Source organism: Porites lutea, chromosome 10 (genome assembly GCF_958299795.1).
Source record: "Porites lutea chromosome 10, jaPorLute2.1, whole genome shotgun sequence".
NCBI classification, from domain to species: Eukaryota; Metazoa; Cnidaria; class Anthozoa; order Scleractinia; family Poritidae; genus Porites; species Porites lutea.
In genome coordinates this window covers 13,651,957-13,724,045 of record NC_133210.1, presented here as the reverse complement: position 1 = coordinate 13,724,045, position 72,089 = coordinate 13,651,957, and the positions used below count along the sequence as shown (strand labels likewise).

Sequence of the window (72,089 nt, the reverse complement as noted above, 5' to 3'; positions counted from 1 at the left end):
TTTGAATAAAGGCAAACCTCACATAAAAGCGCAGCTGACATTAGTATTTTACAAAGTCAAAAAAAAAAATGACAAACAAGTTGGACCACGTGAAAACAAAAACCGACCGACCAAAATTAAAATGGACGGGCCAAAGTCTGAGAACGAGGACAAGCAATAATAAGTGTCATTGTTTTCTGAAATGTCTTGTATGTAACTAATCATGACCTTTTCCAGTGTAAGAGGTCTTTTAATTAACAGGGTTCCAAAAATTCTGATAAATAAAGCTTTTGCTCAACAATTTAGATATACAGATATTGCGATCATCAGAATGGTTTAATTCCTTCGACCCATATACCCCAATATGTGATTATTTCAAGCTATCGTGGAATTCCTTCAAAGCTAGTATGTTTTAGCAGTTTTCTTTGATCTTCAAACACAATTTTAAGCTGAGGTGAACCCCTCCAGTCATTAAACAAAATAAACTGTTAACTTTGGAAACAATAACAGCTTTGCGTCCCCAGTGCAAAGTTGTTTGTCACGGAACTAATTTTCACTTCCTCGTAAGCTAAAAACACGGCCTTTCTATCCAAGGTGCAATTCAGTTTACCACGTTCATGAATTTTCACGCACAGATTATCCTTACCAGGCTTTTTAACTGACAGAAAATCTTCCCACGTACATGGCATTGCCACTGCACAGATTAAGTGATAATTGTTTCAAAGGAATTAAGCCTAACAGGAAGATTTCCCAAGTAACATTTGAAGAAAAACATCCCTGTGTTTTTAAAAACATAAAAAAATGTGACTGTCAGGATTTTAAACAAGTGACCTTGAACAACTCTCACCATTTCAATAATAATAATAATAATAACATTTATTTAAACCACGCAAATTCAACTATACAGTTTTCAAATGCGCCTCACAATTAAAGATCAAAAAATATAAAAAATGGAAGTAATAATTATCTAGTCTATAAATTACAACACTATATCAGAAAAGGACCAAAGAAGGTTCCACTGTTGGTTTGCGGTTTAATCACTGACGTTATACAGTCTCTTTATACAAACATTCTGCGCCTTTTTATTCAAACGTCAGGAGAAAGTCCAAGTAATGTGTTACCGGTCAAGGGAACAACTTAATTCAAGTTAAAGTTACGTAATTTACATTAGTTATGTAACACTGAATAAAAGTGGACAAAATCTCCTGCGCACAAAAAGTTTAAGGAAAGACTTTGAAATTTTTTGACAATAAAATTGTTTTGTCACCCTTGAAACTTGCAAGAACAGTAAATGAATATCACTTATTTTAATGTATCGTCGTTTTTTCCTTTTTCAAGGATTTTTTTTCCCTGTTATTAACCCACTCGCCCCCTGAAACTCTCCACATGAAGGATTGAATTAAAACAGAATTTTACTTACGATTCTGCTAAGATCATGAGGCTGGCATTAAGCAGACATGGAAGAGGGTGATAGGCTAGAAAGAAAGGGTAGCCCAGTGTTAATTCATCGAACCAAAGATCGGTTGTTCCTCTTTGAAGAAGTTCTTTCAAGTAAAGTGCTTCGACTTGATGTGAGTACATATCACCTCCGTGCGCATACCCAGTGTTGCTTGTCAAGAACGGGTTAGAGTTGGAGACCAGTGAGAAGAAAAATGATGAACTCGTGGAAAACAGAACAATGAAGCTCAACCAATGGGGAATGTCAAACTTTGTCTGAGAATCTTCTTCGCCATCTGTGGTCATGTGTAATGGATCTTGATCACCCATTTTCAGTTTTGAGTTTTGCGGTCTACAAAACTTAGTTATGCACTAGTGACGAGATCTGCCGCTTATATCCTCCTTAAATTTGGGATCTGCGAAAAAGGGCCAATCGCTTATCACGAATTTTTAAGCATGTCATTCCTTTTTCCACCCACGCAGGAAACGCACAAGATGCCAGTGTCGACCAGGGTGCTCAAGTTGGACACCTACCAAGCTCGCATGCCAGGCCGCGATTTTGAAAGAGTTGAGTTTAGAGCACTGCAAGAGTCGTAGTTGGAGTCTATTAGAAAATAATGGTTAACGACAAGAAAGGAGGAAACCATAAGCTGTTAAACAGTTTTAAAATGGTGTGCGCGCCGCTTGCCCTTCAAGGATGCGACCCTGGATCTAAGACTGTTTTTACCCTCGTCCTGATGCAAGTCTGTTTTAGCCTCGATAATCAAGAAGAGTATACGGTCAATGTCAAGAACCTAAAGGAAAAGAAGGAAATCCCGTGGTCGGAAGCGGGAATCAACTAATGACCTTCCTTATTTACGAGCCACAATGTTATGATTTCACTACGTTACAAGATTTAAGTTCAATTTCGGTTGGGAAATTGCAATTTTTACCCCCTTTTTTTCCTGATTACGACATTCAGCAGTATTCCTTATCTACTAATTGCTGCAAAACAACTATAATGATACAAAAAATCAAGAATTAAAGTTGGTTTTTAAATTTCGGACGGAGGGCTATCATCAAACACAACACTTTTCAAGTAATAAACGCACCACTTAATGCCTCAACGAAACGAAACAGGGGCACCCAACGACTGTTTTCTGTAAAATATCTGTTCGGAGAAGCAAATATGGCCTAGAATTTTCTATTACTTGAGGACAGCTAAAAATTTCTAGATGGACGTTCCATTCATGAAGAACTTTCGAAGCTTATCTAATAAATTCCCCATGATTTTCTGAAGTTTAATTTTTTACATTTCACTCCCCAGGTTAGGCTTTTTTTCTAGAAAAAAGGAAACCTGAAATTTTCGGATTTAAAAATGTGATGGAGACAGGTATCAGAAAAATTCTTACTTTCGTAAAACGTTAAATTGCATCTAAAATTTTCGGGAAAATAATACTGAAGCCCTTGTAATTCTCGAAAAGACTCAAGTTCCCCTAAGATGACCGAACAGATACAAATTTTAAAGCTCCGCTTAGAATGCATTTCTAGAGATCTAAAAGTGCTCTGGATAGCCTAAAACGTGTTTTCAACGTATTTAGGAGGAGACCGTCGTTGGGTGCCCCTGACGAAAGTTCCGTTAAAAACTAAGACTAAGCATAAATTTAAAGTCCCTATAAACAAGACAAACTAAAGAACAGCGATATATATAGGAATTTGCAACAGAAAGTTTTAGCCACCACATATTTCAATTTTTGTCCTTTTACAATAGCTGAGTGTGTTTTTCCTCTCATTAAATTGTCTCGATATCCTAACTTACGTAACGCTTTTCACAATTAAGCCATTGGGCTACTACAATATAACAAACAGAGTACCTACCTATCATGCAAGCAACAAATAGATGCTAATTTACTTTTAGTTTTGCTTCCAACTCATTCCTATTTACGTTCCCTTGACAGTTCACTGGAAATTCGACTAATTTCAAATTTGCCAATCAACAAGCATAGGCGACTGTAAACTCGCGAGTTCAACTTGAATAGAAACAAAGCAAAATACGAGCCCACGTAAAGTTACTTGATAAAATGCGCTCAGTCAATGACGCATATGTAAGAACACAAAAACACTTTCGGAGGTTGATGACAAATTTTCCAATTCAAAGACAGAGTCAAGATTCACAAAACACGAAAGGTCGCTTAACAGCGCCCAAAAAGTAACTTTGGCTTCGACATGGCTTCAGAGCTATGCAACAAGTTCCTAACAATAGTTTCGTGAAGTAATGGCCTCCAAACTTACACACGTCAAGTCACTTGGTTTGTTCTAAAGGTGTAGAGAAATTGCTCGGTGGTTTAAACATCTGTTGAATGAGAGCCCATGGTGCCAATTGCATATCAGCTCATAGATCTCTTCGCGACGAGACTGTATAATGAATATATGTATACATCTCTGGCAAAATTACTATTCACTTCAAACTGTTCACATAAGTCATTCTCGTTTTCGAAAAAGGCGAAAAGGAACAAGTCTTTAAGTATCGTGCGGCCTTGTCTCTCTATCAATTCTTTTGGTAAAATCCCACGTGAAATTGGTCATCAATTGACTCCTGCGTTTTTAGAACTCAAGAGATCTTTTTAACAGTCACACTGGCCTGGCGTCCTCGCTACTCCTGCACATTGCAACTAACCCATCTTTTCCACGTGTGAGATAAAGGCTTTAGAGGAGACACAAACTACTGATGTAGTATTTCGTCGAAATAGTTCGAAAACGCTTTCGATTCAGTTCACACAATCACGTCATTCTATAGTTTAGAAAGAGTTGATAAAACTGGTTCTCCTCCCTCGCTGTTGACTTATTATCTCGGTACTGGTCATTTTCAACGTCTTGTAATCGAAGGATTTCTATCCGTCTGTCTTTTAGTTATGCTGTACAGGTATTAACTGCCTATCAAGACGTCCTACTGAAATCTGTGCTTACCACACTCTAGTAGTCTATCGTGTTCCTTCCTCCACAATACCCGATACTGTTCAAAAAAGCCTCTAACGAATGGCAGATTAGTGTTACACATGGTTTTTAAGAAATATAGGCGGCCGAGAAATACTAGTGTATGCTATATGAGAGTGCCTACACCACACAAACATCTTGAAGTTCTCTCATATGATCTTTTATGGAGATCCCATGTTTGATCAATCGTCGCCAGGTGAAACAGGTCAATTAATAGGCATAAATACGCGCACGCTTGCATGGGAAGTGTTTTATGAAAGCTTTTGTACCGAGTACAAGTTTCTGGTGTGTCCAGTTCATAACAAATGACTAGAGTACGCTTCTCCTGTTTGGAACCCGCAACAAGCATCTTTCCCACAAACTCGATCATGTCCAACGTAATAAATCAAGACTGATCGAGGGGAATGACACTCAATTTGAGAATCAGCTCAAAACTCTCAATTTTCCAAATTTATATCTCTGTAAAAATTTCCTCGGTTTGTAAAACTATTGAAATTTATCAAAAGTGACTTTGCTACAAACTTTGAAGATTACATGTCCTTTAACACTGAAGATTGAAATAAGACACAGTGCCATCGATATAAGCGTTGAAAGTTCGACTGTCGAACCGAAGTTAATTCTAAAAAAAACACTTTTCGGTTTAGATATCAGTAATTGGAAAAATGACATGCCGTAATAGTCGAAAGTAACGGTAATTAATTACTACAAATTTCAGATCTAGCATGTTTTTCCGTAAGCAATTTGTAGGTATGGGTTGCATGTGTATTTTACAGAAAAACAGTTAGCGCATCATCATTTCATTGTACTCATTAGCTAGTTTCTGTTTTTTTACACACATATTTATGTTGAGATCCAGGTTGAAAATGAGCGAGTGTTATATTAGGAATTTTAAGTTTGAACCGGCGCCGTTGACCTTACACGCACGTATTCACATTTTGCCTAGAGTGGACATTATGCTGCAATATCTAAGTACAAAAATCAAGTAAAAGGTGAACCGGGTTCCTCAGCAGACGAGAAAAGGGCTTCGAGTTAAGTTTCTTTAGATTTGCTGTGATAGTTTTACAATGAAAGTGCTACTTGGGTCCAGCATTCAGTCCTTTCACACGCATTAGTTTATAGTTCTAGTTAAGATCTAGGAAACAATTACCTTGTCGTTTAGTTAGCTTGACCACTCAGTCCCAAAGAGACGTACAGATTAGACGCAAAATTAACGTTTACATTTATTTCCGACACGGAAAATTCATCGTCACACTAGAACGCGAAATTCTATGTCCTTTCTTGTATATTCTAAATTGTAAGTATGTGGAGCTTAAGAGCCCCACTAACCACCACAAAATACTAATTAAGACTCTAGAACATTCCTCAATCATGAATTCCATAATCTTAAATTGGTCGGCACCTGTCTAGCCGAATTTATTGAGCACCAGGGTAGATCCACGCGATTTTCATCACTCGATAAACGCAGCCAAGGGTCTACGTAGTTAAAGTTTATCATAAAATAATGGGTAACGACAAAAATGTGGAATTCATTAGCTGCGTGCACACAATGCAAATTGCACATGTTTTGACTTCATGGATCCGACCATGGTTTGAAGACTCTTTGTACGCCATTTCTGACGCGAGTCTAACTTTAATAAATCAAGAACAGAGTTGCCAATATCAACAACTTAAAAGAAAAGAAGGAAATTCCGAGTTTCGACCGGGAATCAAATAAGTGACCTTTCTCATTCCCCAGATGAAATCCTCATACCACTAAAGGTCTGAGGTTCAATTCCGGTTTGGGAACTGGAATTTTCCCCCTTTTTTTCCGATTTCCCTTATCTAGTTATTTCTGGATAACAACTATGATGATACAAAAAATCCAGAAACAAGGTTTGTTCTCAAATGTCAGAAGAAGGTCTTTCATCAAAGCACAACCGCTAGTAAAAAAAGCACTAGTAATACATGAACGAATCGAATGACTTATGTTCCTCTAAAAGTTAGGACTAAGCATAAATTCAAAGTCCCGTACAGTGCAAGGCAAACTCAAAAGACAGCTTCATATACAGAAATTCGCAACTGAAACTTTTAGCCACCACATCTTTTAATTTTTGTCCCTTTAGAGTATTTCAGTGTGGTTTTCCTCAAAGTATAGTGTATAGTTATCTTAATTAATGTAACGTTCTTCACAATCAAACCATTGGGCTACTATGTACAATTATGACTCAGTAGAGCACCTACTATATCCATGGTTCGCACAACTTCAGACAAACCAGTTTCAAGGACTTTTCAAGGATTTTCCAAGGACAAATTACAGTTTTCAAGGACTAAGATTTATTTAAAAAATCTCCATTCTTTAACCACTTTTGATAACCCTATTAGCTAAAACACGTCATGGAGTCATTTATACGATTTTCCCTTCTTCGGCTATCTTTGATCACGTTATTTTATACTAGTTTCCGCAACAAGACTTTGCAAAATGACTAGGTATGACTTGCAAGCAGAGAAATAGCATTCGAAATAAAGAAACAGAATTAATAAAATATTGTTCATGCACAAAAATAATTTTACGTTAGCCGTGAGTTTTACACCGACGATGAGCAAAATTTGCCTCGGAAAAATACTCTAATTTTACGGGAAAAAGTTGTATGGCGTAGACAAGGTTGTGAATTTCAAGGACTTTTCTAGACCTAATAAAGAAATCAAACACTTTTCAAGGACCTAAACCGAATTCAAGGACTTTTCAAGACAACTGGTAAAATTCAAGACCTTTTCAAGATTGTAAGAACCATGTATATGATGTAAGCAACAAACAGATGTCAATTTACTTTACATTTTGTATCCAACCCATTTCTATTAACATTGCCTTGACAGTTCAGTGCAAATTCGATTAATTTCAAATTTGTCAATAAACAATCATAGGCTACTGTAAGCTCGCGAGTTCAACTTGATGAGAAATAAAGCAAAATACGAGCTCACGGAAAGCTACTGGAAAAAACACGCTCGGTCGATTACGCATATGCAACAACACAAATACACCTTGGGACATTTATGAAAAATTTTCAAACTTAAAGACAAAATCAAAATTCACAATACACGGAAGGTCGCCAAATGGTGCCGAAAAGGTGATTAATGCTTTCGACAAGGTGAGTTATTCAGTAAGTTCCTAACATTAGTTTCACAAAGTAACGGCCTCCAACCTTGAGCAGATCAAGTCACCTCTAGTGCTGCTTTGATCTAAAGATGTGGAGAAATTGCGTAGTGGTTTAAACATCTCTTGACTGAGATAAGCCATGGTCCCGATGGCATATCAGCCCAAATCTTCGCGAAGCAGCATCGTAAGCAATATTAACATCTCTTGCAAAATAATTATTCACTTCCATCTGCTCACACACAGAGTCTCCGCATTCTTCAGTGTTTTCGAGGAAGGCAACAAGGAAACCGTTTTGGGCTATCCTTCGCCTCATCTCTCTGGAGGGCACCAGTCTTGTCTGGAGTTATACAAGGAAGCATAATAGGCAAGCTTATAGTTATCTCGTATGTTAATGCCATTCACCATCTATCCAGTCCTTGCTTACGATACTCTAGTAATCAATCCTGTTTCCTGTTTCTGTTCAAAGAAGTCTCCAACGAGTCGAAGATTATAGTGTTGCATGTGGTGGTTAAGAAAAAATACTAGCGTATGGTATATGAGAGTGCTCACACCACGTAAACATCTTGGAGCTCTCCTCTCTAATGATCTTCCACGGAAATGGTATGCTTTATCAATCGCCGCCAGGTGAAGCAGGTCAATTAATGGGCAAAACTACGCGCACGTTAGGCATGGGAAGTGTTCTAGAAAAGCGTTTTGTAGACGAGTACAAATTTCTGGTGCGTCCATAATAGATTACTGGTAAAGTACGTTTGTCCTGTTTGGAATCCGAAGCAAGCATCTTTCCACCAAACTTGATAATGTCCAAGGTAATACATCTAAACTGGTTGCGAGGAATGACTAATCCATCTGAGAATCGGTTCAAACCTCTCTATCTCCGTACAGATTACCTTGGTTTACTACAACTGTTTAAATTTGTCACAAGTGACTCCGCTTTTTTAAACCTTGAAGATTACATGGAAACTCGTGTATAGTACTCGTGCAGTTCACAGAAAACATTGCTATGGTATTGTCATTTCATTGTACTCATTATCTCAGTTGTTTCCATTAACTTTTTTCACACATTTATAAGTCCAAGCTCCTAAATTTCAGTTGAGATCGAGGTTGAAAATGAGCGATTGTTATATCCGGAATTTTAATTTTGAGCCGACGTTGTCCTTACACGCACGTATTCATACATTGCTTCGCGTGGACATTATACCAAAATTCAAGTAAAAAAATCAAGCGGGTTTCTCACGACACGAGAAAGGGCTTTGATTTGAGTTTCTCTAGATTTGCTTGGCTAGTTTTACAATGGAAGTGCTTCTTGAGGGGGACATTGGGGGGTACCCAATACCGTAATACCGTAAGGAAAAATGGCAAATACCAAAATACCGCGTCGAAAATTGTCCAAATACCGATACCGCATATTTTAATCATATTTATAATCGTTTCCGCATACTTATAGTTGCTTCCATCTAGTACGTTTACTTATCTCAGGCATTTATGCACTAGATGTGCATGTTTTTTTTTAAATATTTTGGTAGTTAGCAAAATTTTCGCAAATTTTCACGGAAAAGTAAACTACATTCGTTCAACCTTTTGGTAGGTGGACCCAACAGCTAATTAACTCCAATAAAAATAACTCTTGAAAGCGCGAAAAACAAACCAATCCAAACCCTTTCCACGCACGTCTAGTGCGAGTTTTGATAAGTGACTGACCATTAGAAAACTTATTGGGGGGGGGGGGGGGGGGGGGCGAAGTACAAAGAAAAATATTCGCGCAAGAGAAAATTAAATGAAAAAAAATTCATACAAGGATTTTGATAACGAAAAAAAATTCCTGCGCCTCGAAAATTCTGTCTCGACTGTCTCACACGTCGCGCCGGTAAGAGGCAAACTTACCAAATTTTAATTCTCGAAACCCGACATCTATACTTTTCTTGTTGCGATAATGTTAGCCTCCTTCGCCCTCTTCCAAGAAACTGCCACACAGTCAATGATAACCACGCCGCCTTCAACCTCAGCGATCTCAGCCATTGTGAGAAAACGTGTAAGACCTCGAATTACCACCGGCTCAAGTACACAGATCGAAAAGCCTGGTAAGGTGACTTGAGATGACTCATTATCATTGGATGCAGCAACAATCACATTGTATATTATCGACCATTAACTGTCACAAAATGACCCACAAATGGTGTAATCATTTACTGTTATGTCTCAAGACTTCTGAATTTTAACTTTTATTGACCTTTATGTCCTACTGTGTTTTGTTTTGCGTATTGTATCGAAATGAAAGCCCAAATAAACGGTACCGTAGTACCGTGAACAATCTTATTTCACCGAATACCGTCAACCAAAATGATGAAAAACCGCATACCGCAGTACTAGATGATACCGCAATACCGTACTTTAAAATGAAAATTACCGAAATACCGCATGAAAAAAAGCCCAATACCGCAATACCGTAAACCCCCATGTCCCCCTCCTTCTTGGGTTCGGCATTGGATTACTTTCACACGCATTAGGTCAAAGTTTTAGTTGAGATGTACATTAAAAATAAACCTTTCCTCTTTTAACTGAAGTACCATATATCTGTCCTTATTAAATGCGAAGAAAGTAAAGATGGCGAAAGATGGAGGCCCATGTAGTTTCTGAAGACTTCAGAAACCATTTTAAAGCGCTGTTTCAAGTGATTTTAAGCTAAGGTTAAGTTTTTTGAAACAACAAAGTATTATATCGTTTTAAAACAATCACCTTGTCGTTTAGCTTGACTACTAGTCCCAAAGAGACGTACAGATTAGAAGCAAAATTCACGTTCACATTTATTGCCGAGACAGAAAATTCATCGTCAAACTAGAACGCGAAATTCTATGTCCGTTTTTGTGTGTATGTGGTAGTTAAGAACCCCCCTACCCACCAAAACATTTGTAGACTCTAGAACATTCCTCAATCATGAATTCCGAGCCTGTTCTCAACAAATTTCTCTGCACTTGTCTAAACTCGAATTTATTGGACGCCAGGGTGGATTCAGGCGGTTTGAATCACCCGCAAATGCAACAAAGGGTCTACGTAGTTCAAGTTTACTAGAAAATAATGGTTAACGACAAGAAAGGAGGAAACCATTAGCTGCTAAACAGTTTTAATGGTGTGCACTTGTTTGGTCTTCAGGGATGCGACCTTGGACCTAAGACTCTTTTACGTTCGTCCTGGTACGAGTATATTTATTTATTATTTATATTATTTATTATCAACTAGATTAACTACTTATCTTTAGCCTCAATAAATCAAGAATAGGGCAGCCAATGTCAAGATCTTAAAAGAAAAGAAGGAAATTCCGATTCAGGAGCGGAAATCAAAAGAGTGACGTTTCTCCCTTATTTCGCGTTCTCATACCACTAAGTCAAAACTCGAGAAGGTTACAGGTTCAATTCCGGTTGGGAAATTGGAATTCTCCTCACTTCCTTTTTTTATCATTTACGAAATTCAGCAGTATTCGTTTCCTAGATAATTCTGTATAACAACTAACTACATTTACACAAAACATCACTGCTTGAACGAAACAAATGTTTCAAAGTTCTCGAGTGCAAGACAAACAAAAGTCACAAAAGAACGACTTCATATATAGATATTCACAACCGAAAGTTTTAGCCACTACGTACTGTTTTAATTTTTTTCTTTACAACTGTGTTTTTTCTTAATGTAGATTGTATCGATATCCTGATTAATGTAAAGGCTTAACATAATTAAGCCACTTGGCTACTGCAGTGAAACTATTAATAGAGCACTTATCTATCATGCAGCAAACAAATACATGCCAAAATTTACGTTAAATTTTGCGTCCAACGCATTAGGAAGTAAATTACTATCAAAAATGCCTTGATAGTTTAGTGGAAATTCGATTAATTTCAAATTTGCCTACAAACAATCACAGACCACTGTAAACTGGCAAGTTTAAATTGATTAAAAACAAAGCAAAATACGATCTCACGGAAAGTTACTGAATAAAACACGCTCAGCCAGTAAGCGGAATAACGCAGATGTAAAATCAACGATAAAGGAAAGATAGATTGAGCCGCGCCGTTGGTTTCAATCCTTGCGTTACGTTTTTGCCCTCGTTAATAATATTACCTAAAGACCAGACTCTAAAAACCGCCCGTGACCAGTGATCTTTGGGATTAATTCGTCTACTACAGCAATTCTCGTGTTGCTTTGTTGCCACGCAAGCTACAATCGCTAGGGTGAAAATAAATCACATCGGGGGAGTTGATGTGTTTTCAACTTGAACGTAAGGTGACTGGAATCACGAATTACCCCCATTCGCGACTGCTCATTAACGCCCTTTAAGATCGCCCCATCGACATTTTAATGAGAGGAGAAGCGAAAAGAAAAAAGCGAACTGTGATCCATGATGATTGTATTTCGGTTCTTAGCCCCTTTAATCTACAGGTGCGATTCGTGACACGTGAAAATTGGTTTATAACCAACGTGATACGTGAAATTTGTCAAAATTCGTACGTGAAAGGGACGATGACCCCACCTCCCCCTTACTACCCTCTACAAATGAAACTTCGTTTGCGGTATTTTCGTGTGGTACTATTTCTTCTTCAGAGATTTAAAAAGATATGGATTTTCAGATTTTCTTTTTTTTATGATCTTTATCGTCAAGCATTATTCAGTGTAAAAGAGTTGAAAGAAATCATATCCTGCACTGAGTTACTTCTCAGCCATCAGAGTTAAATGAGTTAAAACTAACTGTATTGTGAGGACAATGTCACTGCAAATACAACTGTAACCATTGGCTCGGTACAAGCTTATCAATTTACTGACTTTGTTTCAAGTCCTTGTCGGGTCGCTGGTCCGCGTCTCTTTCGACAAATAATGACAGTGCAAAAACTACTTTTCCTTTCCTTGAACGCCATCTTCGAACACCACACACTTCTTATATTCTTACTTGTAAATCAATTAGAATTTCACATTATTTTTTGTTCCGTTATTCCCTCATTTTCTTTTATGGTTGTTGATTCGAATTTTTAAGTGCTTCTGTTATTGTGCCGTCGAAATAAGTGTGAATCACGAGCTTGAACTTTAGAGCACAGATGAGCCGTTATAGCAGAAACAATCTCTAACTGGAAAGCAAGATACAAAACTCCCCTTATCCCTCTTAAAGAGCTTTGGTGATGCTAGTCTGCTTTTTCAGGATGCCACCCAATTAAAAGAAATTTTATCCAAATCCAGTTAAAAGATTATCATGATGGGGCCAATAGCCTCCTGGGACAGATCTTTTTATTGCCCCTTAACAATGGCGCATCGTTACATGACAATACCGATTTGAGAATAATTTTTTAGCAATGAGAACAAAAATAATAATATAAAAATATTAGCAACAATAATAATAACAATCAAAAATTTACGTGAACTACAGAAGATCACTATGCTACCTGGGACATCTCATATCCCAAGAAGTTGGTTTTATCCATCAAGAGAAGCTTTCTATCTAGCCTGTGAATACAGCCATTTCTCTTTACTTGCAGGTTTTTAAAATGAGGAAGTGGTAACCACCTGCACTGTCCAACTGACACTGTACTTAAATAAATACTCTTTTACAAGTCCAAGTAGGTACATAATAATGGCCTTACTGGATTAAACATTCCAATACCAGACAATACTATCTCCATATTCTTTCAAATTATGTCATCACACCAAGAGGGTCTATCGTTGATGTCCACCTCAGGGCTGGACACTCTCTTCCTTCTCTGTTTTCAAGTCACAGAAATTACCATAAATTTACTGTAAAATGTGAGCTAAACGTGATCTGGAAGGATCACATATCTAAAGATAAAAGATAAAATGCAGTCATATAGTGCCATACTCCATAATTTTCCGTGGCCCTTAACATTACCATAACTCTTAATTAATTAAAAAAACTACTTTATTCAACACAATTAGGGCTAATTATAAAAATTAAAAATCAAATAATTCGTAGACAGATATGTCTTAAGCTTAGTTTTAAATACAGTAACTGACGATGATCGCCTTATATCCAATGGTGACTTATTCCCGAATTTTGCAGCAGCAGCAGAGTATGCACTATCACCATAGGTTTATTAATTTAGCCACGGGCTCGTTAAGCAAATGCTTGTTTGAAGATCGTAAAACGCGGCCCGAGTTCCTATACTTCACCAGATCTTTGACGTAGCTAGGTGTTTGACCGTTTAGAGCCTTATAAGTCAGTAACAATATTTTAAAAATACCTCTATGGTGCACAGGGAGCCAGCGTAAACGCCTAAGAATCGGTGTGATATAATCATCCCTTCTCGACATGGTAACAAGGCGAGCTGCTGAATTCTGCGCAAGTTGAAGTCTATCAATCAGATACTTTGGAAGACCATAGTACAGGGCATTACAAGAATCTAAACGCGAGGTTATGTAAGTGGGAACAATAGTCTTGGCAGTGTCATGGGATAAATATCGCCTAACCTTGGCAATACCGCAAATGCGGAAAAACGCGATCTTGCAGGTCATTTTAACGTGCTCACTGAAATCGAAATACTGATCAAACCCAACTCCTAGATTTTTAGCATGTTCCCAGGGACTGATAACATCATCTCCGATTTGGGTGTGGTTGAGGGGAGGACGTGGTCGATATCTTGAACCAACAACTAAAAGTTCCCTCTTATCTTGATTCATCAGCTTAAGTTTATTACACAGCATCCCGTCAGCAATATCTTCGTAACACACAGCTCAACTGTCTCCTTCGCGTTGGATGTATGGTTAGGGCAGTAAGACATAAAACGAGAGATGTAATCGTGTTTCATCTGTATACAGATGAAATGGTATGCCATGCTTTCTGGCTACAGTAAAGTAACTAACACGGGATCCTTGCGGCACTCCGTATTGCAGATCGTTTAGTGACGAATCAATACCATTAACAGAAACAAACTGCTTACGTAACTGAAGATATGAAAGAAACCAATTAAGAGCAGTGTCCCTAATGCCGAAACGATTCGCCAGTCCTGATACCAAGATCGTGGGATCGACAGTATCAAATGCAGCCGACAAGTCAAGCAATAGTAGAACAACAGATTTGTTGTCGTCAACAGTTTTCAAAATGTTATTATGGACTCTGACAAGTGCGGTTTCAGTACTGTGACAACATTTATACGCTGATTGAAATTCTTCAAGTAAACCGTCCTTACCATTAAGATGATCACATAATTGTGCTGCAACTGCTTTCTCGGTGACTTTTGATAGAAAATACAAATTCGATACTGGCTGAAAATTTGAAAAGTTCTCACGATCAGCTCCGCTCTTTTTTAACAATGGCTTAATCACGGCAACTTTGAATCTATCGGGCACTTGGCCACCTTGAAGCGACAAGTTAACTATAGTACGGGTTATTATTGGAACTAGTCGATGCTCACACCGTTGAAACACAGACCATGGAATAGGATCAAGTGCACAGGACTTTGTCCACAGGTTGTTAACATAACCAGAGATCACTTCCTCATCTACCAGCCTGAATTCACTAAGAAACTGACAGGCCAAACAGGACTCGGTTTTAGTACTACAAGGTGTTACATGGCTGTCATTTGGAATTCGAGAAAACGTGTCAAGATCATTGCGAAATCTGACAATTTTGTTGGTAAAGAAATCTACAAATGATTCAGACAAATTGTCAGTGCCAGATGGATAACGTTGGGCGGGGTTGGAGTTTAGAAGTTTCCCTACTGATTAGCTAACAAGGAGCTCAACGGGAACCTGCCCACAATTTCAACAAGTCTCCAGATATTTCGGTTGCAGTTTGGCAACCACTGTTGGAGAAGCAAGAATGAGACTGTTTCCCAACTACAGTACTTCTTTAAGTACCAAAACAGAGCAGCCACTCAAGGGGGCACATTGACCAACTAGAAAGAGACACCAGTCTTACATCTTCATCTGCCATGGCTAACAGACAGGAATGGTACAGACTTATTAAATCGGTGTGGGTGTGCCCAACATAGATAGAGAACCCTGTGAAGATTTAACTTAATGCCACTGAAAAATTCATTCAACAGACTGACTGGCAATAGGGTAAAGTCTGCAGACAAACTTAGAGGCTTATCATAGCTTTCATAGACAAGAGAGACAGTGAAGGCCTGAACCCTAACTTCCAAATGCAACACTGCTGCCTAGGTGCCTCAGTTGGGAAAGTGCTGGTCTGCTGACTGGTTAGGTCACGGGTTCAAACCCCAGCAGGACCAACAATCAAGGTCCTAAATAACCGAGAAGAAGCTGCTGTCTTGATGTCTTTGTAATGACATCTGCAAATGGTTAGACTTTTTAAGTCTTCCTGGATAAGGATGAAAAACTGTAGGTCTCATCTCACAGCAATTTCACTTATCTGGTTCTTGTGTGACATAAAAGAACCCACATCACTGTTCAAAAAGAGTTTCAAAAGGACTTTCCTGTACTGAGTGGCTGATCTGTAAGGAGAGATCTTAATATAGGGATAACCACATGATCTTCCAACGTTGAGGTGTTGTAATGCCTATTTGTAAACAGTATAAATTCTATGACATTTGAGGTAGGTTGAGGTCATGATTAATCTTGAGTTCAATCTCAGAAGCATCTCTCCCAGGGACACAAAGACTAGTAAAAGAACCGCACAGCTTATATTTACAGTCAAGTATTATGGAAATCAGCTTTTGTTCTACAGATCAGGAAGAGCAATTAGGGACTACTTGGGAGTACATAACTTTCATTGACTATACTTAAAGAGTTGCTGAAAGTTCGTTTCCCTTGTTTAGGAGGTAAAGTATTTGTTACAACATAAAAACTTTATTCGGGGCTCACTCCGCACAAAGTCCACTACATGTAGCTGAGTGTGACCTGCTGGAGCAACAATATTAATTTGCCCATTTGCACAAGTTGATTTTTCTACATCTACCTATGTCTCACCCTGGATACAGGCAAACCTCACATAAAAGTGTAATTATTGATTTAAGCAAAAAATGACAATGAACAATTTAGAAAATGATCTGAAAAGAGAAATTGATCAAAATTGAAATTAGACTTAAAATCTGCAAACAAAATGCAAGACAAAGAGTAATAGGGGTCATTGTTTTCTGAAATGTCTGGTATGTAAATAACCATGGCAGGTTGCCATATAGCAGGTCTTTTACAGAGTTCCAACAATTCTACCAAATAAACCTTCTGCTCAACAAATGAGCTATACAGATATTGCGATCATCAAAATCGGTGTCATTCAGCCCATATCGACCCCAACATGTGAACATTTTAGGCTATCATTGAATTATTTCACAACTAGTGTGTTTGAATAGTTTTCGCTAATCTCCAAACACAATAGTAAGCCGAGATGCAGTCCTCCACTCCATCGACAAAATAAACTGTGAAATTTGGAAACAATAACATCTTTGTCTCTTCAATTCAAAGTATTTGTCACGGAACCAATTTTCACTTCCTTATAAGCCAAACACATGTCCTTTCTATCCAGTGTGCGACAAATTTTACTGCCCTGATGAATTCTTCCTGCAAAGATTATTGATGCCCTGCATGTTAATTAACTTACTTAAAATCTTGATACATACATTGCACTGTGTTCAGATTAAGTGGTAATTATTGTTTCAAAGGAATTAAGCCCAACAGGAAGATTTTCTAAGTGGAATTTGAAGAAAAACATCCCTGTGTTTTTAAAAATTAATAAATGTGACTATCAGGATTTTTAACAAGTGACCTTAAACATTCCTCATCATTTTCAGAGGATAAAAAAATGTTCTAGAAGGGTGTTTTAATTATGCCGCTCCTGGGAACAATGAACATCAGCTTTTTTTTGATTTACAGATTAATAACCGACCTTATAGATTTTGCTCATTTTTATTCAGACAACAGGAGAACGTCCAAGTAACGTGTTGCCGGCTCAGGGAACAACTTAATTTAATTAAAGTTAAAGTTTCGTAAGTTACATTGGTTACGTAAGTTACGTCAGTTACCTAACAAAATAAATTTTGTTTTAAGTTTAAAATAAACGAAATCTCTTGTGCACAAAAACATTAATGAAAGACTTTGAATATTTTTGACAATAAAACTGTTTTGTCACCCCTTGGGACCTGCAAGATCAGTCAATGAATTAAAACCAAAGATTATCGCTTTTTTATTTATCGCCGGTTTTTTTTTTTTTTTTTTTTTTTTTTTTTCAAGGATTTTTTCCCCTTTTTTCAACCCGCTGCTTGAATACATGACGGATTAAATTAAAACAGAGTTGCACTTACGATTCTCCTAAGATCATGAGACTGGCATTAAGCAGACAGGGAAGTGGGTGATAGGCAAGAAATAAAGGGTAGCCCAATGTTAATTCATCGAACCAAAGATCGGTTGTTCCACTTTCAAGAAGTTCTTTCAAGTAAAGTGCTTCGACTTGATGTGAGTACATATCCCCTCCGTGCGCATACCCGGTGTTGCTTGTCAAGTAGGAGTTAGAGTTGGAGACCAGTGAGAAGAAAAACGATGAACTCGCGGAAAACAGAACAACGCAGCTCAACCAATGCGGAATGTCAAACTCTGTCTGAGAATCTTCTTGGCCGTCTCCGGCAATGTGTAATGGATCTTGATCGCCCATCTTCAGTTTTGAGTTTTGCGGTCTAAAAAACTTACATGTAGTAATGCAATGGTGACATGATCTGCCGCTTATATCCTCCTTAAATTGGGGATCTGCGAAAAAGGACCAATAGCTTATCGTTAATTTTTAAGCATGCCATTCCTTGTTCCGCCCACGCAGGAAACGCGCAAGATGCCGGCGTGCTCAAGTTAAACACCGACCAACTCGCAGGCGAAGTACTGATAATCCCATGTAGCGACTGTGGTGTTGTTTGTAATCGGGTTGTTGCGCTCTTTAACATCTGCTGTGGTTTTATTTGTGGCTAAATCCGCGGAAATGTTTATGTAGATCGGGCCAGCAGGCGTACCGCGTTCTAATGTCTTCCCGGCAAGTTTGTGATATCGTTCCTTTCGGGAGATTATTGCCATCGATACTGGAGGTCATGACACACTGATGTTACCTTATCCTTCCATAAAGTTGCCGAAAGCACATGTAACAAGATACTTATTCCCCTGGCATCAATATTCCACAACAAAGAGAGCTGTACTGATAAAACATTTCCCTCCGTCTCGCGTGCGTCAAGGTTCATGTTCAAATATATAACGCTCACACTGTTTTGGTAGCAGACCGCAGTCAAATGCAATGCGGTAACAGTCGGACAGTCAGTAAAAGTCACAACAGAAGTGTCTGTGATAACGGAATAGAACAGTTCTCGAGCGGTTGTTGTAATGAAAGAAGTTGTATTCTACTACGATGTTGTTTGTCCATTCGCCTTTATGGCAAGTAAGCTGATAGAGGGTGTTGCTCGTCGAACTGGAGCAAAAATTCGGTGGAAACCGGTTCTTCTAGGTAAAGTATGTAACACTTATCGCGTGAATGTTGACAAGGGGAATTTGATTTGGTTATGTGATTGGCGTAATAGCCGATACAAATAATTTATCAAAAAACGAGTATGTTATCCCCAAACTTTAACAAAGACAAGAAAAAAGGAGACCCTTCTCTTCGAGTGTCAGTCAAAACTCTGATTTGCACAGGATACCCAGATTTAGTAATACCGTATTTATTCGATTAACCACCCTGAGCGCTTATTAAATTTTTGGACCTTGAGAGTGGGCGCTTATTCAAGGCTGAGTGCTTATTAAATTTTCACCATTTTCAGCAAGTGAAGTATGTTTATTTTGCAACAAAACAATAAATGCCATAACAAAACGTAGAGAAGTAACAAAGCAAGGTTTCTGTAAAATACTCTGAAGAAAACTCCGTCCTCGGGGAAGTCTCTTATTATAATTTATTCACTCAAGTGGGTGGGGTGGGGATGAGCGCTTATTTGAGTTCAATTGGGAGGAGGAGGGGGTGGGTGCTTATTCGAGGCTGGGCGCTTATTAACTTTTTCTGCCTTTAGGATGCGCGCTTATTCGAGGTTGGGCTCTTATTTGAATAAATACGGTAGTCAATTTGATTTTTGACAGACTTGTTTGTATACCATTCTCAGCACAAGTCGATGAGTTAATTTTTTTTTTTTTGGTTTCATTTTTAACTCTTATTGAAGCAGGGCTTCTTGGGAGTCTTCTCCTCCTGTTCCTCTGTGATAATCTCACCAAACAATGATGTACTTCACAACAACAACAAGAACCAGGACAAGACCACTTCGAACAATACCCCACCCCTGGCCCTAAGGGCCTGAATTTTCCTGGGGGTTGCCTTGGGAGGACAAAGGGGGTGGTAGCCAGTAAAATTTAACTGTGCATTATGCTTTGGAACAATCATTCACAGCCCCTGAAATTTCTAATGTTACCAGTATTGATTTGTAAATCTGATAACAATAAGTATTCTAAGCAGAAAAAAAGCTGGACGAATAATAGTTCTACTGTCAGTTTAATTTCCTTGTGAAGAGCAACAATAGTTTACCTAGCTGTTGACTGTGGTTTTTGGTGTGAGATACATTTCTTTTTCTTATTTTCTGATATTTAAAGGTGGCCTGTACAAAGGGACACAGGCACCCCAGGGTGCTGGAGGATCTGCATATGATGCTATGTGTGCCTCCAAAATAAAGATATTAGCCGATGGTAAGGATTTACAGGCCTCAAAATATTTGTGAGCATTCTTGTTACCATTTTTTTGTAATATCATATACTCTGTATACAGTTACAGTTAATTGGGAACAGAATTTGATTTAACACAACTACATGTAAGGAAATAAGCAGATACAGTCAAACCTCTATTAAGCGGTCACCCTTGAGAATTAGCCAGCTGACCGGTCAATAGAGGTTTTCTAAAATTAATAATTATAAGATATGGCCCATAATGTGGCAGAAATTGACATCGAGGGCAAAATCCATCACTGTTTACAAATTTTACTGTTCACAACAGCACTAACAGGAAATATATCGGGAACTTTTGTTATGATGGTCGCAATTTCGTGAAACGTTTGCCACTGAAGAAGATTGGAAAACCATAATCTGGAATGACAAAGAAATAAAAGTAGAAAACAAGCCGATTTATTATAAACACTATGTTAATGTGAGAGTCATTTGCATTTCAAGATCTTTTATTTAGTCTGAAAAGTACTGATTCTTATAATCAACTGTCCAAAAACATATGCAAAACAAATATTTTAGAATGGGCTGGCTTACGTGGGTCCATTCCATTATCGTTAAGAAGTTATGACAGGTATCCTTCCATCAACTCTCCAACATTTGTGGTGGGTGACAATAATTTTGATGTTACGAAAGGGAAATCAAAGGATTACTACAACATACTCATCAGAGAAAAAGCTAAATCGCCCAATATTATTCAAAAATTACAGAGTAACTTTCATTTTAACAGCGACAATCTGAAGCAAATATTTAAGCTGTCACACTCTATCATTGTCGCATCGTATGTTAAAGCCTTCCAGTACAAAGTAATTAACTCAATTCTTTACACAAATACAAAGTTGTATAAAGTTAAAAGTTAAAGTTAAAGTTGTTTCTGTTTAATGATTTATGCACTTTCTGTGACAATCAACCCGAATCATTAACCCATTTGTTCTATCACTGCTCACGCTCTAAACAGTTTTGGAGTGAATTTGAACTATATTGGTGCCTTATTTTGAATCAACGAATTCGTCTCTGCTTGGAAAATGTGCTCTTTGGAATTTTGACAGAAAATGCTTGCCCTTCACTTCAATTGCTGAACTATTTTATAATTATTGGAAAACTCTATTTGCTGAAAAATATTTCACGAGTGAGCGCAGCGAACGAGTGAAATATTTTTCAACACGAGTGAATATAACCAATGAAATGCCAAACCTTTCTACTTAAATAGTTTTTTTGGTCTGAAAGTAGACTGCAAAACAGTCCGTATTTTTGCTTATTCAAGTACGCGCGAGCAGTCAAACTAAAGGTCTGGAATGAGGCTGACATGCCCTACGGGGGTGTGAGGCTTGCGCTCTTCGTGCGCGTAAGACTCTTACGCCACGCTTTACCGATTTCTTTACTGATTTTGAGAAAAAAAACCGACTGTTTTGCAGTCTAGTCTGAAAGGTGCGGTTTATTATGAAGACATAGCAATGGTGTTATTTTCACATGTGAAGATATCAAGTTTTTGCGAGAAAGCTCACTTGGTATTTTACTGGTGTTTATATCATAATACAATATACTAGAGGTCTTTTAATAAACCTCAACAATTTCGTCAATACTGAGTTACAGAATCCTGAATACAAGAGAAGACCTTCTACATAAGGGGCTACATTTGTCATAGCCCCTACAATGGCACTTGTTGTAAAATTCATTTTTATGTATTTAACAGATAGCTAATGGATAGCAAACAGCTTATCTAACGCTCTAACGGTTTGTCCAAACGCTCTGACGATTAATTTGTTCTAATGCTCTAACGGATTGCTCCTACGATCTAACAGCTGACTCTTAGCAGCTAACAGTTGGTCCTTCTAACCTTTGACTTTAACTTTACTTGTAAGAGAAAATTACCAGTGATGAATTCGATTCGAAGGAAGTCTTACGGAAGTCTTTTTTAAGACTTCTGTCAAAATTAATCGGGCAAATCGATCGCAGTTGTCAAAAGGTCCCTTGTTTCTCCGGGAATAAATTTTAGCACATCGATTAATAATAACTCCTTTATCTCGAACATGTATCTAGATTACGGACTCGATTGCAGGTTAGTCTGATAAAAACTTAAGCTAATGGAGAACAAACGTCGTCTATCTCGGCGCCATTTCTCAAGCTTCTTGCAAAAAACTTTTCTAGCCAATTTATGTTGACAATTGAGCCCTTCGCGACAAAGCGTTGCGTGACCACCAAAGTGAGAGCTTTGCTGCATTTTATTGACTTCTAATAACTCAAAAGACAGTGCAACTTTTTAAAAAATTTCTGTCAGGTCTTCCTCCACCCCACCTTAAATCCAACCTTGTTTGTTGGATGGGAGGAGGGGTTGGGCATGTGTGATTTCAAGGAAGCCCCACAAATGCAAATTTGTCCCAAGGTTCTGTCCAATTGATTGTAGTTTGGATGCTGGTAAGACCACTCAACTACTGATGAACCAGCCACTTACAACATTATTGCTGTTTATTGACCTTTAGGTAACCAGGTCTGGGTGAGAAAGATCAACACACTTTTCTGCACTCAGGGTCACTTTTCTATCCCCCAGTCAATGGTTGATACACAGCCCCATCCCACTAAAAAAAAGTAGTAATCGCCCCCTCCTTGAGATTGACGTGTCTGTTTTTTCAAGCAAATTATGTATACATATCTTTAGCATAGGATATAAAATGGCGTTTATGCCTCTGGGGACGTTTCACCAGGAGGAACATCTGCGCCTCAGAGACAGAAAATTCCATACTGATGATGTAAAATCTGTCCAGGAACTGGTCAGGAGCTCTGATTGGTCGACATACATGCAGTAGTTATATTGTTTTACCTGTTGTTTACGAATGACAAACAAAAGACAAAAGGCAACAAATTTGAAATGTACCAGTGAATGGGGTCGTAAACATAATGAATTTACTACAAAACAGTCAATATTCCTGGAATACATACTGTATGTATTCTTCTTTAGAAAAAGCGTTTTGCTGGAGCTTGATTTTTGTTTGGAGTAGAACACAAAACTTTACGATAATCGACCAGGACAAATTAACATAGAATCAAACAAATGTACATTTGGAACCCCTTGACTACGGGATTTTATTAAGTAAACATTGATTTACGTCATCAGTATGGAATTTCTGTCACTGAGGCACAGATGTTCCTCCTGGTGAAACATCCCTAGCTGGGAGGAGCAAGGAGAAAGGGCTGTATTTGCCCGCTAATAATGCTGTAAAAAAATTGCTGAAACTCAAACTATACATTTTGTAAGACTAACATCGTTGTCTTATGTCGAGAGAATAAAAAAAGTCTACAGCAATAATTGCTCGTATTATTTTTTCAGATTTAAAAAGGACAAAGCTTCATCTGGGAATAACTGAAGGAACTGCTCCATTTGAACATCCAATTAAAACTCTTAGGCCAATGCGTCTCTTGGCTGCTGCTGCTGAATTGAATGAAGAAGTCTGTGTTCCACTATCACACAAGCTGTTTGATGATTACTGGGTTCACAATAAAGGTGTGTTTAAATAAGTTATGTGTACATGTATGTACTTAGTTTGTTTATCAATGATGTGAATTACTATTAGTGTTAAATAATAATGGTAGGTAGCACATCCACAAAGTGGTTCTTTGTCTACCTGATTCCTGGTCGAATCAGAATGTGGAAATGTTTTTGAGGAGAGGGGAAGACCGGAGTACCCGGAGAAAAACCTCTCAGAGTAAGGGAGACAACCAAATTAAAACAAACTCAACCCACTTTATGGCATCGACACCGGGATTTGAACCTGGGCCACATTGTCGGGAGGCGAGCACTCCCACCACTGCGCCATCCCTTCAAAGAAGCAGCAAATAAAGTCAAACTTCCTTAATGAGGGAATGGAGGGAGGATTCGTACAGTGCACAATGTATATGGACCCTAGTCTGACTTTCAAATGCGGCCATTTTGTTCAAGTGATCTTTTAAGTTACTATATCACTCTCTGAGCTTCCACGATGCCTGGAATTTTTTTTTGTCCATGCTATCCGAAGACTAGGGGTAATTACACAGTGTTCTCCTTATCAGGCTGTAACTGCTTACTGCTTGAAGTACTGTTTAAAAAACGATCAGGAGTGTATTATCAGGTTAAAAAACTCTTGGCTTTGCCTCGAGGTTTTAAACCTAATAACACATGACTGCAAGTTTTTTGAACAGTTTCAAAATCTCTGATAAACTCTGATCAACTCATTCTTGCACTTAATTAATTTTGGTCAGTTTAGCCATGTCTTTATCAGATATACACGTAATTAAAGACACTCATTAAGCATTAATTTCTTTTGTTTTTTCTTGATGAATAATTATTAATGAGGTTTTGAAGCAACACTTCTTACCACCTGCAATGGCTTGAAGTTTCACTAAATTTAATAAGTTTAAAAAAACGCAAGTTTTGATCCAAGCTGATTCTCACAAGAAAATTAAGTAAAATACAGAAAAACATAAAAGTATACTGTCACAGCTATTGTCTCTGAGTACGTTATTTAATTGCTGACTGGTAAGTTCTGAAGCACTGCAGCCTAGCAATTTTTTTCTTGCTCTTCTGTTATCTAGTCTGGCTGGACTTCATCACTCGCTTTCACTCACTTTGCAAGCGTCCCTCTTGCCTTGGGCGCTCTCGCAGTTGACTTGTAGCATGCAGCTGCATTGACGCCTGCCTTTATCAGCGGTGGTTCACTCCCTGCCCCGGTACAATAAAGCGACAGCAGTCCATGGTGTCACTTTTGTCTGTGTCAGTTTCAGTTGAAGTTTACAAAGTATTTATTTGCCAGAAAAAAAAATACAGTTATTTAAAATATCACATAAAATGATAGTTACCGTAATTTCTAAAAATAACGTAAATTACAGAATTTTGTAGCAATCCAAAGTGGAGAGACCGCTGATTTTAAAATGATTTTTCATGTAGGCCACCCCAAGGGTATCTCTGAAAATAATTATTGCCTCTTTTCTTTTCTTTTCTTAACATAACTTGTAATATTATTTTAAAATTGTGGTGAGTTTTTAACCTCTGATCTGAAAGCCAAAAACTTACCATATGCATGCTGATTTGCCTAAAATAGGTTTTTTAACAAAAATAGGGAATGACGCTTCAGGGAACTTAGCTCCTGAAACTTTCCCAGGGAGGGTGGGGTCATAACCTCCCCCCCCCCAGGAGAGTGCCCCACTGGAGCATTATTTTTTCTCTACCAGTCAGGAATGGTGACTTTTCTGCTGAGCTAAACTTGAGGGAGAACACTGCTTACATGTACTCTTTTCTAATTCATGGGAAAACCGGAAATTCTGATTGGAAAATCAAATGGCTTGCACCTTTCTGTATGGAAAGCTTCAGAAATTATGGGCTGTGATTTGTATTTTTATGCACAAGATTTCCACCCAGGTGGTATGGTAAGCACCCTAGATATTTCCCTGGCAAGGTTTTTTTTTTTGTTTGTTTCTCTCTCTTTTTGCTTTCAACATTCCTATCACAAGGTAATGCAATGTTTTTGATGAGGCCTCTGTTCTTGTTCTAATCATTGACAGTTCAACACTGTACATCAGGCCTGCAGTGATGTAATATGTCATGATTGGTTTGTAGAGTAAAACCACATAACAGGGCCCTTAAAATCAGACAATGGCAACATCAACGGCAACGTCAAAAAAGCAGTAGGTGTAACTAGCAAATCAGCAACTTTGCATATTTTTATTCTTATCATTGTGTGACTGCATTCTGAAAATGCCTTATTTCACATCTGATGCAGAACAAACAAGTGACAACAAAATTTTCTTCCTTCATTTGCATGTGGTTCTTAGGAATTCAGCTCCAGGAGAGTTCGTTTTTTTTGTGAAATTAAGTGAGTTGGAACAATCATGATTAGGATTGGAAGAACAAGAAATCACTTTTCAAGCAATGTTCTTTTCACCACCGTTGCCATTTTCGGTTTTGAAGGTCCTATTATTACTTTTACATCTTAAAGTCAGAGATGATTGTAATTATCTTTCTGTAGATGTAAGAGAAAACAGTGTTTTACAAGAGAGTGCTTCAACTGTTGGGTGGCATGTTAACATTGATGACATGATCAGTGGAGTAGGAAGAGAGAAGCTGCTGCAGAATACAGAAGAAGCTTTAAACAGGGGATCATTTGGGGTACCTAGGTTAGTTAATACTTCAACCCTACTTCTACAAAATCCACTGGCATCTAGAATTTTGAGGGAGCTAGCAACTAAATTTCATTACACTATTTTTTAAAATAACTGAGCATTTACCTGCACGTTGATTCATCAAGGGCTACATGTACGGTAAATAAGAGTGCTCTGTTTACCCTTTGTTACCCCTTTCACCCCTTGTTACCCCTGTTATGCCTCGTTACCCCTTGTTACCCTTTGTTAGCCCTTGTTTATCTTGTTACCCTTGTTACCTCTTGTTACCCTGTTACCCCTTGTTACCCCTGTTACCCCTTGTTACCCCTTGTTACCCGTTCTTACCCCTGTTACCCCTTGTTACCCTTGTTACCCATGTTACCCCTTGTTACCTCTTTCTACCTTGTTACCCCTTTTTACCCCTGTTACCCCTTGTTACCCCTGTTACCCCTTTTTACCTCTGTTACTCCTTGTTACCCCTTGTTACCAGTTGTTACCCGTGTTACCCGTGTTACCCTTGTTACCCCTTGTTCCCCTTGTTACCCCTTGTTACCCTTGTTACCCCTCTTACCCCTTCTTACCCCTGTTACACCTTGTTACACCTCGTTATCCCTTATTACCCCATTTTCCCCTTGTTTTCCCTGTCACCCCTTGTAACTCCTTGTTACCCATTGTTACCCCTTTTTACCCCTGTTACCCCTTGTTACCCTTTGTTACCTCTGTTACCCCTTGTTACCCCTTGTTACCCTTTGTTACCCCTGTTACCCATTGTTACCCCTGTTACCCCTTGTAACCCTTCGTTACCCCTGTTACCTCTTGTTACTTCTGGTACCCCTTCTTATTCCCATTACCTCTTGTTACTCCTGTTCCCCCTTGTTACCCCCGTTACCCTTTGTTACTCCTGTTACCCCTTGTCACCCTATGTTTCCCTTTGTTACCCCTGTTACCCTTCGTTACCCCTTGTCACCCCTGTCACTCCTTGTTACCCATGTAACCCCTTGTTACCCTTTGTTACCCCTTGTTACCCTTGTTACCCCTTGTTACCCTTTGTTACCCTTGTTACCCCTGTTACCCCTTGTTACCCCTCGTTACCCCTGTTACCCCTTGTTACCCCTTGTAACCCCTGTTACCCCTTGTTACCCCTTGTTACCCATGTTACCCCTTGTTACCCTTGTTACCTTGTGTTCCCTATTGTTACCCTTGTTCCCTTGTGTTCCCTATTGTTACCCCTTGTTACCCTTGTTACCCCTTGTTACGCCTGTTACCCCTTATTACCCTTGTTACCCCTGTTACCCCTTGTAACCCCTTGTTATCCTTGTTACCCCTTGTTAGCCTTGTTACCCCTTGTTACCCCTGTCACCCTTGTTACTCCTGTTACCCCTTTTACCCCTTGTTACCCATGTTGCCCCTTGTTACCCTTGTTATCCCTGTTACCCCTTGTTACCCCTTGTTACCCCTTGTTAATCTTGTTACCCTTGTTACCCTGTTACCCCTTATTACCCCTGTTACCCCCTGTTATTCCTTCTTACCCCTGCTTACCCCTGTTAGCCTTGTTACCCCTGTTAGCGCTTGTTACCCTTCGTTACCCCTTTTTACCCATCTTACCCCTTGTTACCCCTCGTTACCCTTTGTTACCCCTTCTTACCCTTTGTTACCCCTTCTTACCCTTGTTACCCCTGTTACCCCTTGTTACCCTTTGTTACCCTGATTACCCGTGTTATACCTTGTTACCCCTTGTTACCCCTGTTACCCCTTGTTACCCCTTGTTACCCCTGTTACCCCTTGTTACCCCTCTTACCCCTTGTTACCCCTGTTACTCCTTGTTACCCCTGTTACCCCTTGTTACCCGTGTTACCCCTGTTACCCCTTGTTACCCCTGTTACCCCTTGTTACCCCTCGTTACCCCTATTAACCCTTGTTACCCCTTGTAACCCCTATTACCCCTTGTTACCCCTTGTTACCTATGTTACCCCTTGTTACCCTTGTTACCTTGTGTTCCCTATTGTTACCCCTTGTTACCCCTTGTTACCTTGCTTACCCCTTGTTACCCCTTGTTACCCCTTGTTACCCTTGTTACCCCTTGGTACCCCTTGTTACCCCTGTTACCCCTTGTTACCCTTGTTACCCATGTTACCCCTTGTTACCCGTTTCTACCTGTGTTACCCCTTTTTACCCCTGTTACCCCTGTTACCCCTTTTTACCTCTTTTACTCCTTGTTACCCCTTCTTACCCCTCTTACCCCTCTTTACCCTTGTTACCCCTTGTTACCTCGCTTACCCCACCTGTTTACCCCTTGTTACCCCTTGTTACCCTTGTTACCCCTTGGTACCCCTTGTTACCCCTGTTACCCCTTGTTACCCCTGTTACCCCTTTTTACCTCTGTTACTCCTTGTTACCCCTTGTTACCAAATGTTACCCTTGTTACCCCTGTTACCCTTGTTACCCCTTGTTACCCCTGTTACCCCTTATTACCTTTGTTACCCCTTGTTACCCCTCTTACCCCTCTTTACCCTTGTTACACCTTGTTACACCTTGTTATCCCTTGTTACCCCATTTTCCCCTTGTTTTCCCTGTCACCCCTTGTTACTCCTTGTTACCCATTGTTACCCCTTTTTACCCCTGGTACCCCTTTTTACGCCTTTTTTCCCTTGTTACCCCTTTTTACCCATGTTACCCCTGTTACCCCATGTTACCCCTGTAACCCCTTGTTACCACTTGTTACCCCATGTTACCCCTTGTTATCCCTTGTTATCCCTTGTTATCCCTCTTACCTTTTCTTACCCCTCACTACTCTTTGTTACCCCTGTTAGCCCTTGTTACACCTTGTTATCCCTGGTACCCCTTGTTACCCCTTGTAACCCCTGTTGCCCCTTGTTACCCCTTGTTACCCATGTTACCCCTTGTTACCCTTGTTACCTTGTGTTCCCTATTGTTACCCTTGTTCCCTTGTGTTCCCTATTGTTACCCCTTGTTACCCTTGTTACGCCTTGTTACCCCTTGTCACCCTTGTTACCCCTTGTTACGCCTGTTACCCCTTGTTACCCCTTGTTATCCTTGCTACCCCTTGTTACCCTTGTTATCCCTTGTTACCCCTTGTTACCCCTGTCACCCTTGTTACTCCAGTTTCCCCTTTTTACCCCTTGTTACCCATGTTGCCCCTTGTTACCCTTGTTACCCCTGTTACCCCTTGTTAATCTTGTTACCCTTGTTACCCATTTACCCCTTATTACCCCTGTTACCCCTTGTTATTCCTTCTTACCCCTGCTTAGCCCGGTTACCCTTGTTACCCGTTTTAGCCCTTGTAACCGCTGTTGCCCCTTGTTACCCCTTGTTACTCTTTGTTACCCCTGTTACTCCTTGTTACTCCTTGTTACCCCTGTTACCCGTTGTAACCCTTCGTTACCCTTGTTACCCCTTGGAACCTCTTGTTACCCCTGTTACCCCTTGTTACCCTTTTTTACCTCTTTTACCCCTTGTTACCCCTGTTACCCCTTGTAACCCTTAGTTACCCTTGTTACCCCTTTTTACTCCTGTTCCGCCTTGTTACCCCCGTTACCCCTTGTTACTCCTGTTACCCCTTGTCACCCTATCTTACCCTTTGTTACCCCTGTTATCCCTTGTTACCCTTCGTTACCCCTTGTTACCCTGTCACTCCTTCTTACCCATGTTACCCCTTGTTACCCTTGTTACCCCGGTTACCCCTTGTTACCCTTTGTTTCCTCTGTTACCCCTTGTTACCCCTGTTACCTCTTGTTACCCTTTGTTACCCCTGTTACTCCTTGTTACCCCTGTTACCTGTTGTAACTCTTCGTTACCCTTGTTACCCCTCGTTACCCCTCGTTACCCCTGTTACCCCTTGTTACCCCTGTTTACCTTTGTTACCTCTGTTACCCCTTGTTACCTCTGTTACCCCTTGTTACCCCTGTTACCCCTTGTTACCCCTGTTACCCCTTGTTACCGCTTGTTACCCGTGTTACCCCTGTTACCCCTTGTTGCCCTTGTTACCCCCTTTTACGCCTTGTTACCCCTTGTTACCCCTGTTACTTCTTGTTACTCTTGTTACCCATATTACCCCTTGTTACCCCTTCCTACCCCTGTTACCCCTTGTTACCCCTTATTAGCCCTGTTTCCCCTTGTTACCCTTGTTACCCCTTGTTACCCCTTGTTACCCCATGTTACCCCTGTTACCCCTTGTTACCCCTTGTTACTCTTTTACCTCTTGGAACCTCTTGTTACCCGTTTTACCCCTTGTTACCCCTGTTACCCCCTTTTACCTCTTGTTGCCTTTGCTACCCATGTTACCCCTTGTTACCTCTTCCTACCCCTGTTACCCCTTGTTACCCCGGTTACCCTTTATTATGCCGGTTTCCCCTTGTTACCCCTGTTACCCCTGTTACCCCTTTTTACTTCTCTTTCCACTTGTTACCCCTTGTTACTACTTGTTACCGTAGTTACCCCTGTTACCGTAGTTTCCGTTGTTACCTTTTTTTACCCCTTGTTACTCTTGTTACCTGTTGTTACACCTTGTTACCCGTGTTACCCCTTGTTACCCATGTTACCCTTTATTATCCCGGTTTCCCCTTGTTACCCCTGTTATCCCTTTTTACCTCTCTTTCCACTTGTTACCCCTTGTTACTACTTGTTACCGTAGTTACCCCTGTTACCGTAGTTTCCGTTGTTACCTTTTTGTACCCCTTGTTACCCGTGTTACCCCTTGTTACCCATGTTACTTCTTGTTACCCCTTTTTACCCCTTGTTACCCCTTTTTACCCTTGTTACCCATTGTTACCCCTTGTTACCCGTGTTACCCCTTGTTACCCATGTTACCCCTTGTTACCCTTTGTTACCCCTTGTTTCCCCTTGTTACCCCTGTTACCCATGTTACCCCCTGTTACCCCTGTTACCTCTTGTTACCCTTGTTACCCCTGTTACCCCTTGTTACCCTTCGTTACCCCTGTTACCTCTTGTTACCCCTTTTCCCCCTTCTTACCCTTGTTACCTCTTTTTACTCCTGTTACCCCTTGTTACCCTTTGTTACCCCTGTTACTTCTTGTTACCCCTCTTACCCCTTGTTATCCTTTGTTACCCCTGTTACCCCTTGTTACTCTTTTTCTTCATGGTACCTCTCTTTTTCCCTTTTTCCTCTTGTTACCCTTTGTTATCTCTGTTACCTCTTGTTACCCCATAGTATCCCTGTTACCCCTGTTACCCCCTGTTACCCCTGTTACCTCCTGTTACCACTTGTTATCCCTTGTTAACTCTTGTAACCCCTGTTTTCCCTGGTTACTCCTGTTAGCTTTTTGTTACCCCTGTTACCCCATGTTATCGCTTTTACTTCCTGTTACCCCTATTTCCTTTTTGTTACCCTTTGTTACCCCTGTTACCCCTTGTCTTTGTTTGTTATCCATGTTGCCCTTGTTGCTCCTTACCCTTTCTTCCCCCTTGTTACCTCTTGTTATATGTTCCCCTCGGTTACTTTGTGTTACGCTGTGTTACCCTGTTTTACTTTGTGTTACCCTGTGTTGCCTTGTGTTACCTCATGCTACCCTGTGTCACACTGTGTTACCTTGTGTTACCTCATGTTACCCCGTGTTACCTTGTCTTACCCTTTTTTACCTTCTGTTACCTCGTGTTACCCTGTGTTACCTTGTGTTACCCTGTGTTACCCTCTTTCACCTTGTGTTACCCTGTGTTACCTCATGTTACCCATGTTACCCTGTGTTACCCCATGTTACCCTGTGTTACCCTTTGTTACCTTATGTTACCCTGTGTTATCTCGTGTTACCACGTGTTAGCCTGTGTTACCCTATGTAACCCTGTGTTACCCTATGTTACCCTGTGTTACCCTATGTTACTTACTGTTACCCTGTGTTACTCTGTGTTATCCTGTTACGTTGTGTTACCCTGTGTTACTTCGTGTTACTTCGTGTTACCTTGTGTTACCGTGTGTTCCCCTGTGTTAGCCTTTGTTACCCTTTGTTAATGTGTGTTACCTCCTGTTACCCTGTGTTACCATGTGTTTCCTTGTCTTCCGCTGTGTTCCTTTGTGTTTTCTGTATTACCCTGTGTTAACTTGTGTTACCCTATGTTAATATGTGTCACGCTGTGTTACCCTGTGTTACCTTTTGTTACCCTGTGTTCCTCTGTGTTACCCAGTGTTACCTTGTGTTACCTCGTCTTACCTTGTGTTACACTGTGTTCCCATGTGTTCCCCTTTGTTACCTTGTGTTACCCCGTGTTACCGTATGTTACCCTGTGTTACCCTTTGGTACCTTCTAATACCAAGTGTTACCCCATTTTACCCTGTGTTACCCTGTGTTACCTTGCGTTACCCTTTGTTACCCTTTACTACCTTCCGTTACCCCTTGTTACCCTGTGTTTGCTCTGTGTTTTCTCCGGTTATCGTGTGTTACCCTGTTTTACCCTATCTTACCCTGTGTTACCCGTTATTACCTTCTGTTACCCTGTGTTACCCTGTATTACCTCGTGTTACCCTGTGTTACCCTGTGTTACCCTGTGTTAGCGTGTGTCACCCAGTATTACCTTGTGTTACCTTGTGTTACCCCGTGTTACCCTCTGTTACCTTGTGGTACCCTTTTTTACCCTTTACTACCTTCTGTTAACCCATGTTACTCTGTGTTACCTTGTGTTACCCTTTGTTACCCATTTTAACCTCGTGTAACTCTGTTTACCGTGTGTTACTTTCTGGTACCCTTTGTTATCTCCTGTTGCCGTCTGTTACTCTGTGTTGCCCTGTGTTTCCTTGTGCTACCCGGTGTTAACCTTTGTTACCCTGTGTTACCCTTTTTTACCTTGTGTTACCCTGTGTTACCCTGTGTTACGCTGTGTTACCTTGTGTCACCTTATTTTTCCCTCTGTTACCCTTTGTTAACTTGTGTTACCCTGTGTTACCTTGTGTTACTTTGTGTTACTCTGTTATTCTGTGTTACTTTGTGGGTTCCCTGTGTTATGCTGTGTTACCTCGTGGTACCCCATGTTACCTTGTGTTACCCTTTGTTACCTTGTGTTATTCTCTCTGACCCTATGTTACCTTGTTTTACCTGGTGTAAGCTCGTGTTACATTGTTTTACTTCATGTTACCCTGTGTTACCTCCTGTTACTCTGTGTTACCTCATGTTACCCTGTGTCACCTTTTGTTTCCTTGTGTTACCCCGTGTTACTCTGTGTTAACTTTTGTTATCCTGTGTTACCTTGTGTTACCCTGTATTTCTCTGTGTTATCTTTTGTTACGTTGTGTTACCTCATGTTAGGCTCTGTTACACTGTGTTACCTCGTTTTACCCTGTGTTATTCTTTGTTACCCTGTGGCCTCCCTGCGTAACCCTGTGTCACCCTGTGTTACCTCGTGTTACCCTATGTTACCCTTTGTTGCACTGTGTTACTTTGTGTTATCCTTTGTTACCTCATTTTTCCCTGTGTTACCTAGTGTTACTTCGTGTTATCCTGTGTTACCCCTTGGTACCCACGATTCCCTGTGTTACCTGTGTTACCCCTTTCTAACCTTTTTATACTTTTTGTTCCCCTGTGTTATTTTGTGTTACTCCTGGTAACCCTATATTACCCGCTGTTACCTTGTGTTACCTTATGTTACCCTGTGTTACTTTTTGTTACCATGTGTTTCTTCATGTTACCCTTCTTTACCCTGTGTTAGCTTGTGTTAACTTGTGTTGCCCTTTTTTTCCCGTGTTACCCTTTCTTAGGTTGTGTTACGCTGTGTTAACCTGTGTTACTGTGTTGTACCCCGTTTCACCTTATGTTACCCTGTCTTCCCCTGAGTTACCCTTTTTTACCTCTTGCCCCTGTGTTTCCTTGTGTTTCCCAGTGTTCCCGTGTGTTCCCCTGTGTTACTGGTGTTACCCTGTGTTACCACGTGTTACCCTGTTTTACTCTGTGTTCCCCTTTGTTACCTTGTGTTACCTTGTGTTACCTTGTGTTACCTTGTGTTAACCCATGTTACCCTTTGTTACCTTGTGTTACCACGTGTTACTCCCCGTTACCATGTGTTACCCTGTTTACTCTGTGTTACCTTGTGTTCCCCTGTTACCCCATGTTACCCTGTGTTTCCCAGTGTTTGCCCTTGTTTTGCTCTGTTACCCTGTGTTGCTCTTTGTCGCGTTGCCCTTTTGTCTCCTTGTCTTTTTTCCTGCCCCCTGTTTCCACCCGTGTCCTTTTTCATGTTCATGTTTTTTTGTCCCTTTTGTCCTCTTGTGTCTCTTATTTCTCCTCGTGTCCCCTGTGTTTCCTTGTGTACCCTTGTATCCCCTTGTGTCCCCCTGTGTCCCTTGTGTCCCCTGTTTCCCTTTGTGTCCCCCTGTTCCCCTATGTCTCCTTGCGTTTCATTTTGTCCCCTGTGTCCCTTTTGTCCTCCCGTATTCCCTGTGTCCCTTGTGTCTTTTGTGTCCCTTGTTCCCCCTGAAATGCATGGTGGCTTTCCCCTTTTTTCTTATATTGCATGAGAACTTTGATGGGTTTCATTGCTTTCATATGACATCTTATGGGTTTTTTTCCTGTTCCCGGTTTCTGCCTGTGTCCCCTTGTATCCCCTTGTGTCCCCCTTTGTCCCTTGTGTCCCGTGTTTCCTTTTGTGTCCACTGATGTTCCCTGTGTCTTCTATGTCTCTTTGTGTCCCCTTGTGTCTCTTGTGTCCTCCTGTGTTCCCTGTGATGCTTGGGTCCCCCTGTGTCCCTTGGGCCATCTGTGTCTCTTGTGTCCCCTGAAATATATGGCGGCGTTGCCCTTGTTTTTCTTATTGTGTGCAAACTTTGATGGGTTTCATTTCTTTCATATTACATCTTGCGGGGTTTTTTTTTGCACACCCAGGAGGTCAAAGGATGTGATTCTTCATGAAAAGAAAAATTCAAAACACAAAGTTTTGCTTGCTTTGTTCAGAAAATAATTTATGCCTCCTTGCCTGCTTGTCGTTTATCACCTTAGAGAACCTTTGGCTAAATTCTGACGTCGTCAGTAGAGCTATGTTTGCAAGAGTGCTTAAAGAATTAAGGAACAACTATGTCAATTTGGGTACAATTTTTCCCTCGTAAGATGGCCGATTTAATGATTAAATATAACAATGATTGTTTGATTTTTTTACGCTCTGGCAAAGGTGAGGGCACGAGAAAAATGCACACAGAATAAATAAATACCATTAAGAAAGGGGCGGAGGAAGGGAGGAGGAGGGTTAAATTCGCAAAGCTTGTTAAGACTGGTGACCAAGAGGAAGACTTCCAGTAACAGCTTGTCTCATACCCTAAACATATGTGAAGTCGAGGCTAAGGACTTTTCCGGATGAGCTCGTGGCTAAGTGGAAAGGGAATCAGGCTCTAACACCTTTTTTAACCTTACTTTCTTTTCTCAGTTTTTGGGTGAATAATCGACTGTTTTATGGTGTGGATCACCTTCATTTTGTGGAGAGAGCCCTTGGAAATGCTTCTGCCGCTCTTCCAAGATTTTATCCTGTGCCTGGAGAACCCAGAAAAGCTAAACTGACCATCTACCATGACTTCGCTAGTCCGTGGAGCTACATTGGATCAACACAGGTACATGTACATGTAGCAGTGAGGGTGGTGTTAAGTCATTGGCTTTGTCTCCTTCATCCTTCTTTTATTAGTCAAAATCAAAGGGGCCGTAAGAGAACCCACAATACTGTTCGAAAGAGAAGGGGAAGTTTCCCCGGTGGTGTGGTCTACCTTTCACACATCATTCATGTCAAGGGCTATGGGTGGGTTACAGTAAACTCATAAGTGGACTGATAGCGGCTGGCAGTGTCGCCTTGTATGCTGAAGTCCAAGCTTACTGCAAAGCAGGCGCTTCTGTTGTCCTCTAATACATGACATTCATTCATTCATTCAATAGTGGCACCTAAGGTTATTACATAATTATTGTGCCCTAAAATTCATGTGCCCAATTCAAAATTTAGGAAAATTCTCCAACTTCATTTTAATTGTCTAACAAAGAGAACTTCGTGAATGAAAATCCCGATGAGGCAAAATTCATTATGAAAGTGGAAATGATCCCTGCAGTTGAATAAGCAACCTTTAGCAGTGGTTGATAAAGAACCTGAAAAAATTGGATCACTATACGTTTCTGGGAAACAGCCCACTTACCCTCCCCTAAGCCAACATTAACACTTACTTCTCATTTAGGGGGAAATGTTGGCTTAGGGGAGGGGTAGGTGAGTAGTTTCCCTGAAACGTATAATGATCCAAAAAATTCAGGCTTGACTGGGAATTGAACCTTGACCTTTACGATGACCGGATGCAACACTCTATCTGGAGAGCAGGCCATTGTAATATACCTGATGGTGGAAATGACATGAATGGAAATATATAGAAATGAGTCCTTTCATATTATTTCCATTCAAGACGAAATACATTGTATTCTCCAAAAATATCTTTTTCAATATACCATGTCGTGTGCTGTGTATAATTATCTAACCTTGTCGATAACAAACCCCAAACCCTGAACAACATGAAAGTAAAACTGTGAGAAGGTTTTTATAACTTTTGTTCCATGTCTTTTGGTTAAACACAAAAGAAAAGAGAATCAGCCTCAAAACAAGGCTGTGAATAGCAGCAAATGTCTTCACTGATCAAGCCATCCAGATGGGTTCCAAAAGCTCTCAGTAACTTTCAACAAAATGGTTGGTGTTGAAGAATATTTTTTCCACAAAAGAAAAGATTATTGGTTTGAGCTTTTGTCTCTTTTAAGACTAGATACACACTCACGAAAGAATGAAAACAAGCGTTCATGTATGTAGCTGTACATGAAAGGTTTTGTTTAATGTGTCACCTAGATCCCGAAGTTGTTGTCAGAGATTCAACCAGTTTCAGTGGAGGTAGAATGGGTACCAATTGTGGTTGGTGCACTATTCAAGATGATTGGAACCCCTGTGGTATGTACATTTACTAGTTAAATAAACAAAGTACTGTATTAATAGAGGGCCAGAGAGAATCCTAAGAAAAGTTCAGCATAAAAAATACAAGATGCTCAGAACAAAAAAAATAAGACTCTTTAAATTTTGAAATCCTAAATTAACAGAATCTATGTAGTAATTAACCTTATTTTCTGTTTGATTGAATGCACTTCATAATAGAACACTGATAATACAACCTCCACCTGGTTAGCTCAGTTGGGACGTTGCACACGTGGGTTCAAACCCCGGCTAGACCAACACTAAGGGTCTTTAAATGACTGAGAAGAAAGTTCTTTCTTTGTAATGACATCTACAAACAGTTAGACTTTCTAGTCTTCTAGGATAAGGACAAAAAACTAAACTGTAGGTCCCATCTCACAGCACTTTACCTCAGCTATTTCTTTTGGAGCGTAATAGGACCCACACCACTGTTCGAAAAGAGTAGGGGACGTAGACGCCGGTGATGTGGCCAACCTTACTTCGGTTGGGTGGGTTATTCTAAAAAGAGATCTTAAGATACATGTAGGATAACCTCATGATCCTCCTTCAGGTGTCTTAATGCTTACCTGTAAACAGTGTACAGTCAAACCTCTTTAATACGGACACCAAAGGGACAGAACCAAGTGTCGGCTTTACAGAGGTGTCCTTATTATAGAGGTAGGGAATGTATGATTTTTGGCATTTCTGGGACCAAATGAACTGTTCATAATAGAGGGGTGTCCGTGTTATAGAGGTGTCCATAAGGACAGGTTAGACTGTATGTGTATGAGTAGAAGCTCATCGGCCCAGTCACCCATTTGTTGAGATACTGTAAGGTACTTCCGATAAAATCAAAGTCGCAATAATACAGGGCTCGCACAGTCTTGAAAAAACCTTGAATTTTTAGTCCTTGAAAAGCCCTCGAATTCCATTTTTCCTTGAAAAGTCCTTGAATTTTCTTTAAATTTGAATGTAGTGGCCTGGATAGTGTTTTTTATGCTTTTTGGTTGTTTAAGCCAGTATATGAATCATAGCTCAGAGAATTTAAAGGTTATTTACACAAAATGCTCAATGTTTTATGCAATAATTAACTATCAATTTAAGACAAGAGACCTAAAAAATGTAGAGAAGCTAGTGAAGCAAACAGTTCAAGCCTTAAAGCCTTACTATTATTAGAATAGGCTGAGAATGTACATTTTTGTCGAATCTGTGAAATTATATTCCTAGTAGGTGGTCCTTGAATAATGGTTGCAATTTTTTGTACGAACCCTGTTATAGCTATTGATGAAACAACGATCTTAGAGGTTAAAGCGATTATCACATTGTCATTTCAGTTAATGTTAATCGTGCGATGACAGTAAAGAAATCTGCCAAAACGTGTGTTTTTTATTTTGCTTATTAAACCTGTTGCTTTTAAGTCTTATTTTTCCATTTTCTCTTTCTGTGCTCTTTATCATAGTTTCTGGAGGGTGCTAGTATCGTTACTACAAAAAAAAAAAACAATTTCTTGGTACATGTACATATGTATGCAACGATTACGTCGAAAAACCGATGATTTGATAAGAAAAACATGTGGCGAAAATGACCTATAGAGGGACTTATTGCAGTACCAACATCCACAACAGCATGTGCACTTTTATTTATGTGGTCATTCTAGGTTCCTATGAATGCAGTGAGCGATTCAAAACGGAAGTATGGATATCAAGACCTCTTAGACTATGCTGAGCACCATGGAGTTGGATTCCAGTTTACCTCTCATTTTCCCCTTCATTCCTTACTTTCACTTAGAGTGATGATAGTGAATTCTGATGACCGACTCAGGAAAATCATTTGTAAGTTTTCGCCATTTAACTTTTTCTGAAACACCAGAGTTTCTTTAAAGCTGCTTTGGGTGGGAGTAGTACTAGAGATCTTTGGATTCTAAAACATGGGTAACTAAAAAGGCATGATTTTCTCAATATTATGGAGCTTTGGCATCGCCGGCAATGACGGAAGCAAAAACGTCACCTTTCAAATGAATACGCGTTTTTTTCAAATTTTGTCGCGTTTATTCCTTTTCTCTGAAAATATCAGTTATAGGTAAATTCCCCTGGAATTGATTTGTTTCCTAGGGACTTCACTCAAGTTTAGAAAGAGAAAAAAAATTGTCATCGATTGTTTACGTTCTCCTTAAAATGTGAAATTCAGCATTTTCACATTGTAGTCAGGCGGTGACAGCAAAGAAATATACAAAAAAATGTGCAGCGCATACAAAGTTGTCATTTTGACATTCTTGTTGCCGTCACCATCATCGTTGCTAAATCTCCTTAATCAAAAGTGCCGACGCGTAACTTAGCGTTGTTTTTTTTTTGAAAGGAAAGTGGCAGCCATCGTCATTCGTTTAGCAAATTTAGCATTAAGCAGCAAAAGCAGCATTAAGGCATTCAAAACACTGGAATTTAGGATTTGGACGTTGCAAACATTGGAATTCAGGGGTAAGATGTTGCAAACATTGAATTTCAGAGTTTGCGCATCCCACAAATTTGAATTCAGTGTTTGGGCGTTCCATTCTTTACCAGACATTATAATTTAGGGTTTCGGATTCCCAACAGTTGAATTATTAAAGGTTTACAACTTTCAAACATTTGAGTTTTGGGTTAAGCCGTTGAAATTGAGAGATTACAATTGAGAGTTTAGACTTCCAAGCATCGGTATTTCAGGGTGTGGATGTTGAAAACATTGGAATATGGACATGGAAGCTCCAAATATATTATTGTAATTGAGGGTTTGAACATTTTAAACATTGAAATTTAACGTTCCAAATACCGGAATTTAGGGTTAACGCATTCCAGACATTGGAATTCAGAGTTTAAGCATTCCAAAAAATGGAATCCAGCATTTGGGCGTTCCAGACAATAGAATTGAGGAATCAAGAATTCTATTATTGGAAAAGTTAAAATCCAGTACTCCGATATTTCCTAAAACCAGAATTCCAATAATTGGAAAAGTCAAAATCAAGAATTCCAAAGTTTGCAAAACCCAAAGTTCAGAATTCTAATGATTAGTAAAGCCAAAATTCAAAATTCCAATGTTTGAAAAAGCCAGAATTCAGAATTCCAATGTTTGGAAAAGCCAAAATTCAGAATTCCAATGTTTGGAAAAGCCAAAATTCAGAATTCCAGTGTTTGGAAAAGCCTTATTTCAGATTTCTAATGTTTGGAAAAGCCAAAGTTCAAAATTCAAATGTTTGGAAAAGCCAAAGTTTAGAATTCCAATGTTTGGAAGAGCCAAAATTCAGAATTCCAATGTTTGGAAAAGCCAAAATTCAGAATTCCAATGATGGGAAAAGCCAGAATTTACAATTCCAATGTTTGGAAAAGCTAAATTTCAGAATTCCAATGATAGGAAAAGTTAAAATTTAGGACTCCAATGTTTGAAAACGCAAAAATTTTCAATTCTAATGACTGGAAAAGCAAAAATCAAGAATTCCAATGTTTGGAAAAGCTAAATTCAAGAATTCCAATATTTGGAAAAGCCTAAATCCAGATTTCCAATGTTTGGAAAAGCCAAAATTCAGAATTCCAATATTTGGAAAAGCCTAAATCCAGATTTCCAATGTTTGGAAAAGCCAAAATTCAAAATTCCAATAACTGGAAAAGCAAGAATTTAGAATTCCAATATTTGGAAAAGCCTTATTTCAGATTTCTAATGTTTGGAAAGCCAAAGTTCCAAATTCAAATGTTTGGAAAAGCCAAAGTTTAGAATTCCAATGTTTGGATAAGCTAAATTTCAGAATTCCAATGTTTGGAAAAGCCAAAGTTCAGAAATCAAATGATTGGAAAAGTTACAATGTAGGATTCCAATGTTTGGAAACGCCAAAATTTTCAATTCTAATGCTTGGAAAAGTCAAAATCAAGAAATCCAATGTTTCGAAAAGCTAAATTCTAGAATTCTAAAATTTGGAAAAGCCTGAATCCAGGTTTCCAATGTTTGGAAAAGCCAAAATTCGGAATTCCAATGTTTAAGAAAGCTAAATTGAAGAAATCCACTGTTTGGAAAAGCCAAACTTCAGAATTCCGATGTTTGGAAAAGCCAAATTTCCGAATTCCAGTGATTGGAAAAGTTAGGATTTAGTATTCCAATGTTTGGAAACGCAACAATTTTGAATTCTAATGGTTGGAAAAGCCAAAATCAAGAATTCCAATGTTTGGAAAAGCTAAATTCAAGAGTTCCTTTATTTGGAAAAGACTAAATCCAGATCTCCAATGTTTGGAAAACCCAAAGTTCAGAATTCCAATGTTTGGAAAAGCCGTATTTCACATTTCTAATGTTTGGAAAAGCCAGTTTTCAGAATTCCACTCTTTGGAAACGCCAAAATTTTCAATTCTAATGAGCGGAAAAGCCAGAATCAACAAATCCAATGTTTGGAAAAGCTAAACTCAAGAATTCTAATATTTGGAACAGCCTAAATCCAGGTTTGCAATATTTGAAAAGCCCAAAATTCAGAATTCCAATCTTTGGAAAAGGCAAACTTCAGAGTTCCAATAACTGGAAAAGCCAAAGTTCAGAATTCGAATGATTGGAAAAGTTAAAATTTATGTTCCAATGGTTGGAAATGCCCAAATTTTGAATTCTAATGGTTGGAAAAGCCAAATTTAAGAGTTCCAATGTTTGGAAAAGTGAATGTTCAAAATTCCAAAGTTTGGGAAAGCCATACTTCAGAAGCCCAATATTTGGAAAAGCCAAAGTTTAGAATTCCAATGTTTGGTAAAGCCAAATTTCAGAATTCCAATGTTTGGAAAAGCCAAAGTTCAGACTTGCAATGATTGGAAAAGTTAAAATTTAAGATACCAATGTTTCGAAACGCCAAAATTTTTAATTCTAATGAATGGAAAAACGGAAATCAAGAATTGCAATGTTTGGAAAAGCTAACTTTAAGAATTCCAGTGTTTGGAAAAGCCTAAATCCAGATTTCCAATGTTTGGAAAAGCCAAACTCTAACATTTCAATGTTTGGAAAAGCCAAAGTTCGGAATTCGAATGATTGGAAAAGTTCTAGTTTAGGATCCCAGTGTTTGGAAGTGCCAAAAGTTTGAGTCCCAATGGTTGGAAAAGCCAAAATCAACAATTCCAATGTTTGGAAAAGCTACATCCAAGAATTCCAACATTTGGAAAAGCCACAATTCAGAATTCCAATCTTTCGAAAAGCCAATATTCAGAATTCCAATGTTTGGAAAAGTGAAAGTTTAGAATTCGAATGACTGGAAAAGGCAAAGTTCAGAATTCCAATGTTTGGAAAAGCCATAGTTCAGAATTCCAATGTTTGGAAAAGCCAAATTTCAGAATTTCAATAATTGGAAAAGCCAAAATTCATAATTTCAATGTCTGGAAAACCAAAAATTCAGAATTCCAATGTTTGGAAAAGCCAAAATTTAAAATTCTAATGATTAGAAAAGCCTGATTTCAGATTTCTAATGTTTGGCATAGCCATACTTCAGAATTCCAATGTTTGGAAAAGCCAAAGTTTAGAATTCCAGTGTTAGGAAAAGACAAATTTCGCAATTCCAGTGTTTGGAAAAGCCAAAATTCAGAGTTGCAATGATTTGAAAAGTTAAAATTTATGATTCCAATGTTTGGAAACGCCAAATTTTTGAATTCTAATGGAAGGAAAAACGGAAATCAAGAATTGCAATGTTTGGAAAAGCTAAATTTAAGAATTCCAATGTTTGGAAAAGCCTAAATCCAGATTTCCAATGTTTGGAGAATCCAAAATTCAGAATTCCAGTTTTTTAAAATAGGCAAAATTCAGATTTCCAATGTTTAGAAGAGCCAAAATTCAGAATTCCAGTGTTTGGAAAAGTCAGAATTTAGAATCCCAATGTGTGGAAAACCTAATTTCAGGTTTCCAATGATTGAACAAGCCATAGTTTAGAATTCCAATGTTTAGAAAAGACAAAGTTTTAGAATTCGAATGATTGCAAAAGGCAAAATTCAAAATTCCAATGTTTAGGTATGGTCTGAATACTCATCCCAGCCTTATACAAGTTTGATTGTTGAGCTGTTTCCTTTCTTTTAGATGAAGCTGCTTGGAAGCATGACAAGGACATTGGTGATCCTCAGGTACTTATTAAACCTCCCCCCCCCGTCCTTCTTATATCATCTGCCCCCTTAGGTCTATTAACAGTTTAGTCTTCTGTTATAAAACTCTTTATAAAAGCAAACACTTTTAAAATGGTCATTTAAGTCACTAGTTAATTGCATGTACTTTACCGTTTTACGTACGAGGTTTGTAGAATATTGCGAAGCTCTAGGCGCGGCGCAAAGCACCGCGCGTGGGCAGAGCCCCATAGCCAAGGAAATGTGTAATCTACCCATCCGAGAAAATTTGGTAATCACGTGACCGTACACCGACCGACCGCCCGACCGTCCGTCTGCACCACAGGCATACCAATGTAAAATAACTCAATCAACAGGTATGGCAACCCAAATGCAACTCAAGGTTTCATTTGGAAGGAAATCACATGACCGCCCGGACTTTTAGAAAGAAAAAATAACAACAAAGTCGTGTCTTTTTCGGCGTTAGTTTTTATGCTTACACTAACTTGGATAACAGAGAAAGAGCTAGAGCGAGTTATTGAAAACAAAGGTGGCGAATTTCGTAAGAAGAAAAACATGGAAATTCAAAGCGGCGGTGAGAAAATGAGAAATGCTAGCGGCCAGCAAGGTGAAAATGAGCGGCAGTGAAAAATAAAATAAAAGCGAACATGAACACAGGAAACAAAATATTGGGTAAGCACATACGACAATTCCCCCATAAAAATAATGTGTAACTAGGAAATTTGACGTTTTAGTCGTACAAGGCTATTCACACTATATCGGGTAGCTTTTGCGCCGGCACAAAAACCATAGCGGATAGGACTTTTACAAATAAGAACAAAGATTTGGGTGCGAATGCTGTAACGGAGCGAAGCTGCTCTACACCGATCTCTAAGGTCGAGAGTCACATATCAGATAAGTGTTCACACTATACATTCAGGATAGATTTTTCCGTCGGCAAGAAAGGCTATCCAGTATAGTGTAAACATGTCCTTAGACATGAAAATAAATACATCAGGTTTTTTTCTTAGGTTCTGTCGTCTGTTCTTTCTGATGCTGGGTTTGATAGCAAGACATTGATAGCAGCGACACAAGATCAACAAGTGAAGGATCGGTTGCGAAAAAACACTGAGAGGTGAAAATCAGCTTTTTGATGCTTTTTTTAAACAATCTTTGAAAACCATTAGATTAGAGACCTTTAGATTCCACGACGAGAACGACTACGAGTACGAGACCGAGTTAAAGTGTTTTCGCGTACTGTCATCAAATAGACACCCCAGAAGGCTTTATTGTATTTTTTTCAACAAAAGGTTGGCAGTATTGTTTTTCGAAGAAGGTTAAGCCTGCTCCCGATCGCAAAATTATAAAACTTCTCACATTTGAGAACTTGCTTCCGCCATTGCGACCTCGTTGTTTTGGCGATAACAACGACTATCTCGTTTTCCCGCCAAAATGACGCTGTTTCACGCGTGAGCACTAACTAGTAATCGTACTCGCCTTTGTCTTGAGAATCTTAAGATCTTTATTAAAACCAATACAGCTGACGAGGTTGAATAATGACAGAAAAAGTGGAGTCACTTTTTTCTTACTAGTCTCTCGTATTACAAAAACTAAAGCTAGGTGCAAACGGACGCAACCAAATCCGATTGAAAATCCACAAAAATAGCCGCGAACGCACCGGTCAGAGATGTAACGAAGCGGATCTAAGCGATATTTTGACGCTAAGCATCATGGGAAGACGTTTCAATCCTCCTTGGGACGCAACATTGTTGGCAGTTGTTTCGTCCGTTTGCACTTAGCTTAACCGATTATCAAAATGTTCAAATAACTCCTGCATACGACACGGGGAGTTGTTACCGTGAACTCGGCTAAAAAAAACCCTGCTACCGCCCACCTAGGTACGAGGTCTTCAAGCCACAAAACCCGGAGACATTCACACACTCTGATTATAGTTTTTTTCCGTTTTGTTCAGAGCTTTTGAAGCCGGACTTTGCGGAGTTCCGAGTTACCAAGTCAATGATGGGTCAGTGATCTGGGGACAAGACAGACTAAATATTGTCGCCGATTTGCTTTGCGGCTGGGAAGATCACTTGAAACCAATCGGCAGTAATAGTAAACTTTAAGTAAGGCAGAATCGTGGCACAAACCAAGCCAATTCGCGTATTTTGAAGCGAAATGTAGTACCCGAAGTTACCGCATTTAGTTAAAACAAGAACCTACAGGAGTCAAGACTGCAGCAGAATCTTATTATGTTCAAAGTCGACCAAGTTCGGGAGCGCTGAGAAAATCTGAAGCCAGTATCAACTGCGTAACTTTACAATCAAGCGGCTGTTACTTCAGTGGCTTATAAACCACAGGCATGTTAACGAAAACTAATTAGTCGATAAAATTATGACAAAAATAAGGCCTATTTAATGGCATGCCATCCTGCATACTTGAAACTGAAATATGTACTTCTTATATTTATAACTTTTTTTGTTCCATCTTTAAACTTCGCTTCCTCTCTTTCCCCGCAAGGATCCGTTTTTGTCATTGAATATGATCCTTGGTCAAATCTTCCGTTTTTTGGATAGCATTCTGTAGGTCCAATAAAGCCTTTGCTTTGGCTTTGTCATCCGGAGAGAGGTGTGCCTTGTCCAACACGTCTGTGCGATTCGTCAATTTCTGAACACCAAAAAAACATATTTAGTCACAGTGGCATGACTACTGTGATAAACATTTGATTAACATTTACTTTGTTCTTCAGCAACAGTTTAGTCTGGCAAAATAGTCACCCTGACTATTTTGAATCTTTAGATTTGGTTCTTGCTCTCTACTCTGAGCAATTTACACTACAATGAAACCTCGCATATAAATGGGAAGGACACTGTTAACATTAAAAATGTCAAAGGGGGTAGGGTGTGGCACTCGTGCATTCTATAACAATCATAAATTATGTATGCATAAGACAAACATGCAAAACATGTGTTGTGTCCTTAAAAAATGAAAGACCCTTGTGCCCTTAACCTGAAAGATCCAGGTACCCAGGATATATGTGTTTGAACAAACTAAGACTTCCTTGTCACCCAAGTTTTCCTTCGGGGGCCACAGATTTCTTGGCCTGATTCTCAGACGTCCTAGGTCGTTCGCAGTCTCTTCGCTTCCCTTCGGAGAGGGAGGGAAGCGACCCTCTAATATCCTTCAACTAGTGAAATCCCTACCGTTTCATATACCCGAAGCCTGAAAAAGATACCCCTTTCGGGCGGAGCCTCCCCCATAGGCCGTCATAGGGAGTTCCCCCCCCCCCCCCTCTGGGCAGGGGCGTAGCGCGAGGTTTTCAAGGTGTACGCACGGAAAGAAAGGTTGGACTTCCGCTAGGGGGTTCTGGGCGAATGCTCCCCCAGAAAATTTTTCACATGGAGGGGCTCAGAAAGGCCATTTCCTGAGTTTTCCGCAAGATATTTTCAGTAAATAAATACGAAGGAAAATGCATTAATTAGTTATTTAATTTAGATCTCTAGTGTTATCGGTAAGTTGCAATGTTTACGGGAAAAAAAAATAGTGACACCATCAAAGAGGTTACAAGCAAAGGGCGAGATGTCTACCCTTCAGACAGGTGGAGAGACCAATATAATGCGAAAGATTTATCAATCATCCCGATTTAATAATAAAAATGCTTTCAGCAAATAAAGAAGATATTTTCGAGATTTCAGCTGTACGCACAGCTACCCCCCTGGCATGATGGGCAAAGTGAAAATGGTTAATTGCTGCCCGATACAGCACGTGAGACAAGAAAGAATGGGTAAAGTTACAAAAACAAGCAAACCAAAAACAACTTCATAAAAATCATGAAAAATTCTAGTAAAGGCCTATTTCCATGGATTTGGGGGACCCCAGGTAGGTGAGATAACCCGCTCAGGTGAGGTACAAAAAATAACCCTCCTTTACATGCAATCTTACAACCCCGCCATCTCGGGGTGCACTTTCTCAAGATTATTGAATGGTCGCTAAGCTCGTAAACAAGAAAAATGCTGGCGATTAATGCTCTTCTACACTCACTTGCTGTTGTTGCTACAACCTTCAGTGCTGTGGCTTTCTATTGCTACCTTTAATGATGATGCAAAGCCACCGCCAAAGTGAATTTTGCGCGAATTTGATATACTATACGAATCCGACCCCGGCTAAGCGGGTTACTCAACCTTGAAACGTTCACATGGCAAAATTTAACCCCGGCTGAGAAGGTTACCCGGTCTGGCAGACCGGGCTACCCGTCTTAAGGTGACTCGACCCAGTTTTTTTTTGGGGGGGGGTCACCATCCTACTTTGAAGCTCTCTGGTATCCCCACGTTTACTTTTATCGTAAGTCTAACACATAGAATGGATAACATATAGATCAATCTACAATATAACATAAAATTTTGGCGATCGGAGTAAATGTCACGTGGTTATAATGCCACGCCCCTTTGAGGTCTGAGTCGAAAATCTGCTGTTGCCGGAAAATCTGCTGTTGAGCATTCGGAAGTCACCCAAGCGCAGTCATTGCACGCGTGCTGAACAAGAATGCTGTATAATGACAGACTAGAAACAATAGACAACTCCCAAAGCACAAACTCAGCCAAAGCGCTAAAAATCTTCAATGTTTACGCAAGTTTGGGCTTATAGAAGATAATGTCACAGTTTTTCAATGACCATGATATTCAGAGTCCGGGTTGTTAGTTAATCAATCGTGGCCCTGAAAAAATTTGAAGGAAAAAAAACTACGAATTTTTAAGAAAATGCTTTTTTCGTGAGAAGGAGTCTTAAACGCTGACAAACGTCAACAAATAGCGAAAGCTGTAATTTCTATATGTTTGCTTTGCTCGAAATCGCGCGCATTCACAAGGCCCTAAAGCGTTTTGCTGACTTGCAAGGACCCATCTGTTATAACGATGCCCAAAATAAAGAGATGAATCTCATAGTTTATTAGATATAATCCGTGTAAAGTTTGCTTATCATTTTCGCATAAATTATGACCTAAATTTGGAAACCGCTGAATTTCTCGAATTGGGTCTTTGCGATTTTGGTGAAACTCTGTTCGGCGCAAGGCACTAATGCGCACTATCTGTAACCGAGAGATTTTCACGAAAAAATGCCGGCAACAGCAGATTTTGGACTCAGACCTCAAAAGGGCTTGGCATTATAACCACGTGACATTTACTCCGATCGCCAAAAATTTTATGTTATATTGTAGATTGATCTATATGTTATCCATTCTATGTGTTAGACTTACGATAAAAGTAAAGGTGGGGATACCAGAGAGCTTCAAAGTAGGATGGTACCCCCTAAAAAAAAATGGGTCGAGTCACCTTAAGCGGGTCACACCCACCTATCACGTAAACGTGATCAATTGAGAATGAGAGATTATATGGACAGGAAAGTTACCCCACCTAAGCGGGTTACCTCACCTACCTGGGGTCCCCCACCTCCACGTAAACAGGCCCTAACTGGTTAAGCAGGGTAAAGAGGGGGGCATTCTTTGGTCTGTTGACGAGAACGCAAAAAGGGCAATGGGTTTGTTAAGCAAAACAACAACTTTGCACGTGCATCACGCTTTATTGTACATTTCTTTGTCGTCACTGCACGACTACCACGTGCAAATGCCTGATTCACGCTTTATGGACGACGTAAACAAGCGACCGCGAATTTTTATTTCTCTTTCTTAACTTGAGAGCGGTTCCCAAGAAATCAACTGTAGGGAAATTTGCCTGCATCTGTTCCGACATTTTGGTGAACCGCCCAGTCTGGTGTAGGCGAATCTTTGTTCACAATTTTCCGGTACTCCTCATTAGCTTGCGCTTCTGGTTTATTAATATGGCTACAAAATTGTCACTTTTGAATACAATGTTCTCGGTTTGTAACTACGTGAAAAAGCAGCCAGGTTGCTGGTCAACACAAGAAAATTTTGTCGAAGAATTTACATGAAAATCCTGCAGCTAAATGGCGTTTTTAATTCCCAGTTCTCGCCTCTGTTTCTCAACAACAGCGTGCCCGTGACGTCCGTGCATATGGGGCTTTTTACGTCAATTCGTATGGTAATGAAGTAAAATGTAAATCTTTACTCGTAGTTCCAGCAGGGCACATCTCTAAATTGTGTTGAGTATCATTTGGTGTAAATTTAGTTTCATCAGAGGAAAGATAGGAACTATAAAGCTTTTTTCCTTAGCAACCATTTTTCGGCCCTCGTCCGACATTGGCGCCACAACAGGAATCGTTCACTGGTCGAATTCAACATGCACACAGCGGAGAGAAGATTGTGCTTAACGTGACGAAAGATCACTGCGACGACAAGCATAGCCTGCGGTCTGGAGAGGACCTCACCTGTCGTATGAAATAGGGTTCCTCTACACAGAACTACACGCCATGACTGGTAGTGTTGATGTTCTCGTTACAAACGATCAGCCGCAACGTTATGTTAAAGTCCGTGCAACGAAATGTTCCGTTGTGTAAAGCTTATGTTGTCAGCGGTCCAAGGTCTGGATTTGGAGCCGTCAAAGGAACTGGGTGCCAACTAAAGTACTCTTGAAGGAGCGAAGGAATTACAACGCCAATTTGAGTGAGGTTAGTAAAGTTTTTTTTTCCCGCGTTCATTATGATTCACGCATTTAATAGCATTTATGTATCAAGGTGAATGAAGCTATGTTCACACCAAACCGGATAACTTTTGCGCCGGCACGAATAGGGCTTCTGATCACCGCCATAACAACGGTGATTTCGGCGCAATTTCTGCAAACACTAGTTCTCGTATGAGGCCGACCTACCTGCGAAACGGTTGCAGGTACCGCCTGGGATACGTACTTTTCCATAGAAGAACAGAATTGACCGGCAACATTTTGGTTATTCCAGCCTCTATCGCTGGCATGCCTACAAACTTGACTCGGGTTCAATTAATGCGAAAAAAGATTCAGCCCTTTTAAAAAAAAGATAACAAATACCGTGAGATAGCCTCTTTAAGGGCTAAAGTAGCGAGATGCTGTCCCACTTAAGTGTTTCGTCAGAAAGAATTGTTCAAAGCAAGGCCCAACTTTCTCATGTCACCTCGGTTAGAACGTAAATCGCCGCCATAAAAAGAGATAACAGACTGTACACGAAACTGAGCAATATACCCCAGGGAATTTTGCCAAAAAACGCAGCGCTTTGAAGCTAGTAGCGCAATTTCCTAATCTCTGTCTGGCTATACAGAGCTTAAACGTACGCACAAACCGTTTACAGATCGTACACTTCGCAGTCTTCTAATCCAGATGCAAAATATTAGCTTCCCAAATTCGGGCATGCGCAGAAAGCAAAATTTCGAGAGTTTCTGGGCTTAAAAGTGACACAGCAGTCTAGACTTACTCTTGTTGCTTTCTTTCCTCCCCTCCTCCTTCTCTTTCCTTTTCTCCTTCTCTTGCGGAGTAATTAGTGGAACTTGTTTCAGAAAAAAAGGTTTTTAACATGCAAGATAAAATTTTGTTAACGTTTCGTTTTATTCAAAATACATCGGAAACATCGGTTTCAAAAACCCACAAAATTGGTATTTTGCAAAGGGGTTAGTCCATGATTTTAGTCAAAAATTTGAAATTTTGTGAACGTTTCGTTTTATACAAAATACACCCAGAAAAAGTATTTGGTGACGTTCTCGTTAAAAAAACCAGCCTTTCTAGACAATATAAACAAGGATTTAAAAAAAAAGGCAAAATTGGCATTTTTGCAAAAGAAATAGTCCATGATTTTGGTCAAAAAATAGAAGTTTTTTCATCTTTTGTGTTTATCAAAAATAGATCGAGAACAAGTGTTTGCTGACGTTCTAGATAAAAAAGAAGCCTTCAACGACTATAAAAACAACTGTGTACGAAAAACGCAAAATTAGAATTTTTCCAAAGGGGTTAGTCCATCGTTTTGGTCAAAAATTTGAGATTTCTTCAACTTTGATTTTTATGCAAAATAGACCAAGAAAAAGTATCAGAGAACGTTATAGTTAGAAAAAAAGTTTCTATAATCCTTTGTAACCCCCTGTAACACCTTGTCACCCCCTGTCAACCCTTGTAACCCCTTGTAACCCCCTGTTACCCGTTGTAACCCCTTGTAATCCTCTGTAACCCATTGTAACCCGCTGTAACCCCTTGTAACCCCCTGTATTCCCATGTCATAGATCGTGAAAATAAATCGTGAAAAAACGACTTTCGACGTTTTATATAGCAAACAAGCCTTTCTGAACAACAAGAATATCGGTTTTAAAAACCCACAAAATTGGCATTTTTGCAAAGGGGTTAGTCCATGGTTTTGGTCAAAAATTTAAAATTTTGTGAACGTTTCGCTTTAAGAAAAATACAGCCAGAAAAAGTATTTGGTGACGTTCTCGTTAGAAAACAAGCCTTTCTAGACAATATAAACATGGATTTAAAGAGAAGGCAAAATTGGCATTTTTGCAAAGGAATAGTCCATGATTTTGGTCAAAAAGTTGAAGTTTTTTCATCTTTTGTGTTTATCAAAAATAGATCGAGAAAAAGTGTTTGCTGACGTTCTAGATAAAAAAGAAGCCATTAAAGACTATAAAAACAACTGCGTACGAAAAACGCAAAATTAGAAATTTTCCAAAGGGGTTAGTCAATGGTTTTGGTCAAAAATTTGAGATTTCTTCAAGTTTGATTTTTATGCAAAATAGACCAAGAAAAAGTATCTGGAAACGTTCTACTTAGAAAAAAGTTTCTATAATCCTTTGTACCCCCTGTAACGCCTTGGCGCCCCTTGTCATCCCTTGTAACCCCTTGTAACCCCCTTTAACCCCTTGTAACCCACTGTAACCCCTTGTAACCCCCTGTAACCCCTTGTAACCCCCTGTAACCCCTTGTAACCCCCTGGAACCCCTTGTATTCCCAAGTCATAGATCGTAAAAATAAATCGTGTAAAAACGATTTTCGACGTTTTATATAGCAAACAAGCCTTTCTGATTAACAAAAATATCGGTTTCAAAAACCCACAAAATTGACATTTTTGCAAAGGGGTTAGTCCATGGGTTTGGTCAAAAATTTGAAATTTTGTGAACGTTTCGTTTTATGCAAAATACAGCCAGAAAAAGTATTTGGTGACGTTCTCGTTAGAAAACAAGCCTTTCTAGACAATATAAACATGGATGTTAAAAAAAGGCAAAATTGGCATTTTTGCAAAGGAATAGTCCATGATTTTGGTCAAAAAGTTGAAGTTTTTTCATCTTTTGTGTTTATCAAAAATAGATCGAGAAAAAGTGTTTGCTGACGTTCTAGATAAAAAAAAAGAAGCCTTTAAAGACTACAAAAACAACTGTGTACGTACAATGTAAAATTAGAATTTTTCCAAAGGGGTTAGTCCATCGTTTTGGTCAAAAATTTGAGATTTCTTCAACTTTGATTTTTCTGCAAATTAGACCAAGAAAAAGTATCTGGGAACGTTCTAGTTAGAAAAAAGTATTCTATAATCCTTTGTACCTCCTGTAACGGCTTTCGCCCCTTATTATCCCTTCTAACCCCTTGTAACACCCTGTAACCCCATGTAACCCCCTGTAACCCCTTGTAACCCCCTGGAACCCCCCTGGAACCACTTGTAACCCCTTGTATTCCTATGTCATAGATCGTGAAAATAAATCGTGAAAAAACGATTTTCGACGTTTTATATACCAAACAAGCCTTTCTGAACAACAAAAATATCGGTTTGAAAAACCCACAAAATTGGCATTTTTGCAAAGGGGTTAGTCCATCGTTTTGGTCAAAAATTTGTGATTTCTTGAACTTTGATTTTTATGCAAAATAGACCAAGAAAAATTATCTGGGAACGTTCTAGTTAGAAAAAAGTTTCTATAATCGTTTGTAACCCCCTGTAACGCCTTATCACCCCCTGTCTTTCCTTTAAACACCTTGTGACCCCATGTAACCCCTTGTAACTCCTTGTAACCCCCTGTAACCCCTTGTAACCCTCTGTAACCCCTTGTACTCCCATGTCATAGATCGTGAAAATAAATCGTGAAAAAACGATTTTCGACGTTCTATATAGCAAACACGCCTTTCTGAACAACAAAAACATTGGCTGCAAAAACCCACAAAATTGGCATTTTTGCAAAGGGCTTAGTCCATGGTTTTGGTCAAAAATTTGAAATTTTTTCAACTTTGATTTTTTTCCAAAATAGACCAAGAAAAAGTATCTGGGAACGTTCTAGTTAGAAAAAAGTTTCGATAATCGTTTGTAACCCCCTGTAGCGCCTTGTCACCCCCTGTCAACCCTTGTAACCCCTTGTAATCCCCTGTAACCCCTTGTAACCCCTTGTAACCCCCTGTAACCCCTTGTAACCCCCTGTAACCCCTTGTAACCCCTGGTATTCCCATGTCATAGATCGTGAAAATAAATCGTGAAAAAACGATTTTCGACGTTTTATATAGCAAACAAGCCTTTCTGAACAACAAAAACATCGGTATCAAAAACCCACGAAATTGGCATTTTTGCAAAGGGGTTAGTCCATGGTTTTGGTCAAAAATTTGAAATTTTGTGAACCTTTCGTTTTATCCAAATACAGCCAGAAAAAGTATTTTGTGACGTTCTCGCTAGAAAACAAGCCTTTCTAGACAATATAAAGATGGATTTAAAAAGAAGGCAAAATTAGCATTTTTGCAAAGGGGATAGTCCATGATTTTCGTTAAAAATAAGAAGTTTTTTCATCTTTTGTGTTTATCAAAAATAGATCGAGAAAAAGTGTTTGCTGACGTTCTAGATAGAAAAGAAGCCTTTTAAGACTATAACAACAACTGTGTACGAAAAACGCAAAATTAGAATTTTTCCAAAGGGGTTAGTCCATCGTTTTGGTGAAAAATTTGAGATTTCTTCAACTTTGATTTTTATGCAAAATAGATCAAGAAAAAGTATCTCGGAACGTTCTAGTTAGAAAAAAGAATTCTATCATCTTTTGTACCCCCTGTAACGCCTTGTTGGCCCTTGTTATCCCTTGTAACCCCTTGTAACCCCCTTGTAACCACCAGTAACCCCTTGTAACCCCCTGTAACCCCTTGTAACCCCTTGTATTCCCATGTAATAGATCGTGAAAATTAATCGTGAAAAAACGATTTTCGACGTTTCATATAGCAAACAAGCCTTTCTGAACAACAAAAATATCGGTTTCAAAAACCCACAAAATTGGCATCTTTGCAAAGGGCTTAGTCCATGGTTTTGGTCAAAAATTTTAGATTTCTTCGACTTTGATTTTTATGCAAAATAGACCAAGAAAAAGTATTTCGGAACGTTCTAGTTAGAAAAAAGTATTCTACAATCCTTTGTACCCCCTGTAACACCTTGTTGCCCCTTGTTATGCCTTGTAACCCCTTGTAACCCCCTGTAACCCCTTGTAACCCCTTGTATTCCCATGTCATAGATCGTGAAAATAAATCGTGAAAAAACGATTTTCGACTTTTCATAAAGCAAACAAACCTTTCTGAACAACAAAAATATCGGTTTCAAAAACCCACAAAATTGGCATCTTTGCAAAGGGGTTAGTCCATGATTTTGGTCAAAAATGTTAGATTTCTTCAACTTTGATTTTTATGCAAAATAGAGCAAGAAAAAGTATTTGGGAACGTTCTAGTTAGAAAAAAGTATTCTATAATCCTTTGTACCCCCTGTAACGTCTTGTCGCCCCTTGTCATACCTTGTAACCCCTTGTAACCCCCTGTAACCCGTTCTAACCCCTTGTAACCCCTTGTAACCCCTTGTATTACCATGTCATAGATCGTGAAAATAAATCGTGTAAAAACGATTTTCGACGTTTTATATAGCAAACACCCCTTTCTGAACAACAAAAACATCGGTTTCAAAAACCCACAAAATTGGCATTTTTGCAAAGGGGTTAGTCCATGGTTTTGGTCAAAAATTTGAAATTTTGTGAACATTTCGTTTTCTGGAAAATACAGCCAGAAAAAGTATTTGGTGACGTTCTCGTTAGAAAACAAGCCTTTCTAGACAATATAAATGTGGATTTAAAAAGAAGGCATAATTGGCATTTTTGCAAAGGGGATAGTCCATGATTTTGGTCAAAAAATAAAAAATTTTCCATTCTTGTGTTTATCAAAAAAATAGATCGAGAAACAGTGTTTGCTGACGTTCTAGATAAAAACGAAGCCTTTAAAGACTATAAAAACAACTGTGTACGAAAAACGCAAAATTAGAATTTTTCCAAAGGGGTTAGTCCATCGTTTTCGTCAAAAGTTTGAGATTTCTTCAACTTTGATTTTTATGCAAAATAGACCAAGAAAAAGTATTTGGGAACGTTCTAGTTAGAAAAAAGTATTCTATAATCCTTTGTACCCCCTGTAACACCTTGTTGCCCCTTGTTATGCCTTGTAACCCCTTGTAACCCCCTGTAAGGCCTTGTAAGCCCCTGTAACCCCTTTTAACCCCTTGTATTCCCATGTCATAGATCGTGAAAATAAATCGTGAAAAAACGATTTTCGACGTTTCATATAGCAAACAAGCCTGTCTGAACAACAAAAGTATCGGTTTCAAAAACCCACAAAATTGGCATCTTTGCAAAGGGGTTAGTCCATGGTTTTGGTCAAAAGTTTGAGATTTCTTCAACTTTGATTTTTATACAAAAGAGACCAAGAAAAAGTATCTGGGAACGTTCTAGTTAGAAAAAAGTATTCTATCATCCTTTGTACCTCCTTTAACGGCTTGTCGCCCCTTGTCATCCCTTATAACCCCTTGTACCACCCTGTAACCCTTTGTAACCCCTTGTAACCCCCTGTAACCCCCTGTACCCCTTTGTAACCCCCTTTAACCCCTTGTAACCCCTTGTATGCCCATGTCATACATCGTGAAAATAAATCGTGAAAAAACGATTTTCGACGTTTTATATAGCAAACAAGCCTTTCTGAACAACAAAAACATCGGTTCCAAAAACCCACAAAATTGGCATTTTTGCAAAGGGGTTAGTCCATGGTTTTGGTCAAAAATTTGAACTTTTGTAAACGTCTTGCTTTATGCAAAATACAGCAAGAAAAATTATTTGGAGACGTTCTTGTTAGAAAACAATCCTTTCTACACAATATAAACATGGATTTAAAAAGAAGGCAAAATTGGCATTTTTGCAAAGGGGATAGTCCACAGTTTTGGTCAAAAAATAGAAGTTTTTTCATCTTTTGTGTTTATCAAAAATAGGTGGAGAAAAAGTGTTTGGTGACGTTCTAGATAAAAAAAGAAGCCTTTAAAGACTATAAAAACAACTTTGTACGAAAAACGCAAAATTAGAATTTTTCCAAAGGGCTTAGTCCATCGTTTTGGTCAAAAATTTGAGATTTCTTTAACTTTGATTTTTATGCAAAATAGACCAAGAAAAAGTATCTGGGAACGTTCTAGTTAGAAAAAAGTATTCTATAATCCTTTGTACCCCCTGTGACGCCTTGTCACCCCTTGTGTTCCCTTGTAACCCCTTGTAACCCCCTGCAACCCCTTGTAACCCCTTGTAAACCCTTGTAACCCCCTGTAACCCATGTAACCCCTTTGTAACCCCCTGTATTCAAATGTCATAGATCGTTAAAATAAATCGTGAAAAAACAATTTTCGACGTTTTATATAGCAAACAAGCCTTTCTGAACAAGAAAAACATCGGTTTCAAAAACCCACAAAATTGGCATTTTTGCAAAGAGGTTAGTCCATTGTTTTGGTAAAAACTTTAAGATTTCTTCAACTTTTATTTTTATGTAAAATGGACCAAGAAAAAGTATCTGGGAACGTTCTAGTTAGAAAAAAGTTTCTATAATCGTTTGTAACCCCCTGTAACGCCTTGTCACCCCCTGTCATCCCTTGTAACCCCTTGTAACTCCCTTGTAACCCCTTGTTACCCCTTGTAACCCCCTGTAACCCCTTGTAACCCTCTTTAACCCCCTGTAACCCCTTGTAACCCCCTGTAACCCCTTGTAACCCCTTTTATTCCCATGCCATAGATCCTGAAAATAAATCGTGATAAAATGATTTTCGACGTTTTATATATCAAACAAGCCTGTCTGAACAACAAAAATATTGGTTTTAAAAACCATCAAAAATGGCATTTTTGCAAAGGGGTTAGTCCATCGTTTTGGTCAAAAATTTGAGATTTCTTCCACTGTGATTTTTATGCAAAATAGACCAAGAAAAAGTATCTGGGAACGTTCTAGTTAGAAAAAAGTATTCTATAATTGTTTATACCCCCCTTTAACGCCTTGTTGCGCCTTGTTATGCCTTGTAACCCCTTGTAACCCCCTGTAACCCCTTGTAACCCCTTGTAACCCACTGTAACCCCTTGTAATCCCCTGTAACCCCTTGTAACCCCTGGTATTCCCATGTCATATAGCGTGAAATCAAATCGTGAAAAAACGATTTTCGACGTTTTATAAAGCAAACAAGCCTTTCTGAACAACAAAAATATCGGTTTCAAAAACCCACACAATTGGCATTTTTGCAAAGGGGTTAGTCCATGGTTTTGGTCAAAAATTTGAAATTTTGTGAACGTTTCGTTTTATGCAAAATAAAGCCAGAAAAAGTATTTGGTGATGTTCTCGTTAGAAAACAAGCCTTTCTAGACAATATAAAAATGGATTTAAAAAGAAGGCAAAATTGGCATTTTTGCAAAGGGGATAGTCCATGATTTTGGTCAAAACGTTGAAGTTCTTTCATCTCTTGTGTTTATCAAAAATAGATCGAGAAAAGGTGTTTGCTGACGTTCTGAATAAAAAAGAAGCCTTTAAAGACTATAAAAACAACTGTGTACGAAAAACGGAAAATCAAAATTTTTCCAAACGGGTTAGTGCATCGTTTTGGTCAAAAATTTGAGATTTTTTCAACTTTGATTTTTATGCAAAATAGACCAAGAAAAAGTATCTGGGAACGTTTTAGTTAGAAAAAAGTATTCTATAATCCTTTGTACACCCTGTAACGCCTCGTCGCCCGTGGTTATCCCTTGTAACCCCTTGTAACTTAATGTAACCCCTTGTAACCCCTTGTAACCCCCTGTAACCCCTTGTAACCCTTTGTAACCCCTTGTATTCCCATGTCATAGATAGTGAAAATAAATCGTGAAAAAACGATTTTCGACGTTTTATATAGGAAACAACCCTTTCTGAACAACAAAAATATCGGTTTAAAAAACCCACAAAATTGGCTTTTTTCAAAGGGGTTAGTCCATGGTTTTGGTCAAAAAATAGAAGTTTTTTTATCTTTTGTGTTTATCAAAAATAGATCGAGAAAAAGTGTTTGCTGACGTTCTAGATAAAACAAAAGCCTTTAAAGACTATAAAAACGACTGTGTACGAATAACGCAAAATTAGTATTTTTCCAAAGGGGTTAGTCCATCGTTTTGGTCAAAAATTTGAGATTTCTTCAACTTTGATTTTTATGCAAAATAGACCAAGAAAAAGTATCTCGGAACGTTCTAGTTAGAAAAAAGTATTCTATCATCCTTTGTACCTCTTTTAACGGCTTGTCGCCCCTTGTTATCCCTTGTAACCCCTTGTACCACCCTGTAACCCCTTGTAACCCCTTGTAACCCCCTGTAACCCTTTGTAACCCCCTGTAACCCCTTGTAACCCCTTGTATTCCCATGTCATAGATCGTGAAAATAAATAGTGAAAAAACGATTTTCGACGTTTTATATAGGAAACAAGCCTTTCTGAACAACAAAAATATCGGTTTGAAAAACCCACAAAATTGGCATTTTTGCAAAGGGGTTAGTCCATGGTTTTGGTCAAAAATTTGAAATTTTGTGAACGTTTCGTTTTATACAAAATACAGCCAGGAAAAGTATTTGGTGACGTTTTCGTTAGAAAACAAGCCTTTCTAGACAATATAAATATGGATTTAAAAAGAAGGCATAATTGGCATTTTTGCAAAGGGGATAGTCCCTGATTTTGGCCAAAAAATAGAAGTTTTTCCATTTTTGTGTTTATCAAAAACAGATCAAGAAAAAGTGTTTGCTGACGTTCTAGATAAAAAAGAAGGCTTTAAAGACTATAAAAACAACTGTGTACGAAAAACGCAAAATTAGAATTTTTCCAAAGGGGTTAGTCCATCGTTTTGGTCAAAGGTTTGAGATTTCTTCAACTTTGATTTTTATGCAAAATAGACCAAGAAAAAGTATTTGGGAACGTTCTAGTTACAAAAAAGTATTCTATAATCCTTTGTACCCCCTGTAACGTCTTGTCGCCCCTTGTCATACCTTGTAACCCCTTGTAACCCCCTGTAACCCGTTCTAACCCCTTGTAACCCCTTGTAACCCCTTGTATTACCATGTCATAGATCGTGAAAATAAATCGTGTAAAAACGATTTTCGACGTTTTATATAGCAAACACCCCTTTCTGAACAACAAAAACATCGGTTTCAAAAACCCACAAAATTGGCATTTTTGCAAAGGGGTTAGTCCATGGTTTTGGTCAAAAATTTGAAATTTTGTGAACGTTTCGTTTTATGCAAAATACAGCCAGGAAAAGTATTTGGTGACGTTTTCGTTAGAAAACAAGCCTTTCTAGACAATATAAATATGGATTTAAAAAGAAGGCATAATTGGCATTTTTGCAAAGGGGATAGTCCATGATTTTGGCCAAAAAATAGAAGTTTTTTTATCTTTTGTGTTTATCAAAAATAGATCAAGAAAAAGTGTTTGGTGACGTTCTAGATAAAAAAGAAGGCTTTAAAGACTATATAAGTATTTCGGAACGTTCTAGTTAGAAAAAAGTATTCTACAATCCTTTGTACCCCCTGTAACACCTTGTTGCCCCTTGTTATGCCTTGTAACCCCTTGTAACCCCCTGTAACCCCTTGTAACCCCTTGTATTCCCATGTCATAGATCGTGAAAATAAATCGTGAAAAAACGATTTTCGACTTTTCATAAAGCAAACAAACCTTTCTGAACAACAAAAATATCGGTTTCAAAAACCCACAAAATTGGCATCTTTGCAAAGGGGTTAGTCCATGATTTTGGTCAAAAATGTTAGATTTCTTCAACTTTGATTTTTATGCAAAATAGAGCTGTAGTAGGGTTAGTCCATGGTTTTGGTCAAAAATTTGAAATTTTGTGAACATTTCGTTTTCTGGAAAATACAGCCAGAAAAAGTATTTGGTGACGTTCTCGTTAGAAAACAAGCCTTTCTAGACAATATAAATGTGGATTTAAAAAGAAGGCATAATTGGCATTTTTGCAAAGGGGATAGTCCATGATTTTGGTCAAAAAATAAAAAATTTTCCATTCTTGTGTTTATCAAAAAAATAGATCGAGAAACAGTGTTTGCTGACGTTCTAGATAAAAACGAAGCCTTTAAAGACTATAAAAACAACTGTGTACGAAAAACGCAAAATTAGAATTTTTCCAAAGGGGTTAGTCCATCGTTTTCGTCAAAACTTTGAGATTTCTTCAACTTTGATTTTTATGCAAAATAGACCAAGAAAAAGTATTTGGGAACGTTCTAGTTAGAAAAAAGTATTCTATAATCCTTTGTACCCCCTGTAACACCTTGTTGCCCCTTGTTATGCCTTGTAACCCCTTGTAACCCCCTGTAAGGCCTTGTAAGCCCCTGTAACCCCTTTTAACCCCTTGTATTCCCATGTCATAGATCGTGAAAATAAATCGTGAAAAAACGATTTTCGACGTTTCATATAGCAAACAAGCCTGTCTGAACAACAAAAGTATCGGTTTCAAAAACCCACAAAATTGGCATCTTTGCAAAGGGGTTAGTCCATGGTTTTGGTCAAAAGTTTGAGATTTCTTCAACTTTGATTTTTATACAAAAGAGACCAAGAAAAAGTATCTGGGAACGTTCTAGTTAGAAAAAAGTATTCTATCATCCTTTGTACCTCCTTTAACGGCTTGTCGCCCTTCGTTATCCCTTGTAACCCTTTGTACCACCCTGTAACCCTTTGTAACCCCTTGTAACCCCCTGTAACCCCCTGTACCCCTTTGTAACCCCCTTTAACCCCTTGTAACCCCTTGTATGCCCATGTCATACATCGTGAAAATAAATCGTGAAAAAACGATTTTCGACGTTTTATATAGCAAACAAGCCTTTCTGAACAACAAAAACATCGGTTCCAAAAACCCACAAAATTGGCATTTTTGCAAAGGGGTTAGTCCATGGTTTTGGTCAAAAATTTGAACTTTTGTAAACGTCTTGCTTTATGCAAAATACAGCAAGAAAAATTATTTGGAGACGTTCTTGTTAGAAAACAATCCTTTCTACACAATATAAACATGGATTTAAAAAGAAGGCAAAATTGGCATTTTTGCAAAGGGGATAGTCCACAGTTTTGGTCAAAAAATAGAAGTTTTTTCATCTTTTGTGTTTATCAAAAATAGGTGGAGAAAAAGTGTTTGGTGACGTTCTAGATAAAAAAAGAAGCCTTTAAAGACTATAAAAACAACTTTGTACGAAAAACGCAAAATTAGAATTTTTCCAAAGGGCTTAGTCCATCGTTTTGGTCAAAAATTTGAGATTTCTTTAACTTTGATTTTTATGGAAAATAGACCAAGAAAAAGTGTCTGGGAACGTTCTAGTTAGAAAAAAGTATTCTATAATCCTTTGTACCCCCTGTGACGCCTTGTCACCCCTTGTGTTCCCTTGTAACCCCTTGTAACCCCCTGCAACCCCTTGTAACCCCTTGTAAACCCTTGTAACCCCCTGTAACCCATGTAACCCCTTTGTAACCCCCTGTATTCAAATGTCATAGATCGTTAAAATAAATCGTGAAAAAACAATTTTCGACGTTTTATATAGCAAACAAGCCTTTCTGAACAAGAAAAACATCGGTTTCAAAAACCCACAAAATTGGCATTTTTGCAAAGAGGTTAGTCCATTGTTTTGGTAAAAACTTTAAGATTTCTTCAACTTTTATTTTTATGTAAAATGGACCAAGAAAAAGTATCTGGGAACGTTCTAGTTAGAAAAAAGTTTCTATAATCGTTTGTAACCCCCTGTAACGCCTTGTCACCCCCTGTCATCCCTTGTAACCCCTTGTAACTCCCTTGTAACCCCTTGTTACCCCTTGTAACCCCCTGTAACCCCTTGTAACCCTCTTTAACCCCCTGTAACCCCTTGTAACCCCCTGTAACCCCTTGTAACCCCTTGTATTCCCATGCCATAGATCCTGAAAATAAATCGTGATAAAATGATTTTCGACGTTTTATATATCAAACAAGCCTGTCTGAACAACAAAAATATTGGTTTTAAAAACCATCAAAATTGGCATTTTTGCAAAGGGGTTAGTCCATCGTTTTGGTCAAAAATTTGAGATTTCTTCCACTGTGATTTTTATGCAAAATAGACCAAGAAAAAGTATCTGGGAACGTTCTAGTTAGAAAAAAGTATTCTATAATTGTTTATACCCCCCTTTAACGCCTTGTTGCGCCTTGTTATGCCTTGTAACCCCTTGTAACCCCCTGTAACCCCTTGTAACCCCTTGTAACCCACTGTAACCCCTTGTAATCCCCTGTAACCCCTTGTAACCCCTGGTATTCCCATGTCATATAGCGTGAAATCAAATCGTGAAAAAACGATTTTCGACGTTTTATAAAGCAAACAAGCCTTTCTGAACAACAAAAATATCGGTTTGAAAAACCCACAAAATTGGCATTTTTGCAAAGGGGTTAGTCCATGGTTTTGGTCAAAAATTTGAAATTTTGTGAACGTATCGTTTTATACAAAATACAGCCAGGAAAAGTATTTGGTGACGTTTTCGTTAGAAAACAAGCCTTTCTAGACAATATAAATATGGATTTAAAAAGAAGGCATAATTGGCATTTTTGCAAAGGGGATAGTCCCTGATTTTGGCCAAAAAATAGAAGTTTTTCCATTTTTGTGTTTATCAAAAATAGATCAAGAAAAAGTGTTTGCTGACGTTCTAGATAAAAAAGAAGGCTTTAAAGACTATAAAAACAACCGTGTACGAAAAACGCAAAATTAGAATTTTTCCAAAGGGGTTAGTCCATCGTTTTGGTCAAAGGTTTGAGATTTCTTCAACTTTGATTTTTATGCAAAATAGACCAAGAAAAAGTATTTGGGAACGTTCTAGTTAAAAAAAAGTATTCTATAATCCTTTGTACCCCTGTAACGCCTTGTCGCCCCTTGTCATCCCTTGTAACCCCTTGTAACCCCCTGTAAGCCATTGTAACCCCTTGTAACCCACTGTAACCCCTTGTAATCCTCTGAAACCCCCTGTAACCCCTTGTAACCCCTTGTAACCCCTTGTAACCCCTTGTATTCCCATGTCATAGATCGTGAAAATAAATCGTGAAAAAACGATTTTCGACGTTTTATATAGGAAACAAGCTTTTCTGAACAACAAAAACATCGGTTTCAAAAACCCACAAAATTGGCATTTTTGCAAAGGGTTAGTCCATGGTTTTGGTCAAAAATTTGAAATTTTGTGAACGTTTCGTTTTATGCAAAATACAGCCAGAAAAAGTATTTGGTGACGTTTTCGTTAGAAAACAAGCCTTTCTAGACAATATAAATATGGATTTAAAAAGAAGGCATAATTGGCATTTTTGCAAAGGGGATAGTCCATGATTTTGGCCAAAAAATAGAAGTTTTTTTATCTTTTGTGTTTATCAAAAATAGATCAAGAAAAAGTGTTTGGTGACGTTCTAGATAAAAAAGAAGGCTTTAAAGACTATAAAAACAACTTTGCACGAAAAACGCAAAATTACAATTTTTCCTAAGGGGTTAGTCCATCGTTTTGGTGAAAAATTTGAGATTTCTTCAACTTTGATTTTTATGCAAAATAGACCAAGAAAAAGTATTTGGGAACGTTCTAGTTAGAAAAAAGTATTCTATAATCCTTTGTACCCCCTGTAACGCCTTGTCGCCCCTTGTTATCCCTTGTAACCCCTTGTAACCCCCTGTAACCCCTTGTAAGCCCCTGTAACCCCTTGTAACCCCCTGTAACCCTTTGTAACCCCCTGTATTCCCATGTCATAGATCGTTAAAATAAATCGTGAACTAACAATTTTCGACGTTTTATATAGGAAACAAGCCTTTTTGAACAACAAAAATATCGGTTTCAAAACCCACAAAATTGGCATTTTTGCAAAGGGGATAGTCCATGATTTTGGTCAAAAAATAGAAGTTTTTTCATCTTTTGTGTTTATCAAAAATAGATGGAGAAAAAGTGTTTGCTGACGTTCTAGATAAAAAAGAAGCCTTTAAAGACTATAAAAACAACTTTGTACGAAAAACGCAAAATTAGAATTTTTCGAAAGGGCTTAGTCCATCGTTTTGGTCAAAAATTTGACATTTCTTTAACTTTGATTTTTATGCAAAATAGACCAAGAAAAAGTATCTGGGAACGTTCTAGTTAGAAAAAAGTATTCTATAATCCTTTGTACCCCCTGTGACGCCTTGTCACCCCTTGTGTTCTCTTGTAACCCCTTGTAACCCCCTGCAACTCCTTGTGACCCCTTTGTAACCCCTTGTAACCCCCTGTAACCCATGTAACCCCTTTGTAACCCCCTGTATTCAAATGTCATAGATCGTTAAAATAAATCGTAAAAAAAAAAATTTCGACGTTTCATATAGCAAACAAGCCTTTCTGAACAAGAAAAACATCGGTTTCAAAAACCCACAAAATTGGCATTTTTGCAAAGAGGTTAGTCCATTGTTTTGGTAAAAACTTTAAGATTTCTTATACTTTGTTTTTTAAGCAAAATGGACTAAGAAAAAGTATCTGGGAACGTTCTAGTTAGAAAAAAGTTTCTATAATCGTTTGTAACCCCCTGTAACGCCTTGTCACCTCTTGTCATCCCTTGTAACCCCTTGTAACCCCATGTAACCCCTTGTAACCCCTTGTAACCCCCTGTATCCCCTTGTAACCCCCTGTAACCCCTTGTATCCCCTTGTATTCCCATGTCATAGATCGTGAAAATAAATCGTTAAAAAACGATTTTCGACGTTTTATATAGCAAACAAGCCTGTCTGAACAAAAAAATTTCGGTTTCAAAAACCCGCAAAATTGGCATTTTTGCAAAGGGGTTACTCCATGGTTTTTGTCAAAAATTTGAAATTTTGTGAACCTTTCGTTTTATCCAAATACAGCCAGGAAAAGTATTTGGTGACTTTCTCGTTAGAAAACAAGCCTTTTTAGACAATATAAACCTGGATTTAAAAAGAAGGCAAAATTGGCATTTTTGCAAAGGGGATAGTCCATGATTTTGGTCAAAAAATAGAAGTTTTTTCATCTTTTGTGTTTATCAAAAATACATCGAGAAAAAGTCTTTCCTTACGTTCTAGATAAAAAAGAAGCCTTTAAAGACTATAAAAACAACTGTGTACGAAAAACGCAAAATTAGTATTTTTCCAAAGGGGTTAGTCCATCGTTTTGGTCAAAACTTTGAGATTTCTTCAACTTTGATTTCTATGCAAAAAAAAACAAGAAAAAGTATCTGGGAACGTTCTAGTTTGAAAAAAGTTTCTATAATCCTTTGTAACCCCCTGTAACGCCTTGTCACCCCCTGTCATCCCTTGTAACCCCTTGTAACCCCCTTTAACCCCTTGTAACCCCTTGTAACCCCTTGTAACCCCCTGTAACCCCTTGTAACCCTCTGTAACCCCCTGTAACCCCTTGTAACCCCCTGTAACCCCTTGTAACCCCTGGTATTCCCATGTCATAGATCGTGAAAATAAATCGTGAAAAAACGATTTTCGACGTTTTATATAGGAAACAAGCCTTTCTGAACAACAAAAATATCGGTTTGAAAAACCCACAAAATTGGCATTTTTGCAAAGGGGTTACTCCATGGTTTTTGTCAAAAATTTGAAATTTTGTGAACCTTTCGTTTTATCCAAATACAGCCAGGAAAAGTATTTGGTGACGTTCTCGTTAGAAAACAAGCCTTTTTAGACAATATAAACCTGGATTTAAAAAGAAGGCAAAATTGGCATTTTTGCAAAGGGGATAGTCCATGATTTTGGTCAAAAAATAGAAGTTTTTTCATCTTTTGTGTTTATCAAAAATAGATCGAGAAAAAGTCTTTCCTTACGTTCTAGATAAAAAAGAAGCCTTTAAAGACTATAAAAACAACTGTGTACGAAAAACGCAAAATTAGTATTTTTCCAAAGGGGTTAGTCCATCGTTTTGGTCAAAACTTTGAGATTTCTTCAACTTTGATTTCTATGCAAAAAAAAACAAGAAAAAGTATCTGGGAACGTTCTAGTTTGAAAAAAGTTTCTATAATCCTTTGTAACCCCCTGTAACGCCTTGTCACCCCCTGTCATCCCTTGTAACCCCTTGTAACCCCCTTTAACCCCTTGTAACCCCTTGTAACCCCTTGTAACCCCCTGTAACCCCTTGTAACCCTCTGTAACCCCCTGTAACCCCTTGTAACCCCCTGTAACCCCTTGTAACCCCTGGTATTCCCATGTCATAGATCGTGAAAATAAATCGTGAAAAAACGATTTTCGACGTTTTATATAGGAAACAAGCCTTTCTGAACAACAAAAATATCGGTTTGAAAAACCCACAAAATTGGCATTTTTGCAAAGGGGTTACTCCATGGTTTTTGTCAAAAATTTGAAATTTTGTGAACCTTTCGTTTTATCCAAATACAGCCAGGAAAAGTATTTGGTGACGTTCTCGTTAGAAAACAAGCCTTTCTAGACAATATAAACCTGGATTTAAAAAGAAGGCAAAATTGGCATTTTTGCAAAGGGGATAGTCCATGATTTTGGTCAAAAAATAGAAGTTTTTTCATCTTTTGTGTTTATCAAAAATAGATCGAGAAAAAGTCTTTGCTGACGTTCTAGATAAAAAAGAAGCCTTTAAAGACTATAAAAACAACTGTGTACGAAAAACGCAAAATTAGTATTTTTCCAAAGGGGTTAGTCCATCGTTTTGGTCAAAACTTTGAGATTTCTTCAACTTTGATTTCTATGCAAAAAAAAACAAGAAAAAGTATCTGGGAACGTTCTAGTTTGAAAAAAGTTTCTATAATCCTTTGTAACCCCCTGTAACGCCTTGTCACCCCCTGTCATCCCTTGTAACCCCTTGTAACCCCCTTTAACCCCTTGTAACCCCTTGTAACCCCTTGTAACCCCCTGTAACCCCTTGTAACCCTCTGTAACCCCCTGTAACCCCTTGTAACCCCCTGTAACCCCTTGTAACCCCTGGTATTCCCATGTCATAGATCGTGAAAATAAATCGTGAAAAAACGATTTTCGACGTTTTATATAGGAAACAAGCCTTTCTGAACAACAAAAATATCGGTTTGAAAAACCCACAAAATTGGCATTTTTGCAAAGGGGTTACTCCATGGTTTTTGTCAAAAATTTGAAATTTTGTGAACCTTTCGTTTTATCCAAATACAGCCAGGAAAAGTATTTGGTGACGTTCTCGTTAGAAAACAAGCCTTTTTAGACAATATAAACCTGGATTTAAAAAGAAGGCAAAATTGGCATTTTTGCAAAGGGGATAGTCCATGATTTTGGTCAAAAAATAGAAGTTTTTTCATCTTTTGTGTTTATCAAAAATAGATCGAGAAAAAGTCTTTCCTTACGTTCTAGATAAAAAAGAAGCCTTTAAAGACTATAAAAACAACTGTGTACGAAAAACGCAAAATTAGTATTTTTCCAAAGGGGTTAGTCCATCGTTTTGGTCAAAACTTTGAGATTTCTTCAACTTTGATTTCTATGCAAAAAAAAGCAAGAAAAAGTATCTGGGAACGTTCTAGTTTGAAAAAAGTTTCTATAATCCTTTGTAACCCCCTGTAACGCCTTGTCACCCCCTGTCATCCCTTGTAACCCCTTGTAACCCCCTTTAACCCCTTGTAACCCCTTGTAACCCCTTGTAACCCCCTGTAACCCCTTGTAACCCTCTGTAACCCCCTGTAACCCCTTGTAACCCCCTGTAACCCCTTGTAACCCCTGGTATTCCCATGTCATAGATCGTGAAAATAAATCGTGAAAAAACGATTTTCGACGTTTTATATAGGAAACAAGCCTTTCTGAACAACAAAAATATCGGTTTGAAAAACCCACAAAATTGGCATTTTTGCAAAGGGGTTAGCCCATGGTTTTGGTCAAAAATTTGAAATTTTGTGAACGTTTCGTTTTATGCCAAATACAGCCAGGAAAAGTATTTGGTGACGTTCTCGTTAGAAAACAAGCCTTTCTAGACAATATAAATATGGATTTAAAAAGAAGGCATAATTGGCATTTTTGCAAAGGGGATAGTTTATGATTTTGGCCAAAAAATAGAAGTTTTTCCATTTTTGTGTCTATCAAAAATAGATCGAGAAAAAGTGTTTGCTGACCTTCTAGATAAAAAAGAAGGCTTTAAAGACTATAAAAACAACTGTGTACGAAAAACGCAAAATTAGAATTTTTCCAAAGGGGTTAGTCCATCGTTTTGGTCAAAAGTTTGAGATTTCTTTAACTTTGATTTTTATGCAAAATAGACCAAGAAAAAGTATTTGGGAACGTTCTAGTTAAAAAAAAAGTATTCTATAATCCTTTGTACCCCCTGTATAGCCTTGCCGCCCCTTGTCATCCCTTGTAACCCCTTGTAACCCCCTGTAAGCCATTGTAACCCCTTGTAACCCACTGTAACCCCTTGTAATCCTCTGTAACCCCCTGCAACCCCTTGTAACCCCTTGTAACCCCTTGTATTCCCATGTCATAGATCGTGAAAATAAATCGTGAAAAAACGATTTTCGACGTTTTATATAGCAAACAAGCTTTTCTGAACAACAAAAATATCGGTTTCAAAAACCCACAAAATTGGCATTTTTGCAAAGGGGTTAGTCCATGGTTTTGGTGAAAAATTTGAAATTTTGTAAACGTTTCCTTTTATGCAAAATACAGCCAGGAAAAGTATTTGGTGACGTTCTCGTTAGAAAACAAGCCTTTCTAGACAATATAAACATGGATTTAAAAAGAAGGCAAAATTGGCATTTTTGCAAAGGGGATAGTCCATGATTTTGGTCAAAAAATAGAAGTTTTTTCATCTTTTGTGTTTATCAAAAATAGATCGAGAATAAGTCTTTGCTGACGTTCTAGATAAAAGGGAAGCCTTTAAAGACTATAAAAACAACTGTGTACGAAAAACGCAAAATTAGTATTTTTCCAAAGAGGTTAGTCCATCGTTTTAGTCAAAACTTTGAGATTTCTTCAACTTTGATTTCTATGGAAAAAAAAAACAAGAAAAAGTATCTGGGAACGTTCTAGTTTGAAAAAAGTTTCTATAATCCTTTGTAACCCCCTGTAACGCCTTGTCACCCCCTGTCATCCCTTGTAACCCCTTGTAACCCCCTGTAACCCCTTGTAACCCCTTGTAACCCCCTGTAACCCCTTGTAACCCTCTGTAACCCCCTGTAACCCCTTGTAACCCCCTGTAACCCCTTGTAACCCCTGGTATTCCCATGTCATAGATCGTGAAAATAAATCGTGAAAAAACGATTTTAGACGTTTTATATAGGAAACAAGCCTTTCTGAACAACAAAAATATCGGTTTGAAAAACCCACAAAATTGGCATTTTTGCAAAGGGGTTAGTCCATGGTTTTGGTCAAAAATTTGAAATTTTGTGAACGTTTCGTTTTATGCCAAATACAGCCAGGAAAAGTATTTGGTGACGTTCTCGTTAGAAAACAAGCCTTTCTAGACAATATAAAGATGGATTTAAAAAGAAGGCATAATTGGCATTTTTGCAAAGGGGATAGTCCATGATTTTGGCCAAAAAATAGAAGTTTTTCCATTTTTGTGTTTATCAAAAATAGATCGAGAAAAAGTGTTCGCTGACGTTCTAGATAAAAAAGAAGCCTTTAAAGACTATAAGAACAACTGTGTACGAAAAACGCAAAATTAGAATTTTTCCAAAGGGGTTAGTCCATCGTTTTGGTCAAAACTTTGAGATTTCTTCAAGTTTGATTTCTATGCAAAAAAACCAAGAAAAAGTATCTGGGAACGTTCTAGTTAGAAAAAAGTATTCTATAATCCTTTGTACCCCCTGTGACGCCTTGTCGCCCTTGTCATCCCTTGTAACCACTTGTAACCCACTGTAACACCTGGTAATCCCCTTTAACCCTCTGTAACCCCTTGTAACCCCTTGTAACCCCTTTTAACCCCTTGCATTCCCATGTCATGGATCGTGAAAAGAAATCGTGAAAAAACGATTTTCGACGTTTTATATAGCAAACAAGCCTTTCTGAACAACAAAAATATCGGTTTAAAAAACCCACAAAATTGGCATTTTTGCAAAGGGGTTAGTCCATGGTTTTTGTCAAAAATTTGAAATTTTCTGAACGTTTCGTTTTGTGCAAAATACAGCCAGAAAAAGTATTTGGTGACTTTCTCGTTAGAAAACAAGCCTTTCTAGACAATATAAACATGGATTTAAAAAGAAGGGAAAATTGGCATTTTTGCAAAGGGGATAGTCCATGATTTTGGTCAAAAAGTAGAAGTATTTTCATCTTTTGTGTTTATCAAAAATAGATCGAGAAAAAGTGTTTCCTGACCTTCTAGATAAAAAAGAAGTCTTTAAAGACTATAAAAACAACTGGGTACGAAAAACGCAAAATTAAAATTTTTCCAAAGGGGTTAGTCCATCGTTTTGGTCAAAACTTTGAGATTTCTTCAAGTTTGATTTCTATGCAAAAAAACCAAGAAAAAGTATCTGGGAACGTTCTAGCTAGGAAAAAGTTTCTATAATCCCTTGTAACCCCCTGTAACGCCTTGTCACCCCCTGTCATCCCTTGTAACCCCTTGTAACCCCATGTAACCCCTTGTAACCCTCTGTAACCCTTTGTAACCCCCTGTAACCCCTTGTAACCCCTTGTATTCCATGTCATAGATCGTGAAAATAAATCGTGAAAAAACTATTTTCGGCCTTTTATATTGCAAACAAACCTTTCTGGACATCTAAAATATCTGTTTCAAAAACCCACAAAATTGGCCTTTTTTTGCAAACGGGTTAGTCCATGGTTTTGGTCAAAAATTTGAAATTTTTTAAACGTTTCGTTTTGTGCAAAATACAGCCAGAAAAAGTATTTGGTGACGTTCTCGTTAGAAAACAAGCCTTTCTAGACAATATAAACATGGTTTTAAGAAGAAGGCAAAATTGGCATTTTTGCAAAGGAGATAGTCCATGACTTTGGTCAAAAAGTTGAAGTTTTTTGATCTTTTGTGTTTATCAAAAATAGATCGAGAAAAAGTGTTTCCTGACGTTCTATATAAAAAAGAAGCCTTTTAAGACTATAAAAACAACTGTGTACGAAAAACGCAAAATTAGAATTTTTCCAAAGGGGTTAGTCCATCGTTTCGGTCAAAAATTTGAGATTTCTTCAACTTTGATTTTTATGCAAAATAGAACAAAAAAAGTATCTGGGAACGTTCTAGTTAGAAAAAAGTATTCTATAATCCTTTGTACCCCCTGTAACGCCTTGTTGCCCCTTGTTATGCCTTGTAACCCCTTGTAACCCCCTTGTAACCCCCTGTAACCCGTTGTAACCCCTTGTATTCCCATGTCATAGATCGTGAAAATAAATCGTGAAAAAACGATTTTCGATGTTTTATATAGAAAACAACCCTTTCTGAAGAACAAACATATTGGTTTCAAAAATCCACAAAATTGGCATTTTTGCAAAGGGGTTAGTCCATGGTTTTGCTCAAAAATTTGAAATTTTGTGAACGTTTCGCTTTATACAAAATACAGCCAGAAAAAGTATTTGGTGACGTTCTCGTCAGAAAACAAGCCTTTCTAGACAATATAAACATGGATTTAAAAAGAAGGCAAAATTGGCATTTTTGCAATGGGGGATAGTCCAT

The 72,089-nt window shown here is 38.5% G+C and overlaps 3 protein-coding genes across 4 annotated transcripts in view; 1 reads left to right on the top strand and 2 right to left on the bottom strand.

Moving 5' to 3' along the window:
* LOC140951297 (uncharacterized) overlaps positions 1–1,985 on the bottom strand; it is a 20,637-nt gene extending 18,652 nt beyond the window's left edge. Inside the window, exon 1 of the mRNA XM_073400548.1 lies at positions 1,400–1,985. Coding sequence (XP_073256649.1) covers positions 1,400–1,746 — 347 coding nt within the window. The 5' untranslated portion in view covers positions 1,747–1,985. The remainder of the gene's footprint in view (positions 1–1,399) is intronic.
* An 11,337-nt stretch (positions 1,986–13,322) lies between these two features.
* LOC140949540 (uncharacterized) lies at positions 13,323–14,212 on the bottom strand. Its single transcript, XM_073398701.1, has 2 exons — positions 13,753–14,212; positions 13,323–13,330 (listed from the first exon to the last, which is right to left on the bottom strand). The coding sequence occupies exons 1-2, from the start codon at positions 14,210–14,212 to the stop codon at positions 13,323–13,325; spliced, it is 468 nt and encodes a 155-aa protein (XP_073254802.1).
* A 4,542-nt stretch (positions 14,213–18,754) lies between these two features.
* LOC140951295 (2-hydroxychromene-2-carboxylate isomerase-like) lies at positions 18,755–45,774 on the top strand. Of its 2 annotated transcripts, none has more exons than XM_073400546.1 (10): positions 18,755–18,944; positions 20,069–20,161; positions 23,517–23,690; positions 26,188–26,335; positions 35,696–35,876; positions 37,133–37,231; positions 38,889–39,063; positions 43,286–43,329; positions 44,337–44,440; positions 45,278–45,774. In XM_073400546.1, exons 1-10 carry the CDS (start codon positions 18,824–18,826, stop codon positions 45,426–45,428), a joined length of 1,290 nt encoding a protein of 429 aa, XP_073256647.1. In that variant the 5' UTR covers positions 18,755–18,823; the 3' UTR covers positions 45,429–45,774. The 2 variants fall into 2 exon arrangements, with proteins under 2 accessions (XP_073256647.1, XP_073256648.1); XM_073400547.1 differs by having other exon boundaries at positions 18,823–18,949.
* Positions 45,775–72,089: the final 26,315 nt, after the last annotated feature.

What these genes read in the sequence shown, in the direction of transcription:
- LOC140949540 (XM_073398701.1), bottom strand. Translation starts at nt 14,212, where the DNA reads ATGCTGTGTAATAAACTTAAGCTGATGAATCAAGATAAGAGGGAACTT.
- LOC140951295 (XM_073400546.1), top strand. Translation starts at nt 18,824, where the DNA reads ATGAAAGAAGTTGTATTCTACTACGATGTTGTTTGTCCATTCGCCTTT. An exon ending in GTGGAAACCGGTTCTTCTAG is followed by an intron (nt 18,945 to 20,068) that starts GTAAAGTATGTA and finishes TGATATTTAAAG; the next exon opens with GTGGCCTGTACAAAGGGACA. An exon ending in AATAAAGATATTAGCCGATG is followed by an intron (nt 20,162 to 23,516) that starts GTAAGGATTTAC and finishes TTATTTTTTCAG; the next exon opens with ATTTAAAAAGGACAAAGCTT.